Source organism: Sinocyclocheilus grahami, unplaced genomic scaffold (assembly GCF_001515645.1).
Source record: "Sinocyclocheilus grahami isolate Dianchi unplaced genomic scaffold, SAMN03320097.WGS_v1.1 scaffold1168.1, whole genome shotgun sequence".
In the NCBI taxonomy this organism is placed as follows: domain Eukaryota; kingdom Metazoa; phylum Chordata; class Actinopteri; order Cypriniformes; family Cyprinidae; genus Sinocyclocheilus; species Sinocyclocheilus grahami.
The window spans coordinates 259638-310953 of record NW_015506347.1 but is presented as its reverse complement, the minus strand read 5'-3'; the positions used below and the strand labels follow the sequence as shown (position 1 = coordinate 310953).

At 37.6% G+C, this 51316-nt stretch overlaps 2 protein-coding genes across 2 annotated transcripts; one reads left to right on the top strand and one right to left on the bottom strand.

The window, feature by feature from the left end:
• Nucleotides 1–2027: 2027 nt before the first annotated feature.
• LOC107567550 (putative homeodomain transcription factor 2) lies at nucleotides 2028–16058 on the bottom strand (the record flags this gene model as incomplete). The annotated part of the gene is made up of 5 exons (XM_016253235.1): nucleotides 16043–16058; nucleotides 2966–3042; nucleotides 2658–2864; nucleotides 2425–2553; nucleotides 2028–2300 (listed from the first exon to the last, which is right to left on the bottom strand). Coding segments are annotated over exons 1-5 (702 nt in total), but the record flags the coding sequence as incomplete, so codon positions are not given.
• Nucleotides 16059–17916: 1858 nt separating this feature from the next.
• Nucleotides 17917–34341, top strand: LOC107567549 (uncharacterized). The gene is made up of 11 exons (XM_016253234.1): nucleotides 17917–17925; nucleotides 17991–18247; nucleotides 21452–21588; nucleotides 23785–23906; nucleotides 26151–26268; nucleotides 26641–26949; nucleotides 27861–27971; nucleotides 28082–28444; nucleotides 29354–29558; nucleotides 30813–31251; nucleotides 32939–34341. The coding sequence occupies exons 1-11, from the start codon at nucleotides 17917–17919 to the stop codon at nucleotides 33941–33943; spliced, it is 3075 nt and encodes a 1024-aa protein (XP_016108720.1). The 3' UTR covers nucleotides 33944–34341.
• The last annotated feature ends 16975 nt before the right edge of the window (nucleotides 34342–51316 follow it).

Below are 51316 nucleotides of genomic sequence, written 5' to 3'. Positions count from 1 at the left end.
CATCACAGACTGCTGACAGTGCATTCAAACAGGGCTGCGTTTCCCAAAAGTATCATAAGAAAGCAAGCTAAAGCTTTTGGGAACGGCAGCCCTGAACAATGCTTATCAGAGGACAGAAGGACAGAGTTATTATCATATCATCATTATATAATATCATAGCTTGTGCAATAACAGCTATTTAAATTTAATGTTGAAAGATAATATTGATCATGTGCTATTCTGTAATGTTAATAGAAATCCTACACTGTCAGAATAAAAAGGTTGCATTTTATGCATGTAACAGCCTGTTACTGGCAGTCCCTTATGAAAATGAACCATGGTTTTACTAAAGTGACTGTAGTTTAACTGTAGTATTTATAGATTTGAATCATGTGTAAACAAAAAACATATTTGAACCATGTGTAAACAAAAATATAACCTAATAAGTTACAATTAAGGCGTATTGAATGTTAAAATGCGTTTTAAACTAAGTTAAGTGCTTATCATTACCCATTTTACTCTTAGTAATTTAATAAATTTCATAATTTAAAAGTTTAGTTCAGAAGTATCGAATCGGTATCGATGATACTGCCTTGAAAAATATCGATATCGTATCGAAAACAAAATAAATGGTATCGCCCATCCCTAATATGGGATTTAGAATGTTCTGTGACGTCACATAACTGCCAAATTCAAACTGCATTTTCACGCTTTGGCTGACGCTGAGACGCCGCTGCACTTGTCATATAATCACAACTATGCAGTGTTCTTAACCACATAATGTTTATTTTAGGTTTCAGACATTTAAATACACATAAGTACTAGTAAAATAATACATTTAGAGTTCGTAAAATACACACAGATGTTTATGGAAGCAGCAATAACAGTCAATTCAAACAATTTTCCGACGCGTTTTATTAATATCAGATACACATAGTGTATCTTTAACTATAAAGTTCACTCTATTCTTCTCCCAGTTCACCGGCCACTTACTTGCATGTATTTCAGGAGAAATTGATGAATTTACGTGCGGTAAATCCGACAGGACTCTCAACTGCAGCGCGAACAAACATGGCAGCACCCATGTCACGTTACAGATCATGATTAAGATCATTTCGAGCGGTTTTTAAACGACAAAACACATATATCATTTACACGTATTTGTGAATTGGAATATCAGATAATTGATGATATGGTAAGCAAGTTTATGAATATTTTGAATAAAAAAGGAAAAACAAAATAAAAGCGATCCATCTTTCATACAGTGTTATTGTGGCCGCAGTGTGTCACGTGACAAGCATGACGAGTCGCCATGGAAACAATAAGGGGAAACGTTCTAAAATAACGGTCGCCTAAAAAAACTAACTCTGGGGGGACCGCTAGAATATTTTAAACTCACCAGTGAAAGGGTTAACCCTCTTTTAATCCCATGATGCTGTGCGCCCATTCTCATGATGTGAGCTAAAGCACTTCTACAATGCATTAAAGGGGACATATGATGCGATTTAAATTTTTCCTTTCTCTTTGGAGTGTTACAAGCTCTTGGTGCATAAAGAAGATCTGTAAAGTTGCGAAGACTAAAGTCTCAAATCCAAAGAGATATTCTTTATAAAGTTAAGAGTCAGCCACGCCTACCTAAAACGGCTCGTTCTAACACGCCCCCACATATCTACGTCACGATGTGGGAAGATTTGCATAACGCCGCCCAAATGTTCACGCAAAGAAAGAAGGCGTAACTTTTATTCTCGCTGTAGTATTGTTGTTGCCGCCGTCATGTCGTGAAGGCGCTGTGTGTTTCATTGTGAAAGCGAAACTACTTTGTTTGGCCTTCCAAAAGAGGACGATATCTGCTTCGTCATGCCTGGAGCTGATCCGTGCTGGTTGCTGAGGAAATACAACAACTTTGCGCTGTGGATCACCGGATCGGCTTTCACCATGGACGAAGCGGAGTCCAGCCCGGGGTCATCACATGTGGTTGCTACAAGCCCTCCGGACGCGCCGTTCTCAAGCCCGCCGCCTCTGCTCACTCTAGCCCTCCACACACTCACCTGCTTGTATGTCCTCTCAGCGACGCTGAGCAAGAAGAAGAAGAGCCAGATGAGACAGACGCGCACCACGAAGCTCACGCTCACCATCGCCATCACCAGAGCGTCAGCGGACGAGCCGAAGGCCACAGACACCAGCTCACCGGCCGATAGAGACGCCAGCTGCTCCGGCTCTTTGTGCTGGAACAATCTGTACGCAAATGGAGTCAAACCCAGCGTCACAGACACCAGATTCCCCAAGATCTGATAGCCGATGCCTGGAGTGTACAGATTGACCTGCGGGCGAGAGGAGGACGAGATCAGGGCTTCATGTAATCATGATTTAGCACAAGCTTCTATCCAGAGACGTTCAATGCATTTCTATCAGTTCACTGCCTTCCTTCCTCTGCTTCGCACTCACCCTGTTCATTATCATGCCGCTGATTTCCAGCACAGACATGTCTGCTTTTTTGCATTCGTTTCCTTCCCACACGATGGCGCTGACGCGCTCCAGGCCCGGATTAGAGCTGTGGAGCCACGGCACGTGACCCTTCACCAGCAGCAGAGCGACACACACACACACACACAAACATCATTTACACGAGCACAACAAATCTGAACCAGTGAGGCAGCAGCAGTGGATCTACGACGCACCTGATGAAACGGGTCGTCTCTGAACTCTTTCTTAGAGGCAGAACAGGCTGCGGATCCGTCGGCGTCTGTTTCGCTGCTGCAGGAGGAGCGGCACTCGGCGCAGTGCAGGAAGTCCTCCCACAGAACATCCTCCGTCTCGGACTCGTGCCGCGCGCTCTCAGAGTCCTGCGTCCGCGAGCTGCAGCTGGTGCCCGACTTCAGCGTCTCCTGAGACCAAACGAGAAGTGAAGGAGGCTGTGTTTGTGCTCCTACAGAAGCACTGATCGTGTGTGTGTGCGTGCGTGAGTGTGTGTGTGTGCGTGTTTTACCTCAGCAGTGTAATGCTTCTTGTAGGGGTGAGCTTTTCTGTTGCGCAGCGTACAGTCGCTGTTCTTGTGCTCCACTCCTGATCCTGGTAGAGTAGACTACAATGCCGGCTGTTCTGACTCACGGACTGTAAGTACGTTTTTTATATTTAAAGAGTTTTTATATTTTATACTTTTTATATTTAAAGCGAGTTTTTTGGGCAGTGTAGAGTAGGGCTTGTTGTTTGTCATTTCTCCGATCACAAATACAGACATGGTTTTATGTTTACGCGGCGCGATGTAACGCCACTCGTAAAAAGAGAGTAGAAGTCATTATAATCCATAATTATGTCCCCACTGGATGCAACGAATGCCTCGTTTATAATGGGTTTTCGTGTTATTGAATCATCACTCCGGCCGGACAGGGCATCATCACAGTATGGTAGGGGCATAACATTTCCGTCACATGCTTGAGGTATTCGGCCAATCACAACGCACTGGATAGCTGGCCAATCACAGCACACCTTGCTTTTCAGACCAATGAGCTTTGTAAAAATCTACGCGTTTCAGAAAGGCGGGGCATAGAGGAGAAACAATAATGTACAGTATGTGGAAATTTTTTTTTTAACCTTAAACTGCATAAACACATTTCGTTACACCAAATACACAAAATAATGTTCTTTTTAGCAATATCATATGACCCCTTTAAGCCTCACAGCACGACCTGGATGCAAATATCATGTAAAACCCCCTGCATAATCATATCATCTTAGGGGGCTTTATTAATTGCATGCTATTTTGATGGACTACGCCTTATATTCTATTTTTCTCAGGTCTTCTTCCTCCTTCATAGGTTTACAGTATGACAGCTCTTTATTTCAAACATCACAATGTATGGCAAATTTTGCAAATGAGTCTACACCTATTTATCATGGTATATCCCCATGACTAATAAATTGGTTGCTTTTTTGTTTTATAATTGGACTATGAGTTTGCCTGATTAGTGTCGGAAACTTTTATTTTAACATACAGGCTGAAATTCACTACACGACTTTTGCCCAGATCTTTAGCCCGATTTACAGTCTGGACAAGTTGACGCTAGTTGCTGAATGTCAAAGCCAGTCTGCAGATTTGAGCTGACAGATTTCATAGAATGATGTGTATGATGCTCACAGATTCCATCTAGATCAAAATATCAAACATGTTTAATATATGGAGCCGATTTTAGAACACATATTGTTTTCATTTGCCACACGTCTCCTAGAAACAAGGCATGTGTTTCTGTGTGAGTTTGTTGTGTTCGGAAAGACTTGAAAGTCTGGTAGAGTATGATCCTTGGTCATTGAATGTATGATTCTCAGTTTTTCTTTTAACTATTTACAAAGTTGGCACATTTATGATGCCTAGTGTTTTAAAAATAAAGTAAATCTTTATTTTTATCAAAATGATATCAAAATGGTTGATATATTTTTTTTTAAGTGAACTTTGTTTGGCCAATTACCTTCATGAACATCTATATTTTGACGTCTAAATTAAATCTCTTTTTTACACGTTTTTCTTTTTTATTATCAAATTCAAATAATTTTCTCAAATGTAATAATTTAAAATTATTTTCAAATAATTTTTGTAAATAGTATGCAAAAGAAGTATGAGTTTGCCTGATTAGTGTCGGAAACTTTTATTTTAACATACAGGCTGAAATTCACTACACGACTTTTGCCCAGATCTTTAGCCCGATTTACAGTCTGGACAAGTTGACGCTAGTTGCTGAATGTCAAAGCCAGTCTGCAGATTTGAGCTGACAGATTTCATAGAATGATGTGTATGATGCTCACAGATTCCATCTAGATCAAAATATCAAACATGTTTAATATATGGAGCCGATTTTAGAACACATATTGTTTTCATTTGCCACACGTCTCCTAGAAACAAGGCATGTGTTTCTGTGTGAGTTTGTTGTGTTCGGAAAGACTTGAAAGTCTGGTAGAGTATGATCCTTGGTCATTGAATGTATGATTCTCAGTTTTTCTTTTAACTATTTACAAAGTTGGCACATTTATGATGCCTAGTGTTTTAAAAATAAAGTAAATCTTTATTTTTATCAAAATGATATCAAAATGGTTGATATATTTTTTTTTAAGTGAACTTTGTTTGGCCAATTACCTTCATGAACATCTATATTTTGACGTCTAAATTAAATCTCTTTTTTACACGTTTTTCTTTTTTATTATCAAATTCAAATAATTTTCTCAAATGTAATAATTTAAAATGTATGCAAAAGAAGTATTATAATTATTTTTAAGTTCAAATAGTTTTTCAAATTGATTACTTTTAAAATGTATTATATTACATTAATTTAGTAAATTGTGCAAAATATATTTAAAATATATTTATATTTTTAAAATAATTTTATTGCATTAATATTATTTGTGTGTTATTTACTATTTTTAAATTGTGTGATATACAGTGGGTACGGAAAGTATTCAGACCCCCTTAAGTGTACATTAATGAGGAAAAAAAATTAACTTAAATGATTTTAGCAAATGGCTGCAAAGAGTGAAAAATTTAACGGGGTCTGAATACTTTCCGTACCCACTGTATTTCTGCTTTACATCGGCCATTGGTTATACTATAGAACATAATCTGTTTATCTCCTTTTTTGGTCCCTAATTGTTACTTTTTACGGCAGGATCCAGATGGTGTAATTCCAACATCAGCAGAGGCTAACTAGTTGATCCACAGAATTGAATAAATTAAAATTTAGATTAAAAATATGGCATATAACAATAAAAAACATTTAAAAAGTAACTTTTTAAACTGTTGAATATATACAAGTTTGAAAAAAATAACTCTCTTCGGTTTTTAATATATTTAAAAATGTAATTTATTCCTGTCCAGTAGGCATCTCGTCTTTTACTGAAGTGCGTGACCTTGAGCATGCAGTAATGTGTGTGTGTGTCTGTGTTTGACTTCCTGTTGTGCCAAATCCTTAAATCCCAATGCAAATAGCTCTCCTCGATTTTGCCTCAAGTGCACCGAATCACAAGCGACATCTAAGTGGAAGTGCGTGCATTTGCTTGACAGAAGTGACAGAGCGTTTTAAAGTCTGAGCAATGACACGGTGGCCGCTCTGAAGTTGAATCCTCAAACACTTGTTGTGCTGGAGACTTTTTCCCCATCAACCATGCACCGCTCCCTCGTCAAAGAACAGCAGGACATCAACTACATGCCAGTCTGCACTGAAATTCAAAGTCTTTCAGATGCAGAACTGATACACACTACTGAGGGAGTGATTTGAATGGCTGGTGTTATATTTCTGCAAATTTGGGTGCAGTTTGGGAATGGCAGCACAATAGTGGTGACCTGCATCCAAAACACAATGCATGCTGGTAACCATCTGCACTGGTCTTTTCAGCAGGGAAAAGTGTGTATGTGTGTGTGGGCATGGGTTCATAGAAGGTGGGAAGAGATCAGAAGACGCCTCATAGAGCAGATGATGTTCCTGGTGTAGGAGGAGCAGGTTACTCATTCTGCCAGGTGTCGTGAGGAGATCTGCTCCAGTGGAAGAAAAAAAACCTCCACAAAAGGCCAAAAACAAGTGTCTGTGCTGTATAGGCGACGTGAGTCAATGCTGGATCAGCCCCATCAAAGTCTGTGCAGCCTCTCGCACTCGTGTGCGTGCGAGACGCTAATCAGACAGGCTGCGAGAGAAAAGAGCCTGATTTACGCTGGCACACCGTGTGGTGCATGCCACACGCAGAAGTCCCATGAGACAGCACTCATCTCTCTGAGAGCCCGTTTCTTCACTGATAAAGATTCGGACTATCATTGTTCGCCTGAGGGCATCTTCACATCACCAGAAACAGCACATGATGCATTTATAAATTAAAGGAATAGTTCACTCAAAAATTTTTAATTCTGTCATTGTTTACCCACCAGCATGTCGTGTTGTCATACAGTGACAGTTCATAGTCACCAGGGGTTGTCAAGTTCCAAACAGGACAAAAAACACCATAAAAAAAGTTGCCCACAGGACTCATGCATTATATTCCAAAACTTCTAAAATTGTATGTTGTGTTTGTGTGAGGAACAGAACAAAATGTAAGCCATTTGACTGATAATCTTGGTGCCAGACTCTATATATAAGTCTGTGCTGATTGTGAGGTTAAACACTTGTGAGTTGGATTATTTATAAGAAAGCTGTCACTCCTTGTCGGTCCATTTCTAGCATGCGGCTTCCTCCTCCTACACAAATAGTCCAAACAGGTCATTACTTATGCAAAAACACTATTTCTTTCACCTTAATGCATTCTAACAAGTATACATACATATATACAGATACTTTAACAGGTATACATACATTTTATTCATTGCATTAAAAAATATTTTATGGCGTTTTTTAATCTTAACATTTCACGCTGATCATAGTTAACCCAGGTTTAACAATAATCCTTTGTTTTCATAAACTGACACTTTTACACTGAGTAAAGGATGACAGAATCTTTATTCCTGTTTAAACTGTCCCTGTAATGGAATCATCAGAATCATTTTATATAGAATAATCTCAACTAATCAGGTTTTGAGGTGATGCTCCATGAGATGACGACATTCGTTTTGAACTTCATGTTGCCCGTTATAGTTAAAAGGCTTGAAGTCCCATTTCTGAGCTGCTGGGAAGCCAGCTGATTGTGTGTGTGCTCTGCTCAGATCTGGATCTGTGATCAGACACTGGTAAAAGCGGGCACAGTTTTATTGATGCCAATCCAGCTTCCTGCACTCATTTGTGTGTATGTCACAGCGACTGTACTGGGCCCCTGCGATCATGCAAGTTTGTTTGAATGTGTGTGTGTGTGTGTGTGTGTGTCAATAAATAAGGGGGCTTGTCGCTGTGGCAGGCCTGGCAGGTGTGGGGAAGTCAGTTTTTAAAAAAGCTTTGGCTGCAGGTGAGCCTGGGAGGTATTTTAGGCCAGGGATGTGTTACTGTGATAAGGGAAAACTGGAAAGGGGAAACAGACAGAAAGGAGCAGGGAGATTAAATGAGTGGCCAGAGAGAGGAGACAGTGTATAGAGAGATACAGAGACGTGGAAGTAAGACATACACTAGGGGAGACCATATAAAAGATAAAAACATTAAGTTAAGGGAAAACGAGAGCGAGAGAGAAAGAAACCGTAAGAAAGAAAATATCAATTCGCAGTGCTACTCTATCAGGCATACTGAAGATGTTACACAGTCTTACACATTCAGTTATTTGATCAGATGGTTAATTTTTCTTTTAAAGGTGTACATACAGTAACTGACCAAATTTAAAGGCTGTGTCTATTTAAACAAAGTGCAAATCAACCTTTTTTACATTTCCAGCTTTGGGACACGGAACTACAGTATAGCAGGTTTAACTGGACAGAACATAGCAAATATCTATCTATCTATCTATCTATCTATCTATCTATCTATCTATCTATCTATCTATCTATCTATCTATCTATCTATCTATCTATCTATCTATCTATCTATCTATCTATCTATCAACTGTTGGGAACCAAACAACATTGGAGCCCACTGACTTGGACTAGAAACACTGAGGCATTTCTCAAAATATTTTCTTTATGTTCCACAGAAGAAAGAAAGTGTGAGCAAATTATGACAGAATATTTTTTGTGAGCAATGTTTAAGTATTATAAAGTATTAATCTGAGAAAGAAAGTGGAAGACTATAGAAAGGAAAGAGGGAACGCTTTAGTCGTCTAATGCTTAGTGAAGGAGGAAATGAAAAGGGGGAATTATGGGTAAACAAATGAACTCCTCCCATGTCTCTCCTTGAATTCCTACTTCATCCTCCACTGCACTGATGCTTTATTCTCCCAATCATATTTTCTAAAATTGCTCCTGTGTTACGGTTCTCTCTAATATTCCTGTCAAAACCACACCGAGACGGTTCCATTGTCTGTCAGGATTCTGGCCAGGACTCCTGACTGTGCTGTAAGACACAATGATGGAGAAGAAGATCAAGACAAAGACAGAGAAAGAGAACAATATATAAAGATATGCAGGTGGGAGTATCTGAAGACAAAGATTGAAGTGGTTTAAAGGGATTTAGCCAGAGAACCCACGCGCTACTAATAGAAAACATGAAAGATACCACTCTAATAGAATTAGAATAAACAAAGCATAAAATTAGCACTAAGCTCCCCTTTGGTTTCCGGCCCATTAAACAAATATAAAAATCCGCTGAACATTATTTGTCGTGTTTGTGTTTGTGTTTACAGGACCCCGCTCTAGTTTGGCCACCTGCCTATCTCATTCAGAACAGCTGATCGTCATGCCTGCCTCTTGTTTATTTCACTCCGTATCAGAAAGACTGAAGTTGAAGATTTCTTTGAGACAGAAAGGGAGAGTGAAAGATATGAAAAGAAAAAAAAGCATTACAGAGAGTGGAAGAGCTCGCCCCAGGGAGGAAAGTGTTTCCAATAGGAGCAATTTCTGTCATCACAATGCCCGCCATGACCTCTCAGGAACCCACAGAGTTTAGAGCATGGTCGCTTTTTGCTTAGAGGAGACACTGGCAAACATTCAAATACATACAAACAACCTTATATAATACATCTGTTGAAAAGACTGATGACTATATGTAGCATATCTGTTTAAGACACGGCAGCATGGACGCTTAAAGCCATAGTTTAACCCCAAATTTAAGTTCTGTCGTCATTTATTTACCCTCACATTGTTCATGTCAAACCAATGACTTTCTTTTGTGCATAATACATATTATATTATAACAAGATATTTTGTTGAATATCTAAGTTGCTCTTTTTTAACAAAAATTAATGAGCACTGGGATCACTGTGCTCTAAAAATTTCAAAAATTAATAAATAAAGTGGTCACTGAATTCTTAAAATTATTCTTAAGTTGTATTTTTAACTGTACTAACTGAAGTTTGAATGAATAGTTTTCAAAAATGAAAATTTGCTGAAAAGGTACTCACCTTCAATTCATTCAAGATGTGAAAGAATTTGTTTCAGATTTGGAGAAATTTAGCATTACATCACTTGCTCAGCAATGGATCCCCTGCAGTGAATGGGTGCCGTCAGAATGAGAGTCCAAACAGCTGATAAAGTATCACGTTAATCCACATGACTCCAGTCCATCAATTAATGTCTTATGAAGTGAAAAGCCATATGTTTGTAAGAAATAAATCCATCATTAAGGCATTTTAACTTAAAACCGTCGCTTCAGGCCAAAATCCCAGTTCATAACCTGTAATAATAATTCATGCAGTAAAATAGTCCATCCCCTGTTGTCCACAAAATCCATCAACATATTTGTGTAGGACTGTTTCGAACTGTTTTCTCTTGTAAATGGTGCTTGATCTGTACAAATTTCTCCTTACTGGAGAAAGCAGTATTATGGATAGATGTCTTGTATTTTAGCCAGAAGCAGCAGTTTAAAAAAAAGTCTTGATCTGTTTGTTTAATATAAACACAAAGCTGGATTATTGTGATGTTTGTATAAGCTGTTTCAACTCTCATTCTGACGGCACCCATTCATCAGGATCCATTGGTGAGCAAGGGATGTAATGGTAAATTTCTCCAAATCTGTCTGATGAAGAAACAAACTCATCTCCATCTTGGATGACCTGAAGGTGAGTATATGTCCGGCAATTTTCCTTTTTTAGGTCAGCTATTCTTTTAAGTGATACAAAGTTTAAGCTTTCCTGTAGCTCAAACAATATAGAATTCCCAGGGAAAGAAAGAACTGATGAAAAAAAAACCTTGAATGCAATATAAATAGCTTTTATAAATGTAAATGTAATTTAAAAAAAAATGTAAATAGCTTCATAGCCATCAAATCTCTTTTGCACTTTTTTTGGCTTTTCAAAATGCATTTTACCAGGTTTGACGTTAGTGATCATTCTTGCTTGATGTGCAGACATGAATGACTTCATATGTACTATTTTGACAGTACTTTGTTTGGAGAGTCCAAGTCTATATTTATATTTATATAGAAAAAACAGCTTGGATATCTGCAAAATATCTTCATTTGCATTCAGAATTTACAAAGAAGGAAATAAGCATTTGGAACAACATCCTTATTCCTTTAGCTTAACCAGAAAGATCAACCAGCTCAAACTAGCATGAAAACTGGTGTAAGCTGATAATTTTTTTCTTTCACACATACGGACTACCCTCATTTACACATGGCCTTTGCACACTCTGTGTTAATATAATTGCCCTGAATTACAAACCATGTGATGACAAAAAAAGGAGCACATTCTAAAAATGAAAGGTACTGAAGAGAAGAAGCATTTTGCAGATAAGAAGAAGAGACCTTTGATGTGCAGATAAAGAAGACAAAGCCTAAGGCTGAGTGTGTGAATGGGTCAGTCAGGGCCCTTTTTGGTAAGCTAGGTCATGCCTGCCTGTCTGAGAAGAAACTGTTTCCATGTAAAGCTGCACTGCGACCTTTCTCCCTCACTCACTCATTTCATCTCCGCGGCGTGCAGGCGGCACTGGGTTTCTCTCTGTAGAGTCTCCCTTACTCCCTCTCTCTCCCCTGAGGGATTTGCCACTGATGATTCAAACACGAGTTTTGGGCAGTGTAGAGTAGCGCTTGTTGTTTGTCATTTCTCTGATCACAAATGCAGACATGGTTTTATGTTTACTCGGCACGATGCAACGCAACGCGTAAAAAGACAGTATAAGTCATTATAATCCGTAATTATGTCCCCACTGGATGCAACAAATGCCTCGTTTATAATGGGTTTGAATGTTTTTGTCTTGTCGCTCTGGCCGGGACTCGGCATCACAATATGGTGAGGGGCGTAACATTTCCGTCTCACGCTTGATTTATTCGGCCAATCACAATGCACTGGATAGCTGGCCAATCAAAGCACACCTCGCTTTTCAGACCGATGAGCTTTGTAAAAATCTACGCGTTTCAGTAAGGCGGGGCATAGAGGAGAAACAATAATGTACAGTATGTGGAAAATAATGTGTTTTTTTAACCTTAAACCGCATAAACACATTTCATTACACCAAATACATAAAATAATGTTCTTTTTAGCAACATCATATGACCCCTTTAAAAGATCAGATTCGAAAGTGTCACACATGAGATTTATTTTAGTGAATGACTTAAATTTCAACCTGTTTCTCACATAATGTTATCGAATGGCTTCAGAAAAGTTCAAATAAGCTGTATAGAGCACTTTTATTCATACTTTAAAGGCGTGTTTTTGTCATTTGGGGCTTGACACATTCACTATCATTACATAACATTCACTTTCATTACAGTGCCCAAGGCATTATTATTCAGAAATTACATTTTGTGTATTCTACGGAAGAAAGTAAGTCATGCAGTTGGGAGCAATGTGAGGGTGAGTAAATGATGACAGAATTTTAATCTTCGGTGAACTATTCGTTTAATATTTTGTCCCCACGCTGGCATTACACATCATTATTCACTGTTCTTAGACTAATCAACATAAAGTGAATTTTCAGAGGCATAATTATCCAGACAGAACGGCATTTGTGTCGGCTGGTGGGTGGCATGCTGCTCTGATTAAGCGTATGCAGATTGCTGGAAGTCTGTGTTTATGTGTTTGAGTTTGTGTGTGTGTGTGTGTGAGAGAGAGAGAGCTGCATTACACAGGGCTATGATGGAAGAGGTCTGTGTACATTTGAATATTTAATATGCCGGCAATAGATCCACATCTGTGATCTCTTGTGGCAGTATTGTACAACCAACTGTCCTTAAAGTGACTGATGCTAAAGTAGCATTAAACACCTTTTTGTAACTGTAGTTCTATAGGCCTATACAGCTTTCCAACAGTGCTACCTAGTGGTGCAACAATCTATAGGTTTGAGCTGAGTGATTGCTTTTGCAACTAAATAGGATGCTATGAATTTAACATAGGCCATTAATTTCCTCCTGTAAATATCTGCGATGCAGAATTGAAGATGAAGGTTCAAATCTTGCATTATATTTACATTTATGCAGTGCATGCATCATTTAAGCTAAATTTGTATCCGGATGTGTGTTCCCTGAGAATCCGACTCATGACCTTGCTGTTGTTTGTGTCATCCTCCGCCAGCTGAGTTTTAGAAACAGCTGTGGATGCTGTAAATCTGTCTTCCCTTAGTTATTTCCATATATACTCACCTTAACCATGTAGCTAATCCACGGCCATTAACCTGTGGTGCTGTTTGTATTATCTGTTTTCTCTCTGAGAGGAAAGACTGCGTTAATCTTCTCTGAGACAAAGTGATTGAGGGAGCAATGAAGGACTGTGGGAAGAATTATAGTGAGAAGGAAAAGAATTGGAGGGATGGATTTTTTGAACCAGTGTTGATGTCAAAGTGGAATATTGAATCAAACCTGGTTTTTGGACTTGAAGATGTAGGCTTGTAAGCTTTAAGTTTGCAAGGAATGAAGGGGAGACCGAGGAGGGAGCGCAGGGAAGCAGTACATTGTTAGAATGTAGTGTGTGAATTGCTTCAAAGGATAATCTGGGCTTAATGTCTCGGAGTCAAATTAAAACACAAGGGAGAGAGAGAGAGAGAGCGGCTGTGAATCAGGTGCCGTGTCAGGAAGACAACCTGATTCAAGACTGCCTGTCACCTTTGAATGAATGCATTTGTGCACATACATTTGCATGCAAAAAGACATGCTGCGGACAAATCAGAGGATTTTGAGCACAGAGCCAATATGTTTGTGCACAGAAAGAGAAACCGGGCAAAATCAGAAATTCACAAAGAGAGTAGATCCAAATACCCACACATACACACATATGTGCAGTGGCATTCTGCCAATCTTGAGGGCAAACCATGAATTTGTGACTGCATTCGTGAGCATTTCCTTGTATGGAGACAGACAGTGATGCTATTGGTATTTTGAGCTTTTTAGCCCTCTCTTCAGTATTATTCATTTAACCTAGAGCTGTGATTTCATTTACACGTTTTAATTTTTATAATTTATTTGCGTTTTAGTGCATTGGGAATGAGAAAGATGTATTTTAAATAAAATTATTATTATTATTGCTATTATCCCTCATTAAATATTTATTGGTGGGATGCAGTGGATTAAGTTTAAATATTAAATTAATTTTATTCTATTTAAATCCGTGTGATCATTCGTTTTTTGATTTAATATTGAAAGTAGAAAAATTAGAAAACAGCTTGTTTTTTGTTTTTTTGTTTTTTTCGTTCATGGGTGGAAAAATGAATAAACAGCTTGAATATTCTATTTCTACACATGGGCGGGAATTAAACGCCCCTTTCTGCTGATTGGTCAGCCGAAGATCAAACCGTGACATCATCAGTTCTTCTGCAGTATCACGCAGCAGAATAATAGTCCTCCACTGCTGCAGTTGTATGGATTCTTAACGCATTTATTGCAACTACATTTCATCTTTTTTTGTCAAACAAACAGGCTAATGAATAGCTCAACACAACTCATACCTGGGCAGAGTCTAGACAGGGCTTTCTTCTGTGTAGATATAAATTATATTCTTTGCAGCTGTCATAGCCTACCCTGCTCACCCAGGAACCTTTTCTTTCCATTTATCCCCCTTCCTCTCTCTTGGCTTGACTCTCTGTCCCTTTTTTTTTTGGTATCTTCCTCTTTTTCTCACCTTCATTTCTGTTCATTTCGTGTTCCTTTCAGGTTTATATTTCAGTTGTCTTTCAACTGTCCCCTACCCACTGATTTGATTGAGTAATTTTAATCTTTCTTTCTTGTTGCAGCTTATAAGTTCATAGCAGAGTGTTTATTGGTCTATGTGAGCTTGGATACTACTATCGTTTGTAATTCATTCCTGTGATGGCAAAGCTGAATTTTCAGCAGCCATTACTCCAGTCTTCAGTATCACATGATCTTTCAAAAATTATTTTAAAATGCTGATTAGGTGCTCAAGAGACATGTTATCAATATTAAAACATAATTGTGCTGTTTGATAATTTTTGTGGAGACCCTACTGTATCATATTTGATTTGTATTTTTATTTTTTTCTCTCCTCGATTAGGAGTGCTATTAGAGCCAAAAAAGCCTAATCTATTAAATATGATACTCATCAAAAACATAGCAACTTTTTTTTTTTTTTTTGATTTTGCCTAGTTTTAAGAAACCGTTTCATTTAAAAAATATGTCTTTCTGTCTTTTACATTTATAAAGTTACAAAAGATTTCTGTTTCAAATAAATGAACCAAAGAATCCCAGGGGGAAATATATCACGGTTTCTCCACAAGAATATTAAGCAGCACAACTGTTTTAACACTAATAATAGTAATAAATGTTTCTTGAGCACCAAATCAGCATATTATAAAGATTTCTGAAGGATCATGTGAAACTCAAGAATGGCTGCTGAAAAATCAGCTTTGCCATCACATAAATGTCATTTTAAAATAAAATAAACAAATTGTAATATTTCACAATATTACCGCTTTTACTATATTTTTGATCAAATAAAGGCAGTCAGCATAAAAGACAACAATAATAATAATAAAAACATCTCACCGACCCCAAACTTTTAATGGTAGTGTACATGGAATATAGCGTAATTTAGTATAGCCAAATAGAGAGCCTAATTAATTTTTCATAATTGTTATTTCACTGGAGAGCCATTTAAAAGAGAACCTGGAGAGTGAAACAGGAGAGAGAGGAGGAGGAATTTCCTGATTCTTCTAAAAAAAAAGAAAATCAGTTTCCTAGCTAGACCAGCATGAAACTAGCATAAACCAACCTGTGAATTCAATTCAGGCTGGTCTTTTCAGCCATGTTTATTATAAACAGGTGTAAGAGAGAGATGAGTGTGCATTCTAGATGTCAGTATCAGACCGCTGCTCACTAGGAGGGGTGTAGAGCGTGTGATGGAGTGATGAGAGAGGGAGGGAGAGAGAGAGTGAGTGATTGAGTATGTGAGAGAGGAAGGGATGGGTGATGAGTGTGTGCTCACAGTATAAGTGACGTCCCTCCTCCTCAGACAGATTGTCTCTCTCTGCCACTAATGGGATCCTGTTAGGAACCTTTTCTCTCCATTTATCCCACTTCCTCTCTCTTGGCTTGACTCTCTGTCCCTTTTTTTTTTGGTATCTTCCTCTTTTTCTCACCTTCATTTCTGTTCATTTCGTGTTCCTTTCAGGTTTATATTTCAGTTGTCTTTCAACTGTCCCCTACCCACTGATTTGATTGAGTAATTTTAATCTTTCTTTCTTGTTGCAGCTTATAAGTTCATAGCAGAGTGTTTATTGGTCTATGTGAGCTTGGATACTACTATCGTTTGTAATTCATTCCTGTGATGGCAAAGCTGAATTTTCAGCAGCCATTACTCCAGTCTTCAGTATCACATGATCTTTCAAAAATTATTTTAAAATGCTGATTAGGTGCTCAAGAGACATATTGTTATCAATATTAAAACATAATTGTGCTGTTTGATAATTTTTGTGGAGACCCTACTGTATCATATTTGATTTGTATTTTTATTTTTTTCTCTCCTCGATTAGGAGTGCTATTAGAGCCAAAAAAGCCTAATCTATTAAATATGATACTCATCAAAAACATAGCAACTTTTTTTTTTTTTTGATTTTGCCTAGTTTTAAGAAACCGTTTCATTTAAAAAATATGTCTTTCTGTCTTTTTCTGTCTTACAAATAAAATTATGTTGTCATTTATTAACCCTCATGTAACTTGGGACCTGTTTGACTTTCTTTTTTCTGCTAATTCTTTGGACACTTCAGTGACCTACAAGCGAGTTAATCAGCTCTATGAATGACTTCTTGAGGTCTCTTGACCACAATCTAAGATCATTGCCTGTAGTTTTGAGACCCAGGCCAAGATACCAAGTGATGAATCCCAGACCATGTTTATGAGAGTCCTTAAGATGAAGAGTCCAACTCTGATGTGATCTCTGTGAAAGTGGCAGAGATTTGTAGTGACCACAGTGACCTGTTGTCCTCCAGTCAGCACAGTTTCATTCATTTCAGAATTCACTAATTTCAGTCTGTCCTTCGGCTTGTCAGAGGAAACCGATGTGTGCCCCACTGACTCCTTCCAACCGCCACGTGGTCTTGCATTAGGGAGAGAGTGGGCAAGTGTGTATGAATGTGTGTGTGTGTGTGTGTGTGTAGATAAATTAAGTAACAAAAGTGACCGTCGTAATGAGTCAGTCATTTCTGACTTCCTTGAGCCCCAGTCCAGCTACTCTTGCCAAAACCAGCCCATTACTCATTCCTGGTGTGCCAGCTTCACACACAACCCTCCCAGTGCCAGATCCAGATCCCATGACTCGTCACAATACAATAAATTCTGGGCCCTGATCCTGCCATTATCATGGCCAACCTCATCAGAGAACGTGATTGCATTTGAAGAGACTGATAATAATAATGAAAAAAACAGTAATTAAAGTCTGTCAGAATGTGCTATTCTTGGAATACCATACAGTGGCTTGTAGTTCAAATTAAAAGCAAAGTCAATGTCGGCAGGGATGGAGTGTGAGGTTGACATGCCCTGGGCATGGATTATTACAGAAAGCAGCTCAACAAAACTAGCTTGTGGTATAGACAGCTTCATTGATTATAGTCAGAGCGATCCACTTTAATTTACTGCTCACTTCACATTTAAACTGGATGTCAAAGATCCATCGGCACCACATTTTCCACCCTCATAGCAAACTGGCTTATCCACTGTAATTTTACAGTCTTTTCAGGTCATGCAATAGTTGGAGCATATATTGCAAACACAAGCAACAACATCACCAAAAACATATAACGATTTGATTAGGTATTATTATCATAGCAGATGGGTTTCTTTCTTGCTTCGCTCCAAGAACAGTCTATCATGTCATTAAGTTCCATCACATTTTTGCATCTTATAGAAAGTAAATAGATTTTATTTTTTTATTTTCCTGTACATAGATTCTATAGGTTGTGGTTGTGGTATGAGCTGTGATATGTGGTCAGTGTGATAATGTTCAGTTGGGGTGTTCATGTGGGCAGTATGAGAATTTCGGTCTTGTCGTTACGTTTATGTTTCATACTCATGTTTTTGTTTGGTTTACAGGCAGTGGACTATGAGAGCCGTAGCTCCTACTCTTTCTCAGTGGAGGTTCTGAACCCCATCGTGGACCCTCGGTTCCTTCGGCGTGGGCCTTTTAAAGATCGTGCTTCGATCAGAGTGGCCGTGCTGGATGCAGATGAACCCCCTCGTTTCTCACGGACACGTTACAGAATGGATGTGTCTGAGAACTGCCCCCCGGCCTGCACAGTGGGACGGGTCAGTGCCGTGGACCCAGATACGGGGCTCACAAACAACATCAGGTACAGACTGCATTCTTTCACTAAACTGAATGTGTAGTTTAAAGTATTTATCAAAACTTTTATGTTCGGAATAAAATGACTTCATGCACCATCTTGAATGAAAATATTCGCTGAGCTCATGGACCCTTTTCCACATTTTCGGGGTTCTCAGAAGCAGAAGTTATCATAATTTGGTAAACTTCTATAGAGCAGTGTTATTTTAGTATCACTGAGATACTATTATTATTAATATTTTTTAATTAGTTTTTTTCTATATATTTTATATTTTATTTATATCTTTTCTATATTTTTTATTTTATTTATATATAATTATTATATTTTCCATTTTCATTTTAGTCAATGTTTTGGTCATTTTGTTGTGCATTTTTATTTATTTATTTGTTTTTAAACGTGTATATATAGTTCTAATTCATCATTATTTCAGTTTTAGTTATTTTAGTACATCAAATTAAACTAAATTAAAATTAGAAATTGTTTCATTGGCAACTAGCAGAAATAATACTTTTTTAATATTTGATTTTATTTCAGTTAATTTTTTTAATGATTTTAGTTTACTATAATAACCCTGCTATAGTGGTGAATGTAAACTACAACAGATATGTAAGGGATAATGTACATCCAGCCAGTTGTTATCGCAGAATAAACCCCGACACACTGCTTATTACACGGCTTCTTGCCACATAAGTATATAATTAGACACAAAATGTTGAGTTGAAATATTTGATCGCAAAGCTTCCGTTAAGACAACAGTTGCGAGCAAGTGGCAGGTTCAAACTAGATAGTCATTAAGGGATACGGTGCAGTCATACCACTTTTTACACAATTTCACCACATAAATAATTAAGGCAATAAAATATATTGATTTAAGACAAAACTGTTTTAAAATCTTACCAGTTTGTTAGTTCTCTTTTAATCCATTACAGTGTACAAAACAATCGTCGCAAAATGGCAGCAGCTGCGTTTGTATGAAACGAGAGAGCGGGTCCGCGATACCAGGATGACGTAATTAAATAATTGTACACATAATATTGAATCGAGTTTTAAAAACTTATTAGCTAACCAAACGCAAAGCTTCCACCAAGAAAAACTGTTCCTAGCAAGAGTACAATGCCGACTTCAGGTACCCGGATGAGCCTGTGTTATCAGGGGCAAGTTCAAGCTCAAAAATGTTGAGTTGAAATATTTGATCGCAAAGCTTCCGTTAAGACAACAGTTGCGAGCAAGTGGCAGGTTCAAACTAGATAGTCATTAAGGGATACGGTGCAGTCATACCACTTTTTACACAATTTCACCACATAAATAATTAAGGCAATAAAATATATTGATTTAAGACAAAACTGTTTTAAAATCTTACCAGTTTGTTAGTTCTCTTTTAATCCATTACAGTGTACAAAACAATCGTCGCAAAATGGCAGCAGCTGCGTTTGTATGAAACGAGAGAGCGGGTCCGCGATACCAGGATGACGTAATTAAATAATTGTACACATAATATTGAATCGAGTTTTAAAAACTTATTAGCTAACCAAACGCAAAGCTTCCACCAAGAAAAACTGTTCCTAGCAAGAGTACAATGCCGACTTCAGGTACCCGGATGAGCCTGTGTTATCAGGGGCAAGTTCAAGCTCAAACCGGTGTGCACCGTTTTGCTACGGTTTCCGTTTTGAACGACATGTTTCCTGGAAACGGTGTGCAACAGGGTTTGAGATACGTTTTCTCTTGTTTGGTGGGTGTGTCAAAAATGTCAGCCCAATCAGCAGCAGCATGTATATAAACCACGCGGTATTAAAGAGACAGCTGCACAATGTAATTAACGTCCAAATAAATTCACAAGAGCAAGTATATTGTTTGCACATGTTTATTTACATTAAAGGCAAAATAACTAAAATAATAGATTATAGATTACTAAAGTATAGATCTGGAACTTCTTTAAGTCTCTCTAAATATCATTTAGTAATTGCAATGTGTTCTGGTCCATATCCTTTCCTTAGGAAGGTGTGCTAGACACTGATTAATGTAACATAAAAATACTATACATATTTATATATTTTGCTATTGTATTATGGAGTGGCACTTTCATAAACTTTTCTATACTCCTCTGATTATATAATGGTAAATATTACAATAACATAGCACAACAACAGTGATCAGCAGGGTGATCACAGGGTGTTCAACGCACCACTGTTTCCGTTTAAAACACGTTTTGCACCGTTTTTTGTCGGCGCTGAACGCAGCCCAGCTTTTACCGGTTGTTATTGAGGGATGTCGCGACTGACCAATCAGAATCAAGTATTCCACAGTCGTGTAATAACAAGGGATAACATACCTCGGAATGTCGCGACTAACCAATCAGAATCAAGTATTCCACAGTCGTGTAATAACAAGGGATAACATACCTCGGAATGTCGCGACTAACCAATCAGAATCAAGTATTCCACAGAGCCGTGTAATAAATGTATATGTGTGTGTGTGTGTGTGTGTGTATTTCAAAAGAAAAAGTCCACACACCATTTCCACATATGGCTTTCCAAAAAAATGACAAAATGTTAAGAGATGGATCTCATTGGTCAGTGGAGAGAAACACTCACACAGCAGCGTTAACTAATTAATCAATGCTAATGTAATAAATCACAAAGTATAGTGTCTTAAATGTACATTACAATTAAAAAAAAATGTAAATTAAAAAAAACTGCTAAATTCACAGTTATTAACAGTGGAAATACATGCTGCTTTAGAATTTGGCTCTAGAGAGGAATCTAAAAAGGCAGCATAATTTTGCTGCCTGTTGTTTGGAACAGCCTTCGCATCAGGAACGTGCCTGGGATGCTTAAAGCAGCCGTCTGGGTAGGCAGCTTATTAGGTTTTGGAACAGAGCCATGTTGCCATTAATTAATTATGGTTGTATGCTATTCTGTGTCTTATGTTAAAACACTTCAAAACATTATCACAGAGATTAGGGTATTCTTGTTACAAGGCGTGTTTCCACATGGAATGATCAATATTCATCCCAGTGAGCTATAGTTATTTTAACAGTAGTTAGGGATCTGAGGATTCTTACTTTGCCAATCACGGCTCTTTTGTTTTCCGCTCCTTGGCTTAAAGCAGCTCCTGAATGACAGATTTTCTGATGAGCTGGGGCTTCATGCATCTGCTCACCTCTTGTGTTCTCCCTCTCCATTTGTCTTTTTTATCTTCTGTCTCCCTCAGGTTCTCCATCGATCCTCAGTCTGACCCAGAAGCTCTGTTCCGCATCACTCCAGACACCGGACTCATCACTACGGTGACCGAGCTGGACCGTGAGCACGAGCAGTGGCACAATATAACCATCATTGCCACACAGAGAGGTACATACACAGAGTCACACTTTTAGGGAAGTAGTGATCTATATCACAAGCTACAAATAAAAGTAGCTAACTATATGGAAGCTAAATAATAATATAATTAATATAATTGGATGAATATCCATATATAGTTTTCCAGTTATATAATTTAATCAGAGCTCAGAAGTTTCTGAATCATTGAATGAGTATGTTTTGATTAGGGTGAGAGTATTATCACATAGTTTAATACAATAACAAAAATAGAATATAGCTAAATATTACTATAATATTGCTAAATGTATCTAAATTAGATATATTCTATAGAATATATCTAAATAGATCTAACAAAAAGGGCAGTGACTTCTGCACATCAGTTTTATTTTAGTATTTTTATATACTATTTTAGTATTTATTAATATTTAGAATTCGAGTTTCTTTTCAGGTTTCCTTTTAATTGTAGTTTTTGTAATTTTGTCTCTTTTTAATATTCTATGTAGCTTTAATTTGCTTTCAGTTTGATTCAGTTAATTGCCAAGGCAACATTTCATAATTTTAATTTGAATGTTTTTTGTCTAATATTTACGTTTCATTTTATTTCATTTAACAAAATTTTTTTTTAGTTAACACTAACAACACTGCTGCACACAGGCATGAATCAGTGAATCATTTCTTTTTGAAACGGTTTATTTGGATAGTGGAAATGAACCCGTTTGAAAAGAAACAAATCATCAAATCATGTCTTTGTGCAGAAATCACTGCCTCTTTTTATTGAGAAATAATTTCATATATTTAAGTATTTTACATATGCTTAAGTTTAAATCACTAAAATGAAAACTCAGACTTTCCAACGTTGTTACATTTAAGAGAGAATACAGTTCAGGAGAGCACGTTAGATTAATGCCTCAGTTTGCTCGGCTGTGTGCACAATATAATGTGACATTAAAAACAGTTATTTGTCACGCTACACCCACAGCGTGTTTCAAAAGTAGCTTGTTACTGGAAAAGCTGCACTATTTTGAAAATTGCAGAGCTACTGTCACTACTGGAAAATGTTAGCATTGCAATTTATAGTTCATAACTCCCTAAGGTACACTGACTTGGACATCAGCAGTATGGCATTCTGATCATTATGTCGAGGATGCTTAATACTGGTTGAAAATGTTCATGCCCCCATGTCTACTAGTAAATATAGTGATGCTAACAAGTTCAAATTCAGTTTGCAACATTGCTGATCACAACCTTTACATCAAGTCCTCTTCTCTCGAAACTGTCTAGTTTATAAGGTTGCAATATCAATGGCTAAAATGTAATGGATTTGTGTTTTTTATTATTTATTTATTATGTATGCATGGATTAAATGCTTTAAACATACATTGAATTTGTACTGCTCAGGGGAGATGGCATGTTACTAGAGAATCTATGGTGCTGTGTTACAGTATGGAAAGTAGGTCTAAGCAGCTTCAGGGAGGCCTGATGGCTATTGTAGGCGAAGCCTTTTCCCAGTAATGTGAAGCAGTGGGCACTAATCCACAACATCATGTCACAGCTCTATGTGTATGTGTGGATCCAGTCCAAAACATTTGTGTGAAAACAGTCCAAACCACAGGCAAGTGTGTGGGACTGAATTATAATGAGAGAGACAGAATGCTTCAATTTCTCTTTAGGCTCACACCAGTCCATTAAATTTGTTTTCCAGTGCAACCTAAACTGTACCAATATGCCAACTGAAAACTATTCTGAATTAAAAGCTCCTGAAAGCTATTTGTTTGTCACGACAAGCCATTCGTCTAGAATATGAAGAGAGGCTGTTGAAATCTTTGCGAAACTCTCTTTTACAAAACCTAGTGAGGTGCCATGCTACTGCTACCTAGCATTCTGACCATTTGCCCATCAGGGGAAGTAGATAATTGCACTAAAATCTACATGGGAAAAAGTACAGTAGTCTGCTATATTGTAACTACTTGAAATGTTTTCATGTGTGATGTATTACAGCAAATGCTAGGCAGCTCACTAGGTTTGGGAAAAGAGCATGATTGTGTAAAAAATGTCGCCATTCAGCATATGATTTCTCATTAAAACGTGCACATGGAAGTGTGTGATAAACTTTACAAGAGGACAGTTTACCTTCAGTGGCCGAGACTCAAGGCGAGCATGTCTCAAGCTGTGTTGTGCGTGTGTATTTTTGGTGACATCCTTTTTCTGCTCTCTCAACTTCCTCAGATAACCCCAGCCAGGTGTCTAGGGTGGTGGTTGCTGTAGAAACATTGGATTTAAATGACAATGCACCCGAGTTGGACAGGCAGTACACCACGGCCATGTGTGACTCGGCCTCCAAGGGACAGGTGAGAGAACAAGCCACATGTTATAATGGATGCAAGGAAGGTCATACTTGTCTCCAATGACTAGTTCATTTGTTACTCCACCAGAATGTAAAAGCACAGGAAGTGCTCTAATGAGAGTCCTTTTGTTAAGCTCTGCAATTAGGTAATTGTCACAGATGAATTATGGGTGATTAATTACCTTTTCTCAGATCTTCAGCCCTTTAGACTCACTGACTCACGCTCCAGTCTTTTTTTTTTGTGCACATCTGTGAATGTGTCCATTTATACAGCCTGCACGCTGATTGATTAGTTCTGCCGTTACCCTGCAACTGAATCACTGCTGTTCTCATTTACAGGATGCTTCACGCGTTCTCATCTCCTCTATAGATATACATTATAATTTGCTCATCTTTTGGTCTGTTGGCTTTCCATCCATTTTGCCTCTCATTCCAGTTCTCTCATTCATTTCGAGTGCCTGTCTTGCCATGATTCTGTAGTGTTTTTCCCCCTTGTCTGACTCATGTCTTTTCTTTAACTCTTAATTGGGTGGCATGCAGCTGTGAAGCTGTCATAGCTTGTGTCCTTTCTCCTGTCTTCATCATTCCGCTGTCTACACAGCTTATGGTCAAATGAAAACTTATTGTGATTTCCCCAGTTAGGATTAGTAGGTCTTGGATCAGCATTATTATTAACCTTGTTGGTCCTGGAGCAACATTGGATGGGTTTACATGCACTTTAAGTTTGATATCAGTCTGATTTGTCTGTTCATATTGAATGCAAAAAAGGATGTGGCTTGAAACAATTAAACAAACAACAAATTGCAGCCAATCAGAACGATGTGTCTCATTTTGCAAACTCTTTCACTCGCAACGTGCTGCAGCTGAAGAGCATACAACTAAGAACACATAGTTTGTATTTTAATGATTCAGTGGTGCTTTATCAGTGGGATTTGTACATTTTTAAATTGTTTTCTATTTTAGCATATTTTAAAATGTATTCCTGTGACAGCTGTATTTTAAGCAGCCATTTCTTCAATCATCAGTGTCACGTGATTCTTCAGAAATCATTCTAATATGTTGATTTGGGGTTATTATTATCAATGTTGAAAATTTGAAATAGAAATATTTTGCAACATTATAAACATTTGTACCGTCACATTTGTCATTTTAATGCATCCTTGCTGAACAAAAGCAATTCCTTAAAAAAATCTGACTCCTAAACTTTTTAACGATATTGTATATTTAGTGTAAATTTCAATGTGAGTGGTGCAACTAGATACAATGTAGCAGACCTATCAACCAAATGACCAACAAACTGTTGTCTTACTGGTTGCTTGTGATTGCAGCTGGTTATGACAAAAACTCTCATTGAGACAGAAGAGGTCCCTTTTTTGATTTATCTTGTTAGGGCACAGTGTAATTTCCTTTGGAGAAAAGGTCTTACTGAATGCTGGAAGGTCTTACTGGAAGCTTGCATAACTTCTTACTGCAAGTCACATTATGGAGAGGAAAGTTTGGTGACCCACTATGAAAACTACTAATGTGACTTGACATTATCACCGTGCAGCTCTGAAATCACAGACAAAAAAAACTTTTTTAATGCCTCAGCAGAACTGCCTAACCCACAGCTCTGATCTGCATCAAACGGCCCATTTTTGTTTGAACTTTTTCCCTAATGTGTGGGGGGAGCATTGCAAAAACAGACCCATCAAGTGATTATTTGTAGTTTAAGTGGATCTCTGGAGTCGGCGCCTCATTTTTAGAGCACATGCTAAAGCTGTGTCTATGTTTGGGTGTTCCCCAAGGCTCGCTACTCGGTCAGAGTTAATTATTGTTTGACTGCGCGGTGTGGGCTAATCAGTCTCTAGCTACCTATTTGCAAAGGTGCTCGTGAGGTTAATGCTGATATCTGAGATTAAAATGTATTACAGTAATACAGTATTTATACTGAAGTCATCTGAGATAAGATAAAATGGCGTCAATTGTGTTTATATCAAATGAGATGGCAAGTCCATGAAAGTAGTGCCTGTTTAGGTCACTTGGATGAACGCTCTTATATACAACATTGTCATTGACGACGGTGAATATTAGGAAACCGTTAGACCACTGGATGCAACGATTGATTGTCGTTTTTTTTTTTTATGAATCTCTCCTCTCTCTCTCCATTATTCTTTTGCTCTCCTTCTCTTTCTCCCCTTCCTCCCTTTTGGCTCTGCCCCTTATTTTGTTTTTCTCTCTCCATCTTTCTCCTATCTCATTTTCTCAGGTGGTGCAGGTGTTGCGGGCGATTGATAGAGACGAGGGAGGAAATGACAGCACCGTCCATTTCAACATCCCTCCGGACTCCAACATTGCCCTCAACTTCAGCATCAGGGAGAGTGGAGGTTTGCAGTCTCTTCCACAATTTGTTTCTCCCACCCAGCCATGAGCATCGGCATCTCTCTTGATCCGTTAGTCTGTGTCTGCAACCGCATTGTGTGGCTGCTTTGTGCCTTGTTCCTTTGTTTTCCCTATTGTTTGCTTTTGCTTCTCTGCCACATCTATCTTCTCCCGGCACACACAGACAAAATGTGCTCTGGCATTCATGCTGCATTTGGACTCACTGGTCTGTACAAATGTTATACGAGCAGCAATGGAATTAAACTGCACTCGATTGAGTTCAATTAAATTAAAGTTCCATCGAGTTCAATTTGATCTAAAAGCCCCCCTTTTTTCCTGTGTATCTCCATTTCTTTGCTATTATTCTAATTTTCTAGGCCCCACTGCTAGTTTGGTGTTGGCGTCACCTTTGCAGACACTGTCTCGCTCTACTTCATCCTCCCTCACTCTCTACGTCCCGCTGGTCCTGAGGGACGGGGTCTCTGGCTTGACCAGCACGGGGACAGTCACAGTGTCCGTATGTCCCTGTCTGAGGGGAGGCGCCCGGGCCGGAGAGAAAGAGAAGCAAAGTGAGGCAGAGTGGGACAGAGAGACGGTTTGTTTGCCCCAGCACTCCTCTTTGCCCTCCCCTGGACTCAGCACTGCCGCCCTGCTGGCCATTTTAGCCTGTGTGGCCACTCTTTTGGGTAAGTTTAGTGCAATTTCCAAATGGTAATGGTAATTTACAGTCAGAATATCATTATTGCAGTGACAGTGTGATCAGGACCAAGACTCAGAGCTTTTGTTTTGTAATTTTACCTTTATCTGTGTTGTTATTGTTAAATTGAAACTAAAGGTATTAAAATAATCATTGTAATTGAAATAAAATAAAAACTGCAATGAAAATGAGAAATGTTGCTTTGGCAACTAACTGAAATAAAATAAGCTGAAGATCCAAAATTAGTAAAACTAAATAATAAAAAATATATTTAAATAAAAGTTTCAAAATATAAGTAAATACTATATTAGTATAGAAATAATAAAAAAACACTGGCCTCTATAGTAAGAAATCAGTAAAGAAAAATAAATATACCGCTACGGTGTACAAAACAATAGGCTTTGCAACAAGAAGAACACTTTAACAATATTACAGTAATACAGTATTTATACTGAAGTCATCTGAGATAAGATAAAATGGCGGCAATTGTGTTTATATCAAATGAGAGAGCGCAAGTCCATGAAAGTAGTGCCTGTTTAGGTCACTTGGATGAACGCTCTTATATACAACATTGTCATTGACGACGGTGAATATTAGGAAACCGTCAGACCACTGGATGCAACGATTGACCAATCAGAATCAAGAATTCCCTAGAGCTGTGTAATAAATGTGTAATTATGGGGCATCAGTCTGTGTAAGTGTTAGTTTGCCAGCTGCTCTAATGTGTCTATTGAGTACCTGCCTTTCTGTAGCACCATGCAATTTTATTGCAAAAATTTGTCACCCAACACAAACATACACGTCCTCCCTTTTTATAAATGGCATCATAAAACGCTTACTCTTTTTCTCTTCATCTCTCACTGTTTTCTTTCCCTCTTTCTTTCTCTTTTCTTTCTCTAGCTGTCAGTGCTTTGTCTCTGTCCCTGCGCAGGCAGAAAAGGGACTCGCTCTCGCCTTTAGAGGAGGATGATGTAAGAGAGAATATCATCACGTATGATGATGAAGGAGGGGGTGAGGCTGACACAGCTGCGTTTGACATCTACGAGCAGCAATGGAATTAAACTGCACTCGATTGAGTTCAATTAAATTAAAGTTCCATCGAGTTCAATTTGATCTAAAAGCCCCCCTTTTTTCCTGTGTATCTCCATTTCTTTGCTATTATTCTAATTTTCTAGGCCCCACTGCTAGTTTGGTGTTGGCGTCACCTTTGCAGACACTGTCTCGCTCTACTTCATCCTCCCTCACTCTCTACGTCCCGCTGGTCCTGAGGGACGGGGTCTCTGGCTTGACCAGCACGGGGACAGTCACAGTGTCCGTATGTCCCTGTCTGAGGGGAGGAGCCCGGGCCGGAGAGAAAGAGAAGCAAAGTGAGGCAGAGTGGGACAGAGAGACGGTTTGTTTGCCCCAGCACTCCTCTTTGCCCTCCCCTGGACTCAGCACTGCCGCCCTGCTGGCCATTTTAGCCTGTGTGGCCACTCTTTTGGGTAAGTTTAGTGCAATTTCCAAATGGTAATGGTAATTTACAGTCAGAATATCATTATTGCAGTGACAGTGTGATCAGGACCAAGACTCAGAGCTTTTGTTTTGTAATTTTACCTTTATCTGTGTTGTTATTGTTAAATTGAAACTAAAGGTATTAAAATAATCATTGTAATTGAAATAAAATAAAAACTGCAATGAAAATGAGAAATGTTGCTTTGGCAACTAACTGAAATAAAATAAGCTGAAGATCCAAAATTAGTAAAACTAAATAATAAAAAATATATTTAAATAAAAGTTTCAAAATATAAGTAAATACTATATTAGTATAGAAATAATAAAAAAACACTGGCCTCTATAGTAAGAAATCAGTAAAGAAAAATAAATATACCGCTACGGTGTACAAAACAATAGGCTTTGCAACAAGAAGAACACTTTAACAATATTACAGTAATACAGTATTTATACTGAAGTCATCTGAGATAAGATAAAATGGCGGCAATTGTGTTTATATCAAATGAGAGAGCGCAAGTCCATGAAAGTAGTGCCTGTTTAGGTCACTTGGATGAACGCTCTTATATACAACATTGTCATTGACGACGGTGAATATTAGGAAACCGTTAGACCACTGGATGCAACGATTGACCAATCAGAATCAAGAATTCCCTAGAGCTGTGTAATAAATGTAATTGTGGGGCATCATTCTGTGTAAGTGTTAGTTTCCCAGCTGCTCTAATGTGTCTATTGAGTATCTGTCTTTCTGTAGCACCCTGCAATTTTATTACAAAAATTTGTCACCCAGCACAAACACACACGTCCTCCCTTTTTATAAATGGCATCATAAAACGCTTACTCTTTTTCTCTTCATCTCTCACTGTTTTCTTTCCCTCTTTCTTTCTCTTTTCTTTCTCTAGCTGTCAGTGCTTTGTCTCTGTCCCTGCGCAGGCAGAAAAGGGACTCGCTCTCGCCTTTAGAGGAGGATGATGTAAGAGAGAATATCATCACGTATGATGATGAAGGAGGGGGTGAGGCTGACACAGCTGCGTTTGACATCACAGCACTGCAGAGCGCCCCACATAACGCACGCAGGGGGTACCGCACCCTGGACAGCAGGAACATGTGAGTGGTGCTCAGCAGGGCGCATCTGATGAAAGATTACATCGGCTACATCTGTTACATCAACTCATGTTTCCTGCACATTAATAAAGAAGTGCTCAATGCACTTAAAAGGCTAGTTCACCCAGAAATGAATTCTGGCATAATTTACTCATGCTGTTTGAAGTCTGTATGTTTTGTTTTTCATCCCATGGAACACAAAAGGAGATGTTGAACGGAATGTCCTGACTGTTCTTTTCCATACTACACAATTTAAGTTTTAACATTTGAAAATACATTAAGACAGCCATAAATGTTGGTATTGTAATTTTGTAGCTGTACTGTAAAATAAAACTGTTGTTAATATTATTATAATATTTTTCTTAAATAATAATTATTAATAATAATAATAAATAGGATTATTATATTTTATAGTCATATTGATATATAATCACAACATTTTTGGACAAATGCAGCCCTACAAACAAGCACAGCAAACCTGGAGCTGTTTAAGAAACCATTACAATTTTTATCAGAAAAATAACTTTTTTTTTGCTCCAAATTGTGCATCCCTACTTTTAATTCTGCCTTAAATCTTCTGCAAAACCCTTAAAAACCATGAAAATCGTATTTATAGTGATTTATTTTAATAAATTGCAGCCTTTTAGCCACTGTACTTCTTTTGGAATGTAATAATTCCATTGTCTATGATGAATGATGAGTTGATCATTGTTTATTTTATGTTGAAATGTTACAAAGAATTGGTAAGTTTTCACATTTAATTTTCACATTGGTTTTGTTTTTAGAGAAATAAATCAGTTTAATCCGTTTAAATCAAAAGCGCAAATCAAAGGCACACAGCAAACAAAAGCAGAAGTAGGCCTGAAGAGTGTGAGCTCCCAGCAGACCACATCATCTGAAACACCTGTGACTTTATCACATTTATCACATTACCTCTCCTGAGGCTGCACACAAACTCGAGAAAAACATACAGGTAAAACATAATTAAACAATATTACGAAAAAAAAGAAAAAAAAGCAACTATCACAATCTGTCATTTTTCATGACTCATGAAAGCCATGGCAGATGGGAAGATTTCATGTGAATAACCTTAGTATTTTGGTCTGTTTCTAATACAAAGCTATTGTATGTCTTCACAAGATTTGAAATATCCCGCACAAGTCATATGGACTACTTTTGTGGTGCTGCCATTTATTTTCTATTTGATTGTATCTGCATAAAAAAATTCCTTTCATGATAAATTCTGTGTTCCCTCAGACGTTATTCACAACACGGTCAGGACAAGTCTCGGATGTATAGCAGCTGGGCTCAGGCTGGAGCGATGGACCCCGGGCAGTACGCCAGTCAAGGAGCCCCTCTATATGGGCGGTTTTGCTACAGCACCCACACCCTCCCAGTGCTGCGTCGCTCACAGGGCCCCTATGAGCCTGGCATATCTGAGTTGGTTTACCGCTTACCTGGGAATCAACCAGACCATTCTCTAGTCATTCAAAACCAGGCAGCTGTGGTTGGACCTCTGGAGCCCGGGGCTATTTATGTGCCAACAGCAGAGGCCAGTCATGGTTCTAAAGAAGGGACAGCATCTCAGGATGGAGCCACCACATCTGAGGGAGGAACGCCAAGGAAGAATGACTCAAAGGACGATGCAAGCAGTCATGCCCAGCAGAGTCAGAGTCAAAGCCAAGATCTGGATTGGGTAAAACAACATACTTTATTATTTATTTAAGAAGCTTAGAATCACCATGTTCAGAATCACAAAGTTGCTTTTATAGCCAGTATTTGGGGTAAAACCAAAGGGAGCTAATTAAATTGATTTATTTAATTCTCCAGAGACCTTTAAATCATACATTATTGTTTAATAATTAATGGACTTTCAAACAAACAGCAATACTGACAAGGCAATTAGAAAACCTATCGTTGCTTTTGGCTGGATAAGTTAAACAGCTTTAGTAAACCGAATGTGAACACAGAGCCTAATAAAAAAAGAAAGTGTATGGCTAATTTTAATTCAAAGACTCGCTTCTCAGTCACACTCCGACAGCATCGAATCAGTATTAATGTATTATGTCTAATAAACATTCATTGAACTGGAGACTGGGAAACAATTTTGCATTTGATATTGATATTAATTTCACGATTTGTGTTTCTCTGGGACAGTTGTCACACGGAGATCCAGTTTTAACTGAAAAAGCGTGAATTTAAAAAGAAAATTACACTGCAGAAAGCCATGTGTAATTAAAAAATTGTACAATCAAAAATATTGTTGCAAGTTACTTGCTGTCATGGAAATTCATGCATACCATCATGCAGTGATGTGAATTCTAGTGAATTTTAATGTCCGATTTTAAACATATTCACATTGAAATACACAATGCAGACATATGGCGCTTCTTCAGATTACAAAAAGGTAAGAAAGAGATGGTTCTTTAAAGAACCTTTGACTGAATGGTTCTTTGTGGAACCAAAAATGGTTCTTCTATGGCATCGCTTGAAGAACCTTTTGAAGCACCTTTATTTTTAAGAGTGTAGAGTGGGCGGGATTATAGACATGTCGATAAAACATTTTCATTCCATGTCGTCCCATCAAGCTCTTGTGAATCCGCTCCTCGGCTATCAACGAGAGGAACGTCTGTACTTCCTCAACAGACCACGAAACAGCCATTATTTTGTTGTTTAAAAAAAGGTGCGAAACTCGTTCGAAACTGTTGCATTCGTTCAAAAAAATCCTCGCTGGCTGTGCTGATTTAATCTAGCAGGTCTAGTGTCTTGTGTCACAAGTTCAATTAGTGATCAGCAGGATTTACACGTCACATTTTGGTAACGGTACAGCTCGCTTGGAACCTCAGCTGAGGTGGTACTGAAAAAAGTACCAGGTACCAGGTACTGTACACAGTGGAAAACCCTCCAGAAGCGAGCCGAACCATGCAGTGGAAAAGCACCTATATTTACCCACTGAAAGAGACACATTTTTTATTTATTAAAAGTGAGGAGAACACATCCTATGTGTGAAAATATGTTGTTTAGCACATCCCTAGATAGCTGGTAGGTTAGTTTTTGCAAGTTTTTTTTCTCGTAGGTGCAGAACAGGTTGACGATGAAGATGTATTTTCACATATTGTCTCTCTTTCTCCTCATCCTCATTTCACAGTGCAGCATTAGCTCTTTTTAGAGCTCAATTAACCTGGTTCAGCTATTGTCAACTGTTTCTCCCTCTCCATCTGTCTGACTTTGCCACTTCCTCTACTCACTAACACTTTACTGTCTCACTTCATTGTTATCACATTTTTCACTGTTTTCACCTGCTCATTGTGAAATATCTTCTGCTTTCTCTTCCCTTTCTTAACAATCCTCTCTTTCACACACGTCCCTCTGCTGAATAACAGAAGAATAAACTCATCCTTACCTCCCGCTCTAACCCTACTGCTCCTCCCCATCCCCGACAGGTCCAGCCAGACATGGCTCCCCGTGAACGAGAGCTGGTGTTGACCCGTTCTGACTCAGTAGCTGGACCAGGCCCCACCAGCAGTTGGGTGTGTGACTCCGCCACGCTGCCCCGAGCTGGGCGGCACTCCTCGCGGAGCAGTCTTTCCCTAAGTAGGAGCGGCGCTGGACCTGCCGAGTCCAACCATCCTGGGGTGGCGGACGCTCCCAATGGAAGCACAGAAATGCAGTCGGTCAGCAGCAATTACGCCACCATCCTGCAGGGGGAGCAGCAGAGGGACTACTCGGGGACTCTGGGACGGGGCGGGCTGGAGATGGGCAGCGGATTTGTGGTGGGAAGGCCCGAGAGAGAGGCCAGCATTCCACTGAGTGCTGGGATATATCCGGAAGGTGGTGGGTTCATGGGAGACTGGCACGAACGGGTGGGGATAACCGGGTACCCGCTGGGCAGGAGGGATATGACGCCCCAGCTGCTTCCATACCCCGGCCAGGGCCGGGGAGCTTTTGGGGGCATCCTGGGATATGGTGGAGCATGGCCCTCAGCACCTGAGGAGTCCGGAAGAGGAGCGCCCATTGGAGGTGCTCACTCTCTCGCCCTAAGGGTTGGCGAGTTCCTGCGTCTGCGCCTTGCGCAGGTGACCTTCGACCCCTCGCAGCCGCCGTACGACTCGGTGCAGGTGTACGGGCTGGAAGGCACAGGCTCACGTGCCGGGTCCCTCAGCTCCCTGGACAGTGAGGGAGGCAAAGACGCCGAAAAGGAGGTGTGGGGATCAGGTCTGGAGGATTGGGGCCCACAATTCCAGAAATTAGCCCAGCTTTTTAGGGAAAGGGTCAAGGAAAATGGAGAAGATATAGAAGGAGATGTAGAAGCCAGCAAAAAGCACAAAGATATCGAATGGGAAGAGAAGGGTGAGCAGTCTGGAGACGAGGAGCAGGCGAATGTCTGAGAGAGCGAGAAGGAGAGGGGTTGGGTGGGACAGTGATTAAAAGGCAACAAGAGCTGGAATAATGAAAAGTGAAGGGTAAGGAGGGAGAGGCAAAGAGGAAAGGTAATAAGGGAAGACAGGGAAAAATGAACAGAGAGAGAAAAGGCAGTGGAGAGAGTGATTGATGCAATTTGAAGCAATAAGTGCTGAAAAGCTGATGTGTGAGCACAGAGCGGTGCTTCTTTAGCCAGCATTTAACATTCCTTAAGTGTGTTTGGCAGTAAGCGAAAAGCAAAGTTCACTGTATTCCAGATCACATTTAATTACGATAGAGAAAGAACAAGATTTCAACTCGGATTTTTTGTGGCAGCGTGAAAGACAATGGCAACACGGGGGAATGAGAAACACAAGGCCGGAATAACACAGATGAAAAGGTATGGCAACACACGAGGGAATAGAAGAATTAATATTTGTACATGTATTCCAGATCACATTTAATTACGATAGAGAAAGAACAAGATTTCAACTCGGATTTTTGTGGCAGCGTGAAAGACAATGGCACCACGGGGGAATGAGAAACACAAGGCCGGAATAACACAGATGAAAAGGTATGGCAACACACGAGGGAATAGAAAAATTAATATTTGTACGGAAATTGTTTATACATCCACAAAAGCAAAAGATCTGAATTATTCATAAGAAAGCACTGAATATTACAGTAAAGTCCTGAATAAGTGTCTGCACAAAGATTCTCTGTGTTTACACATACACACAGATGAAAACAAACACGCATCAATTTTAAACTCTGCTTGGAAATTCTGCTTTGCGGATGTCTCATTGTCAGGGTTCAAAATGACATTGGCAGGGTTTTGCCAAGAACAGATTGTATACGAAGTTGCTCAAGAAAAAAAAAGATGACAAAATTTAAATGTAATGATGCTAAAATTGTGCAAAACATATGCACAAACAACCATTACTTGTCAAAAAAAAATCCCACATTTAAAAAGTGAAGATTTATGAGAGCTGACAGGTCTGCTTCAGCTAGAATGCACTTTTATACATGATGTTCGCAAATAAATTACAAATGTTGTTGTTGTTGTTGTTTTTTATTGGAGGAAAGCAAAAGATCTGAATTATTCATAAGAAAGCACTGAATATTACAGTAAAGTCCTGAATAAGTGTCTGCACAAAGATTCTCTGTGTTTACACATACACACAGATGAAAACAAACACGCATCAATTTTAAACTCTGCTTGGAAATTCTGCTTTGCGGATGTCTCATTGTCAGGGTTCAAAATGACATTGGCAGGGTTTTGCCAAGAACAGATTGTATACGAAGTTGCTCAAGAAAAAAAAAGATGACAAAATTGAAATGTAATGATGCTAAAATTGTGCAAAACATACGCACAAACAACCATTACTTGTCAAAAAAAATCCCACATTTAAAAAGTGAAGATTTATGAGAGCTGACAGGTCTGCTTCAGCTAGAATGCACTTTTATACATGATGTTCGCAAATAAATTACAAATGTTGTTGTTGTTGTTGTTTTTTATTGGAGGAAAAAAACATGAAAAAGATGTTCTATGTAAATGCATTTAAATGTAAATATCACTGAATGCCATTGTGAAAAGTGACAACAGTACTGTAGTCTTCAAGTAACAAAAAATAATAATAAAATGAAAACTGAGAAGATTATATATAATGCCACTTCGAAATCCACTGGATATAACTGGAAGACACTGGATTGACTGAAGCAGAGTAAACACTGCCACAGTACGATGTCGGATGTGTTGCTCTTCCCGAACGGAACATTTATTTTTACTTGAATTGAATGCAGAAGCTCCAAATAAATATATATATGAAGTCCTTTTTCTGGGATGAGCTCACACTCCTGATTAATCACACTGTCTGTGGCCACGAGGACTCACTGTGACTGGACTGAACCAGAACCACTGTTCCACTGCACAATCATGTGCACCAATACCAGGGCGCCTCATGCAGTACGAACCCACACCTTCCCAAACAACCCAACAAATGTCATTCTTTGTCAAAATGTGAGCCTAAAAAGGTTATATGAAATATTAATGTCTATACTAGTGTATGTTAAGAAGAATTATTAAAGAAAAACAGATCCCCTAGAGCTGATTTGATTAGGAATAAAAGCCCATTCACACCAAGAACGATAGCTTTAATGATAATTACATAATTAGCGTGCACACACTAACACACATTCATCTGCAGCTCTTAAAGCAGGATTGATTCCGATTGGCTGTTTTTAACGGAAAAATAAATAGTTCTAAAAGTGATTCCAATGCTATCGCTCCTCTGTGCCGTTATCGTTATGGCATGGACTTCCCTATTCTTATAGAAATGGAACGCTTAACATTATCGAAATAGTTATCGTTCTTGGTGTAAATGGGTCTTAACATTTTAAAGAATTGAGTCCTTCTTGTGTCATTGCCTATTTTTTTCAGGTAGATTAGGTAAATTGTAATCTGGGTGTGGAGTTACTGCATTCATCCTTTGGTTTCTGCCTTCTTATTGGACTGCATTGATGTGGCCCCGAGTGGGCCCTGTTGGTACTGAGGTCTCACAATGGTGTGAACTAAAAATGTATTTATTCTGTTGTATTTTTTTTCCTTTTCTTTTTTGTAAATTTGAATAAAGACAGTATGTTTTGAGGTGATGTTTGTGCGACCTGATGTGTATATGCGCGTGTTTTTTTTTGTTTTTTTTTAAGAAAAACTCTTAACTGAATTGACTTTTGGCACTTGCGTGTGTCTTCTAGTCCTTGTTTGTCTGTGCTGAGTAAATGAAAGTGCTGGCTTTGGAGATGTCCATAGAGGCTCTTCAAACAGGGACAGAGTTGGCAGGGAGTAAACACAATGTCTAGTCCACTTACTCCCAAGCTGTTTTGACAGACTTACAACTAAAGGTCAATAATGGAAACTGAGAGTTCAGATCGCACTTTAAGACAGACAAAAGTTTACCGCAAGGTTCACCTTGAAATTCGCTCTATCTGAAGTCTGGATTACATAAAATAAGTGGGATTTATTAATGGGCCTGACAAGCCTTAGTTCATCTGATGAAAGTGGGGAAAATAAGGTTGTTTCAAACCACTGCACCTGCGAGTCAAGCCTGCTTATCGTTCACTTCAATCCTGCAATATGTGTGTGTGATTGTGTTTCAGTTAGCGTATACCTCAAGTGCCTGCAAATAAACAAGCCAAACACTGCCATCTTTTTGATTCGAGGCTGGTTAATTATTCATGAGCTCGGCATATCCTGTTAGATTAAATTTGGTTTAATTATATTCGCGATGCTTGACTAGGAAATAGTAGACTAGAATGAGAGAGACAAAGAGAGTGTAATTGCTTCAAAATTCACTTAGATCAGGAGAGGGATTCAAAATGATTTGCGGAGAGGGATGAATGCACGCTCTGTCCTTGAGTTATATAATGAATTGGTGCGCAGGTTATTACGCAATGCGCAGTATATCAACATCTTTTGTTGATCCTGGATCAACATTACTGTCCAAAAATTTAGACTAAACCCAATCCCTACCCCTAAACCTAACCCTACCCATAATTTATTCCTAAAATCAGTGTGAAATGATAGCTGATTAACAAGGGTGTAGAAGCACCTAACCCTGATTGTAAGCCTAAAACAGACATTTCCTGAAAAAGTATCACTCAATTCTGATTGGTTAATTGGAATGTTAAACAAGGATGTTGATCCAGGAACATGTACTTGGTGAAATCACACTCACCAGCTTCTGGGCATGTTTCGTGAAGCAGTGATACCACAGATGGGTTATTTCTAAAAGTAGTGTCAGAGGATTTCGTTTTTTTCATAGACAGGAAAACATTTCTCACAGAACACATGGAGCACAGAAGTGTGCCTTCAATGATAAGAACAAAAAATAATTTACCATAAATACATTAATTCACTGCAAAATTAATTTGGTGAATTGCCCTACAATCCTGCACGACTCAGAATGGAACTATAGATACAGCGTGCAGCTCAACCACAAGACATCTGGAAGAGGTCTGCTAACTTTAAGTACTTCTCGGTTTTGCTCTGGGACACCAAAATGCCCACCAACCTTAGACCGCTAAATACTTGGCCCGCTGAGGCAGTGGATTGAAAGGGACAGCAAAAATGTACTTCCTGCAGGCCTTAAAGGGGTCATATGATGCTTTTTTAAAGATCATTATTTTGTGTATTTGGTGTAACAGAATTTGTTGACATGCTTTAATGTTCAAAAAACACATTCTTTTTCAAATACTGTACATTATTGTAGGTCTTCTATGCCCCACCTCTCTCAAATGCTTTGTTTTCTACAAAGTCCCTCCTTCCGACAAGCACAGTCTGCTCTGATTGGCCAGCTGACCCAGTGCATTGTGATTGGCCGAACACCGCAAGCACTCGTCAGAAATGTAACGCCCCTTACCATAATCGCCAGCTTCATCTTTCAAAATAAATGTAAAGACAGAGCCCGAAAGGACAGACACATTGATGAAGCTGGTATGTGTTTGTGATGTGATACAATTTAGGTCATAAAAATAAAGCTATAAGGCAAAGGTTCCAGCATTTTAATTTGGAATAATCTCTAGAACCCTGATCCGGCTTGGATTATAAACACAGTCTTCTTCTAATCCACTGGATACCATTCCACAGTTCGCAGGGACCCAAGCAGTGTCATAACCATGCTGATGCCAGGTTTTCTGTAAAGGATGACCCTGATAATCAATCTTTTTCACTTTTCCCACTTTAACACTTAGCTTGAGGATGGCGAGCTGCTGTCCTCCAGCATTCAAAGGGTAACGAGAAGCTTTCTCTTTACTCCGACTCACGTAGACTCCTGGTCCAAGCATGCCATCAGAAGAGCATCTGAATCCTTCATGTAGGATCTTCTGTGCGTTTACCATTGTAGTGCCATGATACATGATGTATATTCGCCGTCCAGGATATTGCTGTATTCCATTGCCATAATCGTCCCCCATCACATTCACAGTAACCAAGGCACTTAGAAAAGTTTTCCTATTTTTGATAATTAGTGAATAACCAAAAAGAGTAATTAAATGTGAATGGAAAAATGCTGTTCAGACCAGAAAACTCTGCATCAAACTCAGTTATTTGCATCATTTTAAAATTGTCATTTAATTTAGCTGAAATTAATCAAATGTATTTACTTTTAATGCAACCTACCTACTTGTGAGTCTTTTGGCACCAAAAGTCTCTAGAAAAAGAGGAACTCTTCTTTAGAGAACTTCAGTTACAACTTTTAATTCATAATTTGGGCGGATCCAAAAGGGTGGGTGGGTTACAGATGTGGTATACTCTAAGACACCACATTTCTTGTCAATGCTGTTTAGTTTGTGGTATGAGCAATCACGGCTGTATGTATGTAATCATTATATGACAATTGCTACACTAACTGAATAGGCTATCAGGTTGGTTTAGATTCTATTTTAACAAAATATGTCAAAACAGCAGTTGCTTAGCATGCTGTGTTGAAGGAATCTGTAAGACATGCACAAATTGTAGTTAACACTGATACTGAAACATTTTTTTTTCCAAATGCAAATCATTATTAGTAATGTGTGTGTAATCCATAACTGAGAAGAGACAGATCTAAGAGCTAATCTGTTTTCTTGATCTGAGAAAAAATCTGGCAAGACGCGACTGTCTCTTCTTTTGAGCTCTCATTCATGTTGACAAAGCAGGATGCTTAGAATTGCAGTGACATGCACACTAAAGACTTTAAGAGTAACAACTGTGCGAGAGTCACCAGGGTTAGCTGGCACATTTTTATTGTATATTCAAATAAGTATATTCAGAAAGTTGTTAATTCAAGACTAAAGTTAAGGTTTTGGCCGAATTAGCACAATGTTGAAAGACTCCTTCCGGATTTTTGTGAATTGGGCACCTGAACCGTCTTATAAGTTTTGTCAGAAGGAAGGCCCACTGTGTAGCGGTCGCCGTGATTTTGCCAAGTTAAGACATGTTCCTGGATCAACATCTTTTGATGATCCTGGATCAACATTATTGTCCAAAAATATAGACTTAACTCAATCCCTACCCCTTAACCTAACCCTACCCATAATTTATTCCTAAAATCAGTGGGAAATGACAGCTGAGGGTGTAGAAGCACCTAACACTGATTGTAAGCCTAAAACAGATATTTCCTGAAAGTTATATCTCAATTCTAATTGGTTGATTGGAATGTTGTTCCAGGATCAACAAGGATGTTGATCCAGGAACATATTGTACTTGGTCAAATCATGCTCACCGTGAATCTCTTGAAACTGACTGAAGTCCATGTGATAAACCAGGTGATGGTGACCTCTAGTGTTGATCAGTTGGAACGAATGCTGTTTGGTATCATAAACTTACTTGCAACTACTCATTAGAAAGTCAAAAATAAATACTAAAAAAGGGGACATTGGATGAAATTTTCATTTTTTTAGCTTTTTTTTTTTTTTTTTTTTGCTAAATGTAAGGACAAACTATTTTCTGTGCTAGTCAGTATAATCCTTTTAATGAAAATTCTGTTTTGCTTCTGTGCAAAGTAAATGCAGAAACAGTGTAACCTCAAACTTGTCATAATCATGATATGAGCATTTTTTTCATATTTTTAGTGATTATTTTATATTTTTATTCATAAGTCATGTTCTTAAATTTGTACTTCAATATTTAAAACATGAATTTAATAACATTATTTCTGTACTTATAATTTCTATGTAAATTAATTTACACTGCTTCATAAATGTTTCTATTGTAGAGTACATGGTCTTGACAGGTGATTGGTGGATTCCTCAAGTCAATGTAATCACATACACATACCTTTCATGTGAAGGTAAACTAGCTAAATTCATTTGTGACACAAAGTGAGTAAGGTTAGTCAGTTAAAATTCATGTTCTGCATACATTTATTGTACATTTCTTAACTGTTTCTTACCAAAGCGGTTTATTAGAAAGTGCACATATTCACTTGCATGTGTACTGCTTAAAAATAAGAGTAAAATACCTTTTCTGAGATGGACATTTGAGTAAATGGTTGAACTCAAGGTTACTTGAAAACTTGCAAACCCTTTTGAAAAATGATTACTATAAAAAATGTAGTTAAATCGTTTAATGATTCCATATAGGATTAAGATTATAACATTATAAATATAAAATAAAAAGTATTTTGTGTAATAAATGTATAACTCATTATTGTTAAAACTGCCAAAAATTGCTTATACTTTATGTGAAAAAAAAAGAAATTTAAAAATAATATAAGAACATCTAGAGAAAAAGTACAACTAAATTGTCAATATTTTTAATTATTGTGTTCTAATATTGTTGTACCATAGTGTAAACTGAATGCTTAAAGCATTTTTTTTTTTTTTTGTAATTTAGCACACTACCAGGATGCCTTCACTAATGTCTGCAGCTGCCGGTAAGTGGAGTTCTCAGCGGAGTGGTGTGCTTGTATACTTTTATTATTAAATTATTATTATTTTACAAGAACGACGTGAAGAGAGCATGCACAGCTGTTGCTTACATTGCTGTGTGTAGCCTTCGGAAGTAACGTTAGCTGCAGCAAGGGACTATAATATTTTTGTTCAATATTTTCCTAATGACAGCTTTATGATTGGTTTATAAAGGCTATATGAACACCTTTTCCCCCCATTTTTTATTACAGAATAAGGCAGGAAATATATTTTATAGTTTCTTTCTATGCTAAATGATATGTCAAGAAGTACTGCATTATTCATATACTTTATTTATGTATTACCTGGAGATGACTTGAAAAACACACATAAAGCATATATTTTCACAATCCTGTGTTTATTGTCTTCACGTTTAATCAGTAAAAACGTTTCTGCTTTTTATTCAGCCCAGCTACAGCAGATATTGGTTTGCCTACAGCAATAGCTGGATGCTTTTGTCCATATTAGGGATTTCCTGCACGTCATAAGTTATTACTTCTATGAGTCCGTTTTGGACTTTCTTCCGGCTTTGAGTATGAATGAAACACACTGCATGAGAGTGTTCAGCGCTCCGTGATATTCACATCGCCTCATTTTGGCTACGAATAAAAAGTCAGGTCATAGACTATCAATCCTGTCTCTTTGAATTTAAATCTAGATTTATTTACACTGGCCCGTGAAAACCTCTATGTGAACACAACTGCCCGAATAAAGTGCAGGGGACGAATTTACATTTTATTAAAATTAAATATTTATTAAATATTAAAAATGCAGCTAACGTAGTTCTACACACAGCAATATAAACAAAGGTGTCTGTTCTCTTCCATTCTTGCTGTTTGATTGGGAAAAGTTTAACGGGCGTCGAGGGATCTTGTCTTTTTTATGTTGTCTTACTAAAAACTATTCATACTTTGAACTATTATTATTACAGTATTTATTTAAAAAAACCATAAATATAATTATCACAACAATGGTAAAACAGGCTTATAGATTTTCTCATCCTCTGAATTACATTTATCAAAAAAATGAATAAATTCAGAACAGGATTAGAATAGAATTCTATTTTAAATATCATGGGTATGACATAGGTATTACAACGAGAAGGTGATTTATGAGGACATTTTCAGTGTCCCCGTAATTCAAAAGGCTTATAAATAATTCAGAATGAGTTTTTTTGAAAATCTAAAAATGCAGAAAGTTTCCTGTGAGGGGTAGGTTTAGGGGTAGGGTTGGTGTAGGGCAATAGAATATACGGTCTGTAGTATAAAAACCATTACGCCTATGGAGAGTCCCCATAAACCATAAAAACACACCTGTGTGTGTGTGTGTGTGTGTGTGAAGGCCTGCCCAATCTAACTATTAGTAAAATTAATGAATAATAATTTAGCCGTAAATAAAATGATCCACATGATGACCTTTCACCTGACGATCTCATCCGGGACGATCAGATCCCTTTAGTAATTTAGCACACTACCAGGATGCCTTCACTAATGTCTGCAGCTGCCGGTAAGTGGAGTTCTCAGCGGAGTGGTGTGCTTGTATACTTTTATTATTAAATTATTATTATTTTACAAGAACGACGTGAAGAGAGCATGCACAGCTGTTGCTTACATTGCTGTGTGTAGCCTTCGGAAGTAACGTTAGCTGCAGCAAGGGACTATAATATTTTTGTTCAATATTTTCCTAATGACAGCTTTATGATTGGTTTATAAAGGCTATATGAACACCTTTCCCCCCCATTTTTTATTACAGAATAAGGCAGGAAATATATTTTATAGTTTCTTTCTATGCTAAATGATATGTCAAGAAGTACTGCATTATTCATATACTTTATTTATGTATTACCTGGAGATGACTTGAAAAACACACATAAAGCATATATTTTCACAATCCTGTCTTCACGTTTAATCAGTAAAAACGTTTCTGCTTTTTATTCAGCCCAGCTACAGCAGATATTGGTTTGCCTACAGCAATAGCTGGATGCTTTTGTCCATATTAGGGATTTCCTGCACGTCATAAGTTATTACTTCTATGAGTCCGTTTTGGACTTTCTTCCGGCTTTGAGTATGAATGAAACACACTGCATGAGAGTGTTCAGCGCTCCGTGATATTCACATCGCCTCATTTTGGCTACGAATAAAAAGTCAGGTCATAGACTATCAATCCTGTCTCTTTGAATTTAAATCTAGATTTATTTACACTGGCCCGTGAAAACCTCTATGTGAACACAACTGCCCGAATAAAGTGCAGGGGACGAATTTACATTTTATTAAAATTAAATATTTATTAAATATTAAAAATGCAGCTAACGTAGTTCTACACACAGCAATATAAACAAAGGTGTCTGTTCTCTTCCATTCTTGCTGTTTGATTGGGAAAAGTTTAACGGGCGTCGAGGGATCTTGTCTTTTTTATGTTGTCTTACTAAAAACTATTCATACTTTGAACTATTATTATTACAGTATTTATTTAAAAAAACCATAAATATAATTATCACAACAATGGTAAAACAGGCTTATAGATTTTCTCATCCTCTGAATTACATTTATCAAAAAAATGAATAAATTCAGAACAGGATTAGAATAGAATTCTATTTTAAATATGACAGAAATATTTTTTTCTACAACAGCAACAGTAGTGTTTACTACAGCAAAACCACCATACCCTGTAAACTCAATACTAATAGTTATAATAATATCAATAATATTATCTTTTAACTTTTAAACTTAAAATGGTCTTTACTGTTCTGTATTTATTTTAATGTTTTTTTCAAAACTGCGTCATGGCATTTGCTGCTGTATCAATACAGAAGCACCCGGATCGATACGCCTATCAGCAAAGAATGCTTCACAGTATATTGCTGTATTGATATTTTGAGCACAGCCCTTTAAAGCCTTGTTCCATGTGCCCCTTTTAAACTTTGAGCACCTGTCCCTCCAAAGGTCTCTGCACGGCCCTGGGGCCTCATGTATAAACGTTGCGTACGCACAAAACAGGCATAGAAATGTGCGTACGCAATTTTCCACGTACATATTGGGATTTATACAAATAAACTTGGCGTAAAGAAATTTTTTTTTTTTTTTTTTTTTTTTTTTTTTTTTTTGCTAAATGTAAGGACAAACTATTTTCTGTGCTAGTCAGTATAATCCTTTTAATGAAAATTCTGTTTTGCTTCTGTGCAAAGTAAATGCAGAAACAGTGTAACCTCAAACTTGTCATAATCATGATATGAGCATTTTTTTCATATTTTTAGTGATTATTTTATATTTTTATTCATAAGTCATGTTCTTAAATTTGTACTTCAATATTTAAAACATGAATTTAATAACATTATTTCTGTACTTATAATTTCTATGTAAATTAATTTACACTGCTTCATAAATGTTTCTATTGTAGAGTACATGGTCTTGACAGGTGATTGGTGGATTCCTCAAGTCAATGTAATCACATACACATACCTTTCATGTGAAGGTAAACTAGCTAAATTCATTTGTGACACAAAGTGAGTAAGGTTAGTCAGTTAAAATTCATGTTCTGCATACATTTATTGTACATTTCTTAACTGTTTCTTACCAAAGCGGTTTATTAGAAAGTGCACATATTCACTTGCATGTGTACTGCTTAAAAATAAGAGTAAAATACCTTTTCTGAGATGGACATTTGAGTAAATGGTTGAACTCAAGGTTACTTGAAAACTTGCAAACCCTTTTGAAAAATGATTACTATAAAAAATGTAGTTAAATCGTTTAATGATTCCATATAGGATTAAGATTATAACATTATAAATATAAAATAAAAAGTATTTTGTGTAATAAATGTATAACTCATTATTGTTAAAACTGCCAAAAATTGCTTATACTTTATGTGAAAAAAAAAGAAATTTAAAAATAATATAAGAACATCTAGAGAAAAAGTACAACTAAATTGTCAATATTTTTAATTATTGTGTTCTAATATTGTTGTACCATAGTGTAAACTGAATGCTTAAAGCATTTTTTTTTTTTTTTGTAATTTAGCACACTACCAGGATGCCTTCACTAATGTCTGCAGCTGCCGGTAAGTGGAGTTCTCAGCGGAGTGGTGTGCTTGTATACTTTTATTATTAAATTATTATTATTTTACAAGAACGACGTGAAGAGAGCATGCACAGCTGTTGCTTACATTGCTGTGTGTAGCCTTCGGAAGTAACGTTAGCTGCAGCAAGGGACTATAATATTTTTGTTCAATATTTTCCTAATGACAGCTTTATGATTGGTTTATAAAGGCTATATGAACACCTTTTCCCCCCATTTTTTATTACAGAATAAGGCAGGAAATATATTTTATAGTTTCTTTCTATGCTAAATGATATGTCAAGAAGTACTGCATTATTCATATACTTTATTTATGTATTACCTGGAGATGACTTGAAAAACACACATAAAGCATATATTTTCACAATCCTGTGTTTATTGTCTTCACGTTTAATCAGTAAAAACGTTTCTGCTTTTTATTCAGCCCAGCTACAGCAGATATTGGTTTGCCTACAGCAATAGCTGGATGCTTTTGTCCATATTAGGGATTTCCTGCACGTCATAAGTTATTACTTCTATGAGTCCGTTTTGGACTTTCTTCCGGCTTTGAGTATGAATGAAACACACTGCATGAGAGTGTTCAGCGCTCCGTGATATTCACATCGCCTCATTTTGGCTACGAATAAAAAGTCAGGTCATAGACTATCAATCCTGTCTCTTTGAATTTAAATCTAGATTTATTTACACTGGCCCGTGAAAACCTCTATGTGAACACAACTGCCCGAATAAAGTGCAGGGGACGAATTTACATTTTATTAAAATTAAATATTTATTAAATATTAAAAATGCAGCTAACGTAGTTCTACACACAGCAATATAAACAAAGGTGTCTGTTCTCTTCCATTCTTGCTGTTTGATTGGGAAAAGTTTAACGGGCGTCGAGGGATCTTGTCTTTTTTATGTTGTCTTACTAAAAACTATTCATACTTTGAACTATTATTATTACAGTATTTATTTAAAAAAACCATAAATATAATTATCACAACAATGGTAAAACAGGCTTATAGATTTTCTCATCCTCTGAATTACATTTATCAAAAAAATGAATAAATTCAGAACAGGATTAGAATAGAATTCTATTTTAAATATGACAGAAATATTTTTTTCTACAACAGCAACAGTAGTGTTTACTACAGCAAAACCACCATACCCTGTAAACTCAATACTAATAGTTATAATAATATCAATAATATTATCTTTTAACTTTTAAACTTAAAATGGTCTTTACTGTTCTGTATTTATTTTAATGTTTTTTTCAAAACTGCGTCATGGCATTTGCTGCTGTATCAATACAGAAGCATCCGGATCGATACGCCTATCAGCAAAGAATGCTTCACAGTATATTGCTGTATTGATATTTTGAGCACAGCCCTTTAAAGCCTTGTTCCATGTGCCCCTTTTAAACTTTGAGCACCTGTCCCTCCAAAGGTCTCTGCACGGCCCTGGGGCCTCATGTATAAACGTTGCGTACGCACAAAACAGGCATAGAAATGTGCGTACGCAATTTTCCACGTACATATTGGGATTTATACAAATAAACTTGGCGTAAATATGTGCACACCGTACGGGTACTCTAGTCTAGACCGTGCGTACGCACTCTTTTACTGGCGTAATAGCGAAGTAATGATTTCAGACTCTCTTTTCCTTTCAGTACACACATTTAGATTAAATATTCTGCTCATTAATGGAGTTATGCATTGACATTACATAACGTCATTATTCAAAAGTTAAACAAAACTTATATGAATTTTGATATTTAGACAGGCTATTGGATGCGCTGTCTTTTGATACATTTTCTTGTTGCATGCTGTTTTAATGACAGCGATGAGTGCTAGACACACATTAATGTTTCTTTAAACTGTAGATCTCATGTTAAGAGAAAATATTTTTAGCAAGAACATCAACGATGCCCACTTACTGGATTCGGTGGTCGAACAGTCCATTGGCAGGATTAAATAGGTCCGATTATATTAGCCTGCTGCACAACCAAGGCTGCACGGAGGTGTTTATTTCACGTGAAGGTAGACTTCTTCTGCGATCTTCAGAACACTATGAAAATAGCATTGTGATGGAAGGATAGAATCTGAAGGAAACGGTACGACGTTTATTTTTTTATATTTTGTCAGTGAGGCCAGACCAGACAATTATTTACACTTATTTACACACACCGTATTTCTGATTCTACTATAGCTAGCCTATTTAAATATCCTAAAACATATGTTAAATTAGGGATGTGCAATTAATCGCATGCGATTGTCAAGCGCATTTTGTCAGTAAAGCCGGTTCCGTGATTGGTAGTAAATCTCCATCAACTGCTTTCAGATGAAGCAACGTTTAATACACAGAGCCGTAGTTCACTGACAAGCTCGGCAATATCGCGTTCATAATTGAATGCGATTCATCTGCGATTATGAACGCGATATTGCCTAATTGTCAGTGAACTATGGCTCTGTGTATTAAATACCGCTCCATCTGAAAGCGAGTGATGGAGATTTAATCTACAATCTTCCGCTGACAGGGATTTATAAAAGGATTAAATTGTCAATATTTTTAATTATTGTGTTCTAATATTGTTGTACCATAGTGTAAACTGAATGCTTAAAGCATTTTTTTTTTTTTTTGTAATTTAGCACACTACCAGGATGCCTTCACTAATGTCTGCAGCTGCCGGTAAGTGGAGTTCTCAGCGGAGTGGTGTGCTTGTATACTTTTATTATTAAATTATTATTATTTTACAAGAACGACGTGAAGAGAGCATGCACAGCTGTTGCTTACATTGCTGTGTGTAGCCTTCGGAAGTAACGTTAGCTGCAGCAAGGGACTATAATATTTTTGTTCAATATTTTCCTAATGACAGCTTTATGATTGGTTTATAAAGGCTATATGAACACCTTTTCCCCCCATTTTTTATTACAGAATAAGGCAGGAAATATATTTTATAGTTTCTTTCTATGCTAAATGATATGTCAAGAAGTACTGCATTATTCATATACTTTATTTATGTATTACCTGGAGATGACTTGAAAAACACACATAAAGCATATATTTTCACAATCCTGTGTTTATTGTCTTCACGTTTAATCAGTAAAAACGTTTCTGCTTTTTATTCAGCCCAGCTACAGCAGATATTGGTTTGCCTACAGCAATAGCTGGATGCTTTTGTCCATATTAGGGATTTCCTGCACGTCATAAGTTATTACTTCTATGAGTCCGTTTTGGACTTTCTTCCGGCTTTGAGTATGAATGAAACACACTGCATGAGAGTGTTCAGCGCTCCGTGATATTCACATCGCCTCATTTTGGCTACGAATAAAAAGTCAGGTCATAGACTATCAATCCTGTCTCTTTGAATTTAAATCTAGATTTATTTACACTGGCCCGTGAAAACCTCTATGTGAACACAACTGCCCGAATAAAGTGCAGGGGACGAATTTACATTTTATTAAAATTAAATATTTATTAAATATTAAAAATGCAGCTAACGTAGTTCTACACACAGCAATATAAACAAAGGTGTCTGTTCTCTTCCATTCTTGCTGTTTGATTGGGAAAAGTTTAACGGGCGTCGAGGGATCTTGTCTTTTTTATGTTGTCTTACTAAAAACTATTCATACTTTGAACTATTATTATTACAGTATTTATTTAAAAAAACCATAAATATAATTATCACAACAATGGTAAAACAGGCTTATAGATTTTCTCATCCTCTGAATTACATTTATCAAAAAAATGAATAAATTCAGAACAGGATTAGAATAGAATTCTATTTTAAATATGACAGAAATATTTTTTTCTACAACAGCAACAGTAGTGTTTACTACAGCAAAACCACCATACCCTGTAAACTCAATACTAATAGTTATAATAATATCAATAATATTATCTTTTAACTTTTAAACTTAAAATGGTCTTTACTGTTCTGTATTTATTTTAATGTTTTTTTCAAAACTGCGTCATGGCATTTGCTGCTGTATCAATACAGAAGCATCCGGATCGATACGCCTATCAGCAAAGAATGCTTCACAGTATATTGCTGTATTGATATTTTGAGCACAGCCCTTTAAAGCCTTGTTCCATGTGCCCCTTTTAAACTTTGAGCACCTGTCCCTCCAAAGGTCTCTGCACGGCCCTGGGGCCTCATGTATAAACGTTGCGTACGCACAAAACAGGCATAGAAATGTGCGTACGCAATTTTCCACGTACATATTGGGATTTATACAAATAAACTTGGCGTAAATATGTGCACACCGTACGGGTACTCTAGTCTAGACCGTGCGTACGCACTCTTTTACTGGCGTAATAGCGAAGTAATGATTTCAGACTCTCTTTTCCTTTCAGTACACACATTTAGATTAAATATTCTGCTCATTAATGGAGTTATGCATTGACATTACATAACGTCATTATTCAAAAGTTAAACAAAACTTATATGAATTTTGATATTTAGACAGGCTATTGGATGCGCTGTCTTTTGATACATTTTCTTGTTGCATGCTGTTTTAATGACAGCGATGACACACATACACACATTAATGTTTCTTTAAACTGTAGATCTCATGTTAAGAGAAAATATTTTTAGCAAGAACATCAACCTTACTGGATTTCGGTGGTCGAACAGTCCATTGGCAGGATTAAATAGGTCCGATTATATTAGCCTGCTGCACAACCAAGGCTGCACGGAGGTGTTTATTTCACGTGAAGGTAGACTTCTTCTGCGATCTTCAGAACACTATGAAAATAGCATTGTGATGGAAGGATAGAATCTGAAGGAAACGGTACGACGTTTATTTTTTTATATTTTGTCAGTGAGGCCAGACCAGACAATTATTTACACTTATTTACACACACCGTATTTCTGATTCTACTATAGCTAGCCTATTTAAATATCCTAAAACATATGTTAAATTAGGGATGTGCAATTAATCGCATGCGATTGTCAAGCGCATTTTGTCAGTAAAGCCGGTTCCGTGATTGGTAGTAAATCTCCATCAACTGCTTTCAGATGAAGCAACGTTTAATACACAGAGCCGTAGTTCACTGACAAGCTCGGCAATATCGCGTTCATAATTGAATGCGATTCATCTGCGATTATGAACGCGATATTGCCTAATTGTCAGTGAACTATGGCTCTGTGTATTAAATACCGCTCCATCTGAAAGCGAGTGATGGAGATTTAATCTACAATCTTCCGCTGACAGGGATTTATAAAAGGATTTTTGCGCAGGTTCTGGCGTACCCATGGTTTTATAAATCTGAAAACTTTTGTGCTTACGCCAAGTCTAGCTTTTGTGCATACGTCAGTAGCGGGCCATGCATTTTACACCTAGGCCTTCAGTGGCGTCCTACATGAATTAATCCATCTCTTCATACCATCATAATGATGCCACGGCTATAGAAACCATAAATATTACACAGTAATGCAGTATAACAGGGCACTACATAACAGATAGGTATCTTATGTAGCGAGAATGAATGCCCTTACTAAAGAAAGAAACCCAATTAACAGTTGCGCAACATACATCATCTGTAGCTGAAGCATTAACCTAACAAAATGACACAAATACAGTCCATCCGATGTTCTTACAGACATTTATTCACCCAAACGTATTTATACTTTACAGATAGCATTGGTATCAAATAAGGTGATTACCAGAGGCGGACAGTAACTAAGTACATTTACTTGAGTATTGTACTTAAGTACACTTTTTGAGTATCTGTACTTTACTTGAGTATTATTTTTTCTGGGAACTTATGACTTTAACTTCACTACATTTGAAAGACAAATATTGTACTTTTCACTCCACTACATTTCTATCAAGGTCCTCGAAGTAGAAAGTCGTT

Bases quoted from the DNA above. Each gene is read 5' to 3' on its own strand.
- LOC107567549 (XM_016253234.1), top strand. The intron at 21,589-23,784 runs GTACATACACAG...CAACTTCCTCAG, and splicing joins CATCATTGCCACACAGAGAG to ATAACCCCAGCCAGGTGTCT. The intron at 26,950-27,860 runs GTAAGTTTAGTG...TTCTTTCTCTAG, and splicing joins CTGTGTGGCCACTCTTTTGG to CTGTCAGTGCTTTGTCTCTG.